We start from the raw sequence: 72,089 nt of genomic DNA, 5'->3' as shown, positions 1-72,089 counted from the left end.
TCTACAAAAACAACTCAAAGTCAGCTAATAATAAAAACCAAAAAGTTAATAAGGACAAAACTTAAGCAATGATTAAATAAGGCTAATATATAAACAATACTACAAGCAGGTGCAACTTCAGAGCATTAAACATAATAAGCTACCCTAACACTAGAACAAATGATGGCCTTTTTCAGTATAACAACAACCTCAGTGGAACAGGCTAAGACTGACAGGCCACCACTTCATAAACAAGTTCCTAACCCACAAACATACAACTTTTACATGAGTTTAATTTATTTCTACTTCAATTTTGAATTTAGAGCCAAGTGTTTCACACCTTGGATTACTACTCAGCAGACAGAACAATAACCAACACAACCAAAAAATGTAAAACAGCACATAAAAACCAAGAATTTGACCCCATGAGAAATCTTTTTGTAAGCTGTTCTATGTAACACTTCATCCAATGTCTTCTTTTAGGGACTCTGTTTAATATCAAACTATCAAATACATAGTTCCAATGTCCATGCACTAAGATGTGACCAGCCTAAATATTCAACATACAACTTAACACTTGCATTTTGTACAGAGCTTTGTATCCGGTGAATGGAAAAGACTGTCAAGAACAGGCAGTTGGTTCTACCATGAAGACACAAATCATTCGGTAGAAGACCACTACTGGATGGGCAAAAGCAATTGGTGACAGACAGGGGGGGATAAGGCTGAACTCCTCAATGAGTTCTTTGCCTCAGCATTCCTAAACGAGGGGCAAGACAAGTCTCACAATGGGATTGTAGGGAGGCAACAGCAAGGCGCCAGACTACCAAGCGTTGACCCTGAGATGTTGCAGAGTCACTTGGAAGGACTGGATGCATTTAAGTCGGCAGGCCCAGATGAGCTCCATCCGAGGAGCTCTGAAGGCACTGGCCGACGTCATTGTACAGCCACTGGCAAGAATATTTGAGCAGTCATAGCACATGGGCCAGGTCCCAGAGGACTGGAAAAGGGCCAATGTGGTCCCTATTTTCAAGAAGAGAAGGAAGGAGGATCCAGGCAACTATAGGCCAGTCAGTCTCACCTCCATCCTTGGCAAAGTCTTTGAAAAGATTGTTAAGGCTCATATATGCGAGAACCCAGCAGGAAAAATTATGCTGAGGGGAAACCAGCACAGGTTCGTAGCAGGTAGATCTTGCCTGACTAATCTAGTCTCTTTTAACGACCAGGTTACAAAACACCTGGGTGCAGGAGTAGGGGTTGACATCATTTACTTAGACTTCAGGAAGGCCTTCGATAAGGTATCCCGTCTCATACTGGTGAACAAATTAAGAGGCTGTGACTTGGATGATTACAGTCTGGTGGGTGGCAAATTAGCTAGGGTTATACTCAGAGAATGGTGGTGGATGGGTCGGTATCGACCTGGAAGGGTGTGGGCAGTGGGGTCCGGCAGGGCTCGGTCCTTGGACTGATACTCTTCAATGTCTTCATCAGCGACTTGGACGAGGGAGTGAAGTGTACTCTGTCCAAGTTTGCAGATGACACAAAACTGTGGGGAGAAGTAGACACACCGGAGGGCAGGCAACAACTACAGGCAGACCTGGACAGGTTGGACATATGGGCAGAAAACAAAGAATGCAATTCAACAAGGAGAAATGCAAAGTGCTGCACCTAGGGCGGAAAAATGTCTGGCACACCTACTGCCCAGGAAATGACCTGCTCGGTAGCACGGAAACAGAAAGGGATCTCGGAGTCCTAGCGGACTCCAAGATGAACATGAGTCATCAGCGTGACGAAGTCATCAGAAAAGCTAACTGCACTTTACCGTGCATCAGCAGATGCATGACGAACAGAACCAAGGAGGTGATACTTCCCCTCTATCGGGCACTGGTCAGACCGCAGTTGGAATACTGCGTGCAGTTTTGGGCACTGCACTTCAAGAGGGATGTGGATAACCTGGAGAGGGTCCAGAGGAGGGCCACTCATATGGTTAAGGGCTTGCAGGCCAAGCCCTACGAGGAGAAACTAGGGCACCTGGACCTCTTCAGTCTCCACAAGAGAAGGTTGGGAGGCGACCTTGTGGCTGCCTATAAATCCATCATGGGGGCGCAGAAGGGAATTGGTGAGGCTCTACTCACCAAGATGCCCCTGGGGGTCACAAGAAATAATGGCCACAAGCTAGCAGAGAGCAGATTTAGACTGGACATTAGGAAGAACTTCTTCACAGTTAAAGCAGCCAAAACCTGGAATGGGCTCCCAAGGGAGGTAGTGCTCTCCCCTGACTTTGGGGTCTTCAAGAGGAGGTTAGATGGGCATCTGGCTGGGGTCATCTGAACCCAGCACTCTTTCCTGCCTATGCAGAGGGTCAGACTTGATGATCTATTGAGGTCCCTTCTGACCCTAACATCTATGAATCTATGAATTCCCATGTCACCAACAGTAGTTTCCAAGGAAAACCACTCTCTGCAAGTATCAATACCACTAACTAAAGACTTTTTACTCACCCACAACCTAAACCATGTCCCGCTGCAAAGGGAAAGCATGCACCCAATCCTTAGTAGGCTTACAGTCAGGCAGGCAGCCCCACTCCAACAACTTCCTCCTTTTCATTCTGGACTATTTTAATTTAACCTGTCAAGCAGGAGTTTCTTTTTTAAAGTCTTGTGCCTACTGTACAAGCCTTTGTGTATAGTGTATAGTCTTTTAAGCAATAGGAAAAAGTAAAAATGATAGAGTAAGAGATATAGCCTTAGGGTACTTTTCTCATTCCATGATAAAACATGCTTCTCTCGCAGGGTTAAGTATCCTAACTTTGAAAGAGAACTCTGGATGAAGGATTTTACAGCTGTAAGACAAGATAACACTAAAGTACAACTCTGTTTGCTTTCTATTGCTAAGTGTAACTTCTCAATATCCAATTCTTCAAAAACTATTGCTGGAGCTTGAGCATCTTTTTCTATACATTTTGCTTCACAGGCCAAAAATACTAGAACACATGACAGAAGTGATGCTCTAAAAATGACAAAGCATGTTTCAACATGGCTGACTCATAACGAGGGCTTTTTCTACAACAGTTACATTCCAGAAATATTTTTTTAACCCAAGAATTATGGGGGAAGACTTTTTTTTATCTGAGTTTTTATGATATGCTAATTGAACTGATTGGAGAAGTTGAGAGAATAGATTTTGTCAAAAAAAGAAGTCATTTATCCAAACCTAAATGTTTTGCAGGAATGTGCTGCTCATTAATTTTTTTTTCTGGGTCATAGTTAATAATCTCAGATTTCTAGTTTCTCTCTTAATTTCTCTCTCATCTCAATTTTTACATAGAAGTTATAAACCGAATTTAAAGAAATGCAAAACTCTACAACTCTTGGTTCAGAAGGACACCTTTTATTATCTCTGAACCAAGAGTTCTAGAGGTTTGCATTTCTTATGGTCTCGGACCAACACAGCTACCAAATATACCCCTAAACAATTGAAAAACAATTGATTTCTATCTACAATAAGGACCGAGTCACGCCACTGGATCAGAAGGTTCCCTCTCTTCAATACCATAAGTTATACTGCCTGTGGCCAGCATAACTGAACCTCCATTGTGGGTTTTGTCAGTTGAGGGCAGGGATAAGCATGGAGCTACAGAGGAGGGGGCAAGGAGGGAGAGGAGAGGTTTGGTTTCTTGCTTCTAAGGATTGTTAAACAATGTAGTTGTACTAGCAAACTTCTAGGGAGTAAGGCACAGAAACAATCAACAACTCACCCAGGGTTTTGAAGAGATGCTGAGCTTGAGCACAGAGCTGAATTCCCAGTGTCTATAATCCCAGCCTCATACCCTAGCTAATTCTGGGGTGCTAGCCTAACTCAGGGCTAGCCTAAGTCACTTCAGGGTTATGTTGCTAGTCATGACAAGGTTTTTTTGGTTAGACTTGACTGCCTTCCCTCCACTTCAGAGGGAAGATCTGCCCTCTTGATAGGTGAACCTGCTACAGCTGTTTTTTAAAGTGGCCCTTTCATGGTTGCCATTGGTAACCAACACCTCACCTCCAGGTGTATGCATTTGCTGGGTTTGTTGAGTAAAGGAAAAGTTGGTAAAACAAAGCCAAGACTGTATCACTGGACAGAAAAGAAGAATAAATATAAATACTAGACTACCTTGTACTCAGACCACAATCCCTTACACACCCATACATACCATACACAAAACAACTGGAAACAGACTATCCCATTGCTGAGCATGTCAGACTTGGTTCTGTTTCTCCGAATAACAACATTTTCTATTGGGCTGTCAAAGACACCGTGTATAATAGTTTGCAGCAACACCTGGTAATAGCAATAACCTCTTACCTAAAACATTTCCTCAGGTCCAACAGTACTCTAACGACTTTGAATGAAGATTCATTGTAAGAAACAATGGGCCCCATGGGACTGGGAGCGGGGGGGCAACAAAGGCACCAGTCGCAGGGCTCAAGTGCCTATATACTAATGCTAGGAGCATGGGGAACAAGCAGGATGAACTAGCGCTCCTGCTTGCACTAAACACCTATGACTTAGTGGGGCTAACAGAGACCTGGTGGGATTCATCCCATGACTGGGCGGTACATATTGAGGGCTATAGATTGTACAGAAAGGACAGGTCGGGGAAGAAAGGGGGGGGGGGTTGCACTTTATGTCAGTGAGCAATATACATCAACCCTCATCAAGACAGAATCTGAGGCTGAGGAAGTAGAAGGATTGTGGGTTAGGCTACATGGGGGGCAAGGAGAAAGGGATTTGGTGGTAGGGGTCTGTTACAGACCCCCACACCAAGGGGAAGAAATAGATGCGGGGCTCCTGAGGCAACTCTCGGAGACCATAAAAGCTAAAGAGGCGGTAGTCATGGGGGACCTAAACTACCCGGACATCTGCTGGGAGACGCAGACAGCAAGGTCCCATCGCTCACGCAAGTTTCTAACTTGTGTACAGGACCTCCACCTGACACAGGAGGTGTATGGTCCCACTAGGGGGAATGCCATACTGGATCTGGTATTGGCAACGGGAGATGACATGATAGGGGACCTCCAAATCGGTAGCTATCTGGGAGACAGTGATCACCTTATGATAGAATTCAACATAAGACGGCGAGTGGGTAAGGTAACTAGTAGGGTGAAAGTGCTAGACTTTAGGAAAGCTGATCTCATTGCACTCAGGCGATTAGTCAAGGAAGCACTGCAGAGTAGGAGTTTTGATGGGATGGGTGCCCAAGAAGGGTGGCTGTGCCTAAAGGAAACGATCCTTTGGGCACAAAGCAAGACGATCCCCGAGCGAGGCAAAAGAGGGAAAGGGGCCAGGAGGCTTCCATGGCTGACCAGAGAAATCCAGGGCAGCCTAAGGGCCAAAAGGGGAGCACATAAAAAGTGGAAAAAGGGTGAGATCACTAAAGATGAATATACCTCCTCTGCTCGTGCTTGTAGGGAGGCAGTTAGGCGGGCCAAAGCTACCATGGAGCTGAGGATGGCAACCCAAGTAAAGGACAACAAGAAATTGTTTTTTAGATATATTGGGAGTAAAAAGAAGGCCCAGGGAGGAATAGGACCCCTGCTAAATGGGCAGCAGCAATTGGTGACAGATAGAGGGGACAAGGCTGAACTCCTCAACGAGTTCTTTGCCTCAGTGTTCCTAAGCGAGGGGCGCGACAAATCTCTCACTGGGGTTGTAGAGAGGCAGCAGCAAGGCGCCAGACTTCCATGCGTAGACCCTGAGGTGGTGCAGAGTCATTTGGAAGAACTGGATGCCTTTAAGTCGGCAGGCCCGGATGGGCTCCATCCGAGGGTGCTGAAGGCACTGGCCGACGTCATTGCAGAGCCACTGGCGGGAATATTCGAATGCTCGTGGCGCACGGGCCAAGTCCCGGAGGACTGGAAAAGGGCTAACGTGGTCCCCATTTTCAAAAAGGGGAGGAAGGAGGACCCGGGCAACTATAGGCCGGTCAGTCTCACCTCCATCCTTGGTAAAGTATTTGAAAAAATTATCAAGGCTCACATTTGTGAGAGCCCGGCAGGGCAAATTATGCTGAGGGGAAACCAGCACGGGTTTGTGGCGGGCAGATCGTGCCTGACCAACCTAGTCTCTTTTTATGACCAGGTTACGAAACGCCTGGACACAGGAGGAGGGGTGGATGTCGTATACCTGGACTTCAGGAAGGCCTTCGATACGGTATCCCACCCCATACTGGTGAACAAATTAAGAGGCTGTGATGTGGATGACTGCACAGTTCGGTGGGTGGCGAATTGGCTAGAGGGTCGCACCCAAAGAGTCGTGGTAGATGGGTCGGTCTCGACCTGGAAGGGTGTGGGTAGTGGGGTCCCGCAGGGTTCGGTCCTTGGACCGATACTCTTTAATGTCTTCATCAGCGACTTGGACGTGGGAGTGAAATGTACTCTGTCCAAGTTTGCAGATGACACAAAGCTATGGGGAGAAGTGGACACGCCGGAGGGCAGGGAACAGCTGCAGGCAGACCTGGATAGGCTGGACAAGTGGGCAGAAAACAACAGGATGCAGTTCAACAAGGAGAAATGCAAAGTGCTGCACCTAGGGAGGAAAAATGTCCAGCACACCTACAGCCTAGGGAATGACCTGCTGGGTGGCACGGAGGTGGAAAGGGATCTTGGAGTCCTAGTGGACTCCAAGATGAACATGAGCCGGCAGTGTGACGAAGCCATCAGAAAAGCCAATGGCACTTTATCGTGCATCAGCAGATGCATGACAAATAGGTCCAGGGAGGTGATACTTCCCCTCTATCGGGCTCTGGTCAGACCGCAGTTGGAGTACTGCGTGCAATTCTGGGCGCCGCACTTCAAGAAGGATGCGGATAACCTGGAGAGGGTACAGCGAAGGGCAACTCGTATGGTCAAGGGCTTGCAGACCAAGCCCTACGAGGAGAGACTAGAGAAACTGGACCTTTTCATCCTCCGCAAGAGAAGGTTGAGAGGCGACCTAGTGGCTGCCTATAAGTTCATCACGGGGGCACAGAAGGGAATTGGTGAGGATTTATTCACCAAGGCTCCCCCGGGGGTTACAAGAAACAATGGCCACAAGCTAGCAGAGAGCAGATTTAGACTGGACATTAGGAAGAACTTCTTCACAGTTCGAGTGGCCAAGGTCTGGAACGGGCTCCCAAGGGAGGTGGTGCTCTCCCCTACCCTGGGGGTCTTCAAGAGGAGGTTAGACGAGTATCTAGCTGGGGTCATTTAGACCCAACACTCTTTCCTGCTTATGCAGGGGGTCGGACTTGATGATCTATTGAGGTCCCTTCCGACCCTAACATCTATGAATCTATGAATCTATGAACATGAATACATGTATCCTCACAGCAAGGAACTTTGCCCTGTAATCACCAGTGGGCATTTCAGCTGGAACCAAAAATCAATAAAAAAAGTGTTGGGTTGCTAGGTAAACCCATATATAGATGACTTTTCATTTTTTGCTATCTTATTGTAAAGAGTTCTCTTTATTTGAATAAATACCTTAACGCACTTTAGCATCACTCATTGCAAGACCTGAAGTCTGATATACATGATATGCAATAAAAATTAAAAAAAAATAAATGTAACACATAATTCCTAGATTTCAAATAAATTACGCAAATTAAAGCAAAGATATGACTCTATAAGAATGTGATTTGAAATTGTTCATGCCTACTAAGGGCCCCCTCGTTCAATTTGTGATTAGACACAGGTTTAATATGGCTGGTGATCAACAATTTATATGGGGTTTCAAAGTCAATGAGCCAATGGACAGGTTCTATCCAGTCAGGTATATTGCCAGCAAACAATCACAGCTGGCAGTTGGCCACAGTCCATATTTTATGGTTCATGAACACAGGCAAACCAAATTTTGCAGAGTGGGTCAAGTCCAGTAATTTTTCCTCATGGGTCAGTGTTTCTTGAGGACATCAACATTGTCCCAGGATGCTCTCTACTGTGTCATAAGATTGTACAATGGCTCCATGAGAGCATATTTATTACTTGGAAACATGAGAATTTCAAGTGGTTAAGTACAATGTCATATTCCTCATGCTCTACTACAGAATAGTTAACACTGCTTACCATGGCTAAGACAGTGGTACACACTTAACAAAGCAGCCATTTTGTGCATGCTAAATTGATACGTTGGCCATGAATGGCACTTCAAGACAAATTTTAATATTATTAGCTTCTATAGCCATTTTGACCTTACCATTCATAGACAGAACAGCAAAAAACACTGTGGAATCTGGCTATGAGAATAGAGATAGCTGTGCTTTAATCAGGGACTTGACTCTGTAGCATTCTGCAATTTCCTTTTGCAGTTTGGTTAGAAATGTAGAAATGTAAAAATATAACCTTTTTCTAACAATGTCCCTCATCTGACATTGGAATTAGAAATAAAGTGATATCATATTAAAGCAAGTGACTGATAAATCAGAGACCTGCACAGAGTAAAGTGAACCCTATTTTTGTTCAGGTATCAATAGAATGTTTTGATTATTATAAGCATCAATTAAAAGCTGGAAAGAATACAGCTTTTTATTGTGGTTGAATAGGGAGTTAAATAGTGTTTTCTACTTTGTATGCTATAGTCAAAACACAAAGGAAAGCAAACAAAAATGCCTTTATCTGTCTTTACACAAAAAGACAGTCTGAAGTATAACTTCTGCTCAGTGTGAAATGTAATCCCTTTGCTGTATCATACTGCCACAGTATGCCATATTTATTGTCCTTAGCATAGCACAGTGCAATGAAAACTCCCAGTGCTGATAATAGAGCTGGAAGTACATCGTCCGTGCTGGGTAAAAGTTTAGCATGAGACCCAAAGAATTTAGGGTAGTGTTAGTGATATAGCAGGGATCGTCCAGGAATTATGCGAAAGGCAAGGCTTTTTCCAAATGGCAGATGTTAAACTTCTTCAGTTCTTCTGACAGTAACAGAAAGTCTGTCACCAAAGCAAATGCATCTCAAGCTAAAGTCTTCAGATGTGTCATGTGTACACATTATGCATCTGTGCATATATGGCTTCTCGGCAGCAACAAACTTTCCTGACTCGTTGTTTCCCTTAGAGCTCTGTTTACAAGAGTACAGAAGCTTGAACAACATTTCCTTTTTGGTTTCATAAATTTGATTTTAGGAGCTGCAGCCCTCTTTTGTGTATTAATTTGTGTGGCAGCCTGTGTGTGGTAGCTCTCCCATTAACCGGACTTTGGAGAAGGGAGGAAGCCTTGCAAAGAAACAATTTTCATAGGACTCTCATGAAATGGGAGGAGTTTGGATTATATACAAATAGATTTTATTTAATATTTTATGTGCTCCACCTGGAGCCGTTTTAGGAAGGGTGGCAGGCACATAAACTAAGGCAGCCAGTCCACTAAAAAGTGTGTTTGCAAAAGGGCAAAGAAGGAGAGTTACGTTATTATCTAGAAATGGTGACTTTTTGTATATATAAAAGTAACTTTCTAGCTGTCCTGTCCATGGAGAAAAGCTTGAAAATGTACCCCAGTTGTATCAAACCAACTGGCATATATAAAGGAGTCCAGATGTGCTATTTGTCAAATGTCACAACTTTAAATGAATCTTCTGATTTTTGTGTATTTTGCTGTGATGAAAGTGATACAGACTGACAAAACTGTTTAGGGGGGTGAGGGGAGTATGGAAAAAGTTTCAAGAGAACAAGGCATGACTAAATAGTAAGATAGATCTGTAGTTTCCATTTGGTTTAACTCCAGTTCTGGAGCTCTAAGGAGTGCTTCACTGCCCCCACTCCCCAGAGTTTAAGGCAAGGGAAGGTCTAGTTTGAGGGAGGATGGAAAAGACTAGAATATAGGCAACCAACCTTCCACTTCACTTTTCAAACTTAAGGGGCTTTCCTTGTCCATTAGAAATATTGGGAGAGCAGGTACCACAGCTATCTGAGAAGCAGCATCCTTCCACAATGGCAGAGCTCAGAGCACAGCACAAAGCAACTTACTCTGCAGGAAAAAAAGAATATATAAGCCAGGTAAGCTGTCCAAACTGCTGTGTACTGAAGGAAGGTACAGTTTACTTATCATGCTTGTCCCAATAAAGCATGTTTGGAAACAGTCCATGAGTGTTGATGCCTCTTTCACTAGGCAGCTGTGGGAAAACTAGAATGAGGACAGAAATGTTTGTTTGCCTGGTTCTGGGAAACAGAAGATGAAGTGGATGGAAAAAGAAGTCTCATGAAACTCCTAGCCATGGATAAAGTTTTGAGCTTTAAATTCTTTCTTCAAAGCAAGCATTTTTGGGGTTTATATCACTTAGCATTTTGAGGGCCATGTCAGTATGTTAAACTAATTTAAGGAGTAATTAACACCAAGATTTTTTGAAATTCTCTCCATGGGCATGTCTATACAAGATGCATTCTTGCCCAGTACATTAATCTTTATTGGGCAGTAAAGCATCACTGTCTATACATGCACACCATTTACTGTGCAGTAAATTAGGCTACTGAGCAGTTAGCTAGTACCCATGAATATAGGGCACCTTTACATATGCTTCGATGTGTTCTGATTAGAACACATCAGAGCAGACTTAATTAATCAAGTCATCTGGAGTGTTCTAATCAAGTGTTCAAGAAAGGGAGGAAAGTGGATCTGGCAAACTACAGGCCCATCAGCCTGACCTCTATCCTGGGGAAGGTCTTAGAAAAGTTTATTAAAGAGGCCATCCTTAATGGACTGGCCAATGGCAACATCCTGAGGGATAGCCAGCATGGGTTTGTTGCAGGTAGGTCTTGCTTGACCAATCTCATCTCCTTTTATGACCAGGTGACCTATCACCTGGACAAGGGAGAAGAGATTGATGTCATATATCTTGACTTCAAGAAAGCCTTCGATCTGGTATCCCATGATCACCTCTTGGCAAAAGTGGCCAATTGTGGCCTTGGGTCCACCACGATCCGCTGGCTGGGAAATTGGCTCCGTGGTCAGACCCAGAAGGTGGTGACTGATGGAAGTCAATCATCATGGTGCCCTGTGACCTATAGGGCTCTTTAGCCTGGAAAAGCGCAGGCTCAGGGGTGATCTGATGGCCACCTATAAGTTTATCAGGGGTGACCACCAGTATCTGGGGGAACGTTTGTTGACCAGAGCACCCCCAGGGATGATGAGGTCGAATGGTTATAAACTCCTGCAAGACCATTTCAGGCTGGACATAAGGAAGACTTTCTTTACTGTCCAAGCCCCCAAGGTCTGGAACAGCCTGCCACCGGAGGTGGTTCAAGCACCTACATTGAATACCTTCAAAAGAGAATTGGATGCTTGTCTTGCTAGGATCCTGTGACCCCAGCTGACTTCCTGTCCTTCAGGCGGGGGGCTGGACTCGATGACCTTCAAAGGTCCCTTCCAGTCCTAATGTCTATGAAATCTGTGAAATCTCATGTATTCAGCATCCCTGCATTTCAAAATGGCAGCAGGAGTGCTTTAACTAAAGCCTGTTGAACAAGTTTTAGTTAAAGTGCTCCTGCCGCCATTTTGAAATGTGGGATGCTGAATACATGAAATGCTGTGAGTATTTTAATTATAGTGGCTTCCAAGAGCTGCTCTAATTAAAATGCCCCCACCCCACCCTGGAGCATGTGTACAGATGCCCACAAGGACTAGAATAACTGCAGTAGTTACTGCACAATAATACTCGTGTACATGCTGATTGGGAGTGAACTTGCTCCCAGCCGGCCTAAGCTGCAGCGGGCCATAGGGGACATCCCAGGAGCTGGGAGCTGATCAGTGCCAGGACTAGGGAGCTCTCTACCCCATGTCCCAGCTCCTGCTCCAAAGGGCGAGCAGGGGCTGGGAAACCAGCTCCTGCCTGTCCCCCAGAGCAGCTCCACACAGCATGAAGCTAGCTGCTCCAGGGAGCAGGAGGGGGCTGAGAATCCAGCCCCCACCTGCTCCCTGGAGCAGCTAGCTCTGCGCCAAGCAGGTTACCTGCCAGCGAACCCTGTGCCTCACTGCCTGGCAGGAAGTTTGCTGGCAGCTACCTTACCTTACCTGGGACACCTCCTGGTGAATCTCCTGCTGAGCTTGCTGGCAGCTCTATGCCTGCAGGGGTAGTTGGCTCCCGGCCCAATGTACATCAGGTCCCCTCCTGATGTACACAGGGCCAGGAGACAGCTGCCACTGCAGCTGGGGGAGCTCTCCTGACCCTATGCCAACTGGGACTGGCCCTGTGCACCTTGATAGCACATGGGCTAGCATCCATGGGAGTCTGGAGCTTCCCCTGCCTGCTGCGGGGAGGCAGAGCAGGGTGGGAGCATATTTCCCAACAGAAAGTACTTGTAAAAGTGCTCCTTGGAAGGCTTACTGTGCAGTATTTTACTGCTCAGTAAGCTTACTGCAAATTAATAGCTTGCGTAGACATGCCCCATGAGTGCCATAAGTATAAAGCACTGCACTAGTTATATGAGCACAAAACAGCTTGTAATGAGGCAGGGCATTGGAACTGGTGGTAAATTATTTCTCTGTGCTGCAAACATTTTTTTTGATTTCCAAAAGTTTCCTGCTTCACATTGGGATAAATCAAGACTTGACGATCTGCTCAGGTCCCTTCCAACCCTACCAACTATGAAACTATAAGAGCTTCAACATTGCAGATGGAAATGCCCAGGCCCCCACCCGTCACAGAATAGCTGATAGCACAGTGGTTAGGACATTGCACTCAGAGATAGGAGACCCACCTCTAAGTCCTTTATCTGTTTGGTTTCAAAGAGGGACCAGGTGCCATTTGATCAATCCAGTAGAAAAATTAAGCAGTTTTGTAAAAAACATAACAGCAAATGTGCCCATTAGTACACATACCATATCCAAGTTTCTAAAGGTGCAGTGTATGTTTTGTAAAACCCTGCAAAAAGGTCCTTAGGCTGCTTACAGACATTTAAATAAAACGGTGCTAAACTAAGAGAATATTCTTTGCATGTGAGCCCCAGAGTTACCCTTGAGTGAAAGTGTTATCACAGCTTTTCCAGGGTGCAGTAACTTTTTCAGCTAACTCTCTTTTGACTGAGTACTTGAGTATCCCCAACACAAATGTAGTTCACTCTAATATGTGTTGTAGGGGCTGCATTTTTAATTTCAAACACATTCCAGTTACCAAGGCAACACACACTTCCTCGGACTTAAAGCAAGCACAGCAAAGTGCTGAGGAGGGGGGATTAAAGGCTTCATCCTTGATCTATTTTTAAATGTTTTAAGAATGGAATGCTTGCTGCAGCTGCAGGACCTTCCCTCCTTGAACTCCAGCCCTTAGCAGTGCCCTTACTAGCTATGCCTTAGCTTCAGCTCGATTTCTCTGCCCAAGGTCACAAAAATCCACAAACATGATGCCTCTCACTCCTGAGGGCAGGTATAATTTTTCTTTACTGCTTCCTAACCAGAGCAAGTAAGCCTGGAACTGAGGTTGATAGATATGTGCCTATAACCTCCTATAGCTAATAAGGCTTTCACTATGAGTGGCAACTTCATCATGGATCTTCATTACACTGGGGGAATGAAATGTACTTCTAAAACAGTGTTCCCAAACTTTTTAGACTCTTGGAAAATACCAGCTCTTAGATGTCACTCATTTTTTTACTATAAAAAAATAATGTAATAATCTCCTTTGGTGCAAAGAACCGGTCTGAGTGCTCTTGATGCTGTGGCTTTCTACCTGAAATCTCTGGGTGCATGTTGCGGATCATGTGTAGGTGTCTGCACACCTATCGATGCTAATGTTGTGCAGCACATTATGGCTAGGGACCTACCTAATTCACTGGGGCTGCCCCCAAATTTAGTGGGCAGAATGTGGGCCTGGGCAGCTATTTCACAGGTGGTGTGTGGTGGGCCTCCCATGCCTCTAAGTGGCTGAGGGGCCCTGCCCCTTGTCGCTGATGGTCTGTGTGGGCTGCCTGTCATGTGGTCCTGCCCCCACCACTGATTGGTTGAGGGCTATCCGTCATGCAACCCTGCCCCTTGCCGCCAGTTGGTGGAAAGGGGCAGGACCACATGACAGGCAGCCCACGCAGACAGTCAGCAGCAAGGGGTGGGGTGGGGAGGTCACCATCTTGCTGGCAGCCCCCTCTCCCCCTGGTGAGTTGCTACAGAACTATGTTTTTTCCATAGATTTCACAGATTCTGCACATTTTGTGGGCATCGTTCAGATTTCGCAGAATCCGTGAAATCGTGACTTCAGTAGGTCCCTATTTATGACACTCTCAAAAGCATCTCACAGCACCCTGCTTGAGAATTACTGCTCTAAGGAGTCGTTCCCCCTGCTACACAAGTAACTCGGTTCCAGGAAGGTGTGAATGTGAAGGTAAGGGAAAATTTGTTTTTTAGAGGCTTCTCCCACAGAACTCCTTTCCAATACAAGGAAGAAGGGAAACTAAAGGACAAATACAATCAGTGAATTCTATTACCAAACTATTTGAAATTAATATTGCATTAATTTCCAAAACAGGAACATGATGTGTAGTGTTTTGTAACAATATCCATGTGCTAAGAGAGCTTCCAAGCATGTTGTAATGTTTGCCTAAAACTCCTTTCTTCCTTTGGCAATAGAACTTTGTTTGAATTGGCAAACTTTCTGGCCAGGAGTGCCAATTCCCAGTGTGCAGTAGGAGAGAAGCTGAAAGAGGAAAATCTAGACTTGTCATGTACATTTTATGAGGCATACAAATGTATAATTCTCAGCACATTAGAATAAAGGAAATCACACTTTTGTTTTGAAATGACCCCATGTTGCCCTATCTGTGAGGATATATTTGAGAGAGATTCATTAATTGAGGTACTAAGTAGTTCAAAATTTGGTATCCAGATTAACAAGATTGCCTTGTACTTCAAAGCAGCATTTATCAACCCGTGAGTCATGACCCAAAAGTGGGTCACGAGAATATATGAAAGGGTCACAAACAAACTTTAAAAATGGATTCTCCTTTGAAGGAGAAAAATGTGGGTAACGGTGGCTTTTCCCATGTAGGCTGGCAGTTCCAGCCAGCAAGGGGCTGCTTGTGGCCCCCCATGCCCTACACACTGGGGGTTTGGGGCCTGAGGGCCAGAGGGTCGGGGGTGAAAGGCACTGGGTTGGGACTGGTCATCGATGTTTACAAATGGGTCCTGGTACAAACAAGGTTGAGAACTACTGCTTTAAAGTGATAATCAAGTTTTTCACACTTATAAAGCACCATCAGTCCCAAGGACCTAAACAGCTGTGCAAACTGAACATAGTTCATTTTGATCACCAGTCCAGCTGAAGCCATCCCTGGCAACCACTAGACAAGGCTTAGCACATAATTCTCTAAAGCTGAAACTACAAGTGAAGTATAAGCAGCTATTAGAGTTTAAATTTGTTTAGGATATATCCCAAAGAGGGACTGATCATGAGCAGTTAGGGTTAGTCTTACAGTTTGCCTGAAAGGCAGTTCAGCATTTTAAATATCATCCAGGGGTTCAGTTTAATAGTGACTCACAGAGACAGTGATACCCAGTTAATTAATGTCACCAATAATGTCTTCCCTTAGTGTTAAATTGCTAAGGTTATCTAGTCTAGAAATATTTGAGGGAGAGCTATACAATCAAGGGGCGCGTCCACATATGCGGGCATGTGCACTTGCAACAGCTCAAATAGAAGTGGCACAAATTTGAGGTGGGGCTTTTTGCCTCAGCGCACATGCTCAGACATGCATTTTGCTGTGGGGCAAGTTGTGCCACATGGAGCAAAATAACCCTACCCAGCTCCTCCCAGATCTGCAGCCAGAGGGAGCTAAAGGCTGGTGCCGGCATGGGGGAGAGGAAGGGGGAGGGGGGGCGGTGGTTGGGGGTTGAGATTGGCCGGGGGAAAGATAGGGGGAGCAATGGGGGGCTGGGGCTAGCGGGGAGGAGTGATGGAGGCCTGGGGGAGCGAGTGGGGGGCTGGGGTGGGGGGCAGGCAGAGGTGCCCCTCCCATGGTCCCCCCCTCCTCTAGCCTCCCCCCTCTACTTACCTGGCACAGGGCCCAGGTCCTGATCATTGCAGCCTGCACCACTGCCTGCCCTGCACAGGCAGGCAGTGTGCTTCAGCACCAGAGAAAAGGTTGGCTACCAGGGCATCTCTATGGAGGACCGAGCCTCCAGTTGCCTCAGGAGGCCATGCCCTTCCCTACTTTTTTCTCCTGGGGCATTTTTAGATACTTGGATAACCAGGTGTCAGATTTGCCCCTGTGCTACGTTTTTTTGTTCCCACACATGCATCTTGCAGCGTCTCAAAGGGCTTGAGATGCTGCAAGGGGCATGTGCACGCTTGTATGGATGCGCCCAAAGTGCCCCATTTAAAAAGTTCTCTGCCAAAAATGAAAGTATACCAATAATCTAAACAAGAAACAGAGTGTAGGCAAGGGTTTAGAAGCCTATGGTATGAAAATGATTTGCCAGAAAGATTGTCATAAATTATTGGATTTACCAATTGAACAAACATCTGGGATGTAGAAGTCTGATAGTTTTTTAGATAACTAATACAATTTCTTCAGGGAAGGAAGGCATTCTGTATTGCCTACAGATGGTAGAGTAATCTCCAAGCAATGAGTAACTCATACAGATGTAAATGTCTTTAAATCATATGCTCCTACTTTAGAGCCCCTTTTGTGAACAGAGTAACTCCATAAAAATTAAACACAGGACTCAACTCAGTAAGGTCTATAAAATGTCCCACTGGAAATCTTACACTTTTTCATGTATTCTAACAGGAAATGTTGATTTGATGAGCATTTTTGGTAAGCAAAGAACAGTAATAAAGAGAGGAGTAATACTTACCACTGGAGACTTATCTAGATTAAATACTGCACAGCTGAAGTTTGGAGTTCCTATCTTTGTCATCATATGTTTATTCATGCCCAGAATCCATCATCAGAAGAGCATACTCTTTGGCAGAATGTAGTCATTAGAATGGAGTACTTCTTCACCTCTAGAAATGGAGTTCAAAGAGCTGAACATAGTTCATTTTGATCACCAGTCCAGCTGAAGCCATCCCCGGCAACCACTAGACAAGGCTTAGCACATAATTCTCTAAAGCTGAAACTACAAGTGAAGTATAAGCAGCTATTAGAGTTTAAATTTGTTTAGGATATATCCCAAAGAGGGACTGATCATGAGCAGTTAGGGTTAGTCTTACAGTTTGCCTGAAAGGCAGTTCAGCATTTTAAATATCATCCAGGGGTTCAGTTCAGTAGTGGCTCACAGAGACAGTGATACCCAGTTAATTAATGTCACTATGAATTAATTTTAGCAGAAGAGATCCTTAGAGGTGTTGAGCACAAGCAACCCAAGTCAAATGCAGGACATGATGCCAATTCTTGTGTTAGTTGGCTGATTTATGTCCCCACTGCAGTGATGCAAGATTGAAAAAAAAACCTTGTATGATGTGTTCTTGACCCAGTAGCTACTCAATCTATTCCTCCATCTCCCTTGTGCCTTTCATTTCTAAGTTCAATGAATATGCTGTTTACAAATGGTGTCTGGAGTTCATCTCCTACAATTTCATCCCTGACTCTCTCCGTTCCAGCTTGTACCCTTTGTACTCCTGTGAAACAGCTCTCTTCCTACAGATATCTCAGAACCAGAACTTCATCTTCATCTTCCTGGACCTACAAGTCTCCTTTGACACAGATGAGCATTTTCTTTTTCTTGAAACCTCCTCTCTCCCGGTTCTTCTGTTCACTCTTCCCTCAGCATGTTCTTTGGATGAGGCTCCTCATGCTCCCTGCAAATTTCTATGGGCATTTCACAGGACTTGGCTTTGGTCCTTCTCTCTTCTCCCTCTACATTTTATATCTTGGAAATCTCATTCACAAAACAACAATTATCTTTATGTGAATGACTCAGGTCTGCCACGCTATGCCAAATCTATGTCCTCTTGCCTGATACTAGAATCAGTGCCCTTCTGACATTGCCGCATAGATGTCTAGTCATCAAATCAAACTGACCATGGCTAAATCAGAGCTCTTGATATTAACCCATCCACTCTCCACCTAAGCCCATTTTATATAAGATATTCAATATATGTATTTTGTTTAGCATGAACTTGCTAGTAGTGACAAAAAAGAATTAACCTCTCTTTCTCTGTAAAATAGTTCTGCTTTCTAGGGGAGGTAATGAATGAAAGCACCATTTTTGGTATTTTTCTAAATCAGAGGTGGGCAATTATTTTAACTGGAGGGCTGCTTAATGAGCTTTGGTAAGCTGTCAAGGGCCACAAGGTTAGCCCTGCCCCTTGACAAGTGCCCTGCCCCCCTGGTTGCCATCTTGGGACTGAAAGTCCCACCCCCTGATCTTTGCCACCAGAAGTCCCTCCTCTTACCCCAGAAGTACTGCTTTTGGGAAGGGGGTTTGCCATGTTGGAACCAGAAAAAAATCAAATTAGGGCATGCAGACGAAATGAGGGGCATGTGTGCATGACACTTTAAAGCGGGTTAACTGCTTTTGCACTGCTATAAAGATGTTGGTGTTTGCATGTGTTGGTGACGTATTGTGCATTAATTCCAGCTGCTGTAGCACATTCAGCGGCATAAATGCCTTAAATGACTTTGGGGTGCAGCAAACTAAAACACCTGCAAGGAGGGTTTTTTTCCCCCTGGCATCTGCCTGTCTGCATGACCTGCGCAGGGATCCGGTCCTTCCCTCTATAGCTGCGGTGCCCCCTGGGACCACATGAGCCGGGTGTCGCCACTGCCACTGCCACGGAGGGAAGCATCAGCCCCTTCCATTCCCCCTCCCCATGACAGCCCAGGAACCACTCCACTGCCAGAGAGGCAGGTAAAACATGGGTATACACAACACAGGGTTTTACTTCACCCTAAATTGAAGCAGTGTTTTTAAAAACCCACTGCTTCAATTTAGGGCCCCTGTCTCTTGTACAGACACCCTTATAAACTAAAAATCACACATTGACAATAACATATTTAAAAAAATATTTTTGTCCTGAACTGTGTGTGTTTTTGTGTGGTGTATAGAGAGGTGATTGCATAATAACTCAAAATGAGGTCTTACTCTTGTATATGGTGGGGGGGTATGAGTAGGTGGGTATGGGGTTTGTGGGAGGCTGTGGGGGTGTGTGTGTGGATGTGGGGTGTGGGGGAGGATGTGCAGGTTATGAGGGTGAGGCCAGCAGGCAGCAGCAGCCAGAAGGAGTCGCTGCCACCTGGGCTGCCTAAAAATATAATCCAGCTGTGGAGCCACCCCAACTCCCCTGTGTGCCTGGGGGCAGCAGGATGTGCCACAGCTGGACTATGCCTGGGTCAGGTGGGACTGAGGGACCTGCCATGGGCCAGACAAAGACCCACTGCAGATCGGATCTGGCCTGTGGGTTTTATTTTGCCCAGCCCTGGTCTAAATATTTGCAAGAGTCTGAAAATGTCACTTCATTGGAATGACAGAACAGCCATCCTATCTGCTAGTGTATTAGATATACCAGCTTGTGTATTACCCCCTGCTTCTGCATGTCAAAGAATTGACAGCACAGCTACTTCCTCCTCAGTCTTTTCTGGAAATTTCTCTCCATTTCCCTCCCCTGATGAAGTGGTAGGAGGGTCTATAGAGGACTGATCTCAGCTGTGCACATAATTCTCTCTATATAAAAGCCTTAGTCTGTAGGTCCATAAGGCTTTATTCACACTCTAATTGGTTGTCTTGGCAACTAATCAGAGTGCTCTGTGCAGACAGATACAGATGAAGTGCCACCATCACACTGGGGTTGGGGAACGGAGCAGGGGTTCCTCACCTCCCCTCCCAAAAAGCAGCCAGCAGGGACGGGTAGGCAGTGGGGAAGAGGGGAGAAAGGGAGGGAGGGAGCAGGAAGTGGGGGTTTCCAGTGGCAGCGTGCCACTGCACCCTCCCATCCCCTCTGCCACTGCCAACCATCCTCGACAACAGCCAGCGGACAGGGGGAGGTGGCCGGGAGGGAGGGAGGAGACGGAGAGGGGAGGGGAGGATGTTGCCTGTAGGCAGATGCAGTGGCAGCAGCATGGGGCACTGGATGTTGGCTGCCACCACCACATGCAAGCTTTCCTCCACACCCCCCCCGCCCCATTCCTAGGAGCTGGTAGCAGCGCAGGGTGGAGTGGCAGAGGGTGGCGGGGGCACACGGGGCCAGACACGGAGGGTGGCGGGGGCGCATGGGCCCAGAGGCAGAGCGGTGGTACCACGGAATACTAGGTCATGTTGCTCTGTCCCCACCTGCCCCTGCCCCCCCCCTTCATGATGGGCAGTTTGCTAGTAGTGACATAAAAATGGGAGTCCACTTTGAAGATGAGTAATCCCTTACATGCCTTCTACACAGTTTCATTACACAGAATATAGAGAATTCAGATATTGTCCCTGAAAACAGCTGGATATTGTTTGAGAAGCTTCTGCTTGGTTTGGTTTTCTCTTTTGGTCTAGTGATTCCATTTCAGTATCTGGTCTTAACTAGTGTCATGTTACCTTGGATCATCACTGGGATCTACATGGATGTGGGCAGTGGGTGCAGAGATGGGGGCAGCCCCCCAAGGCTCTGTCCTTGGACCAGTACTGTTCAATATCTTCTTCAGTGATTTGGATGAGGGTGTAGAAAGCACTCTGTCCAGATTTGCAGGTGACACTAAACTATAGAACATAGTAAACACACTAGAGGGTAGGGAGTGAATTCAGGCAGATTTGGACAGACTGGGGAAGTGGGTGAATCAGAATAGGATGCAATTTAACAAAGATAAATGCAAAGTGCTGCACCTGGGGAGAAAGAATCACCAATACACCTACAAACTGGGAAGTACCATTCTAAGTAGCACAGCAGTGGAAAGAGATCTTGGAGTCATAGTCAACGCAAAAATGAACATGAGTTGTCAGTGTGACGAGGTAATAAGTAAGGCTAACCGCACTCTTCCTGCATTAGTAGGTGCATCACAAGCAGGTCTAGGGAGGGAATACTTCCCCTCTATGTGGCATTGGTCAGACTGCAGCTGAAGTACTTAGTCCAGTTTTGGGTGCCACACCCAAGAGGGATGTGGATAACCTGGAAAGGGTTCAGAGGAGGGCTACTTGTATGGTTGAGGGCCTGCAGGTAAGATCCTATGAAGACAGACTGAGGGACCTGAATCTCTTCAGCCTCTGCAAGAGAAGGCTAAGAGGTGATCTTGATGCTGTCTACAAGCTCATCAGGGGAGGTCAGCAGGGAATAGGGGATACTCTGTTTACCAAGGTGCCTCTCAGGGTTACTAGAAACAATGGCCATAAACTGGATATCAGGAAAAAATTGGACATCAGGAAAAAATTATTTATGGTGAGGTTTGCCAAAATATGGACTGGGCTTCCAAGGGATGTAGAGCTTTCCCCTACCTTGGAAGTGTTGAAAAGGGGATTAGACAAGCACCTGGCTGGGGTTACTTGACCACAGCGCTCTTTCCCTGCCTGAGCAGGGGTCGGACTTGATGATCTAATAGGTCCCTTCTGACCCTAGAAATCTCTCTCATTGTGCAAAGGTTGACCAAAATATTTGCCTTCAATGATAGGCTGTTGTGCTGATATGCCACTTATATGTGCACTTTGGCTTAAAACCAAGCAAAAAAGAAAGCGTCCCAAAATAATGAAAAAGGACTGCTCACATTACTTACCACACACAGCTACAGCAAAGGAAGGTTAAGTCATCTGTAGTACAAGTTACTTCAATACATAAAATGGTTTGCCAGAACCTAACTCTAGAAGTACTTAGTTTAACAAAAATTGCCTTGGGACCCCTCTTGCCTCTTATTTTGAAAACTAGTTGAGTTAGCAACTCAAACAATGTCCCTGAAAACTTAAATGTATAAAGGGCTTTACCAGCCTCAAAAGGCAGGCAACTTTGAGGGTGCCTATACACGAGTGCGGAGGATGCTCCGATCCACTGGAATTCCAGTGCATTGGAGCAGACTCAATTAATCGAGTCTGCTGGAGTGTGGCAATTACCGCACTCCAGCAGCCTCCTATCTCATGTATCAGCAACCCTGTGCTTAAAAATGGCAGTGGGGTGCTTGAACTAAAGCTATAGTTCAAGCACTCCTGCTATTTTTAAGTGCCACGACGCTGATACTTGAGATGTAGCCGCACTCTAATTCAAGTGGCTTTTGGAGCCATTGTAATTAAAGCACTGCCCCCTTCCACTGCTGGAGCACATGTAAAAGTGCTGTAAAAGACTAAACAGGGTTATTCTGTCCTTCAGTAAGGAATTTTTTAGCAATGAAACTTAATTTTTTTCCATAACTTTATAATTTAGACATAATAAATACAATTAAACATTTGTAGTTCTCTGACCCTAGAATTTTTCAATCACTGCTACTACCTTGCACATATTGTATAGGTTATACACACAGCATGTCTTCATGTGAATTTGAAAGTGATTTACCATAGTTGAACTTGAACCTAATCTCCATTTTATTGAATTTCCCCATTCCCAAGAACCCGAGGTCCCAGAGTGGGCATTGTTTTCATTTTAGAGGGAAGGAAACTGAAGCAAAAGCAGTTTTAATGACTTGATCGAGGTCCAAGTCAAGGCCATACATGATATCAGTGGCAGTTTGGAAAGCAAACCACATTTCTGAGGTCCCCTCTACTCATTACAGGTATTGCACAATAAACTGGATAATTACAAATTACACAAAGCATGTATAACCCAATAAAAAGCTCCAACCAGCTATAAAGTTAGACCTAAAAAATGTATACTAACTTTATAGCTGGTTGCTATCGAGCTTTAGTTTGCACATGCTGCTAGGATGCACCATGTCCAGTGAAAAACCCCCGAGACCCAGGGATCATGGCAGCTGTGACCCACAAGTTTTGGGGGCACATAAAACCCCCACATCCAGAGGAGTGTCACAGGAATAACTCCCCTGCCTCAGGGGTGCATGGGCACCCATGCAGCTGGAAGCCCCTCCACTGGGTTGCATAGGGCTCCCAACTACAGGAACCTTTTTGCTGGTGCGGGGCGGGAGGGAGGGGCCGGGATCAGGCTCCCCCTGCACTGGCAATAAGGCGCACATGATGCAATCTAATACATGATCCCACAATTGTGCCTCCAGCCACACCAAATGTGCCCAGCAGGAGGTGCAATTGTGGGATTATGCATTGGATCCCATCATGCCTCTACTTGTAGAGGGGGCATGAAGCTCAATTCTCAGCGCATTTGGGCTAGCCCTATGTCTCTGCATAGCAACGGTGACTCCAACTGTCGCATGGAAGCCACCATCAAAGATCATCTTAAATTCGTGCCAAATTATCGCTAACAAAAATACTTTTCTTAAAGAGGAAAAGACTTTGTGTGTAAAGGAAACAGTATGAACTTTAAATAGAAAATTGATGGTCTCTCTGCTCCCTCTGCTGGCTCATTGCATATGTTGTAAAGAGAATTTAAGAGCATATGTACTTCCATGTTGTAGTAGTGCTGTAGCCTAGGGAATATGCAAGAAGTCTGGATATGCCAGAGGGAAACCCAATTATTACGCACTTTTCTAAAAATGGGTGGAAGTTAGTTATTTCTATGTTACAAGAGGTATATACTTCTGATTTTGACAGATTAACTAGTAGCACATCAACAGACTGAATGCATATGAGAAAAGTAAAGGAACCTAGTCATATGGAAACAAGACAGCATTGGCATAAGGAACTACTCCTGATGATTTTATAGGTTTTATGGTCTCTGGGAACATGCTAGAACTACATACAGCATTTACCTGAATCTAAGACCACTTTGAATTTAAGACCCCAAAATAACTGGATTTTGAACATGGAAAATTTATAAATTTGGTACATTTCTCCATACGTAGAATCTAATTTTTGGAGGATTGTCTTAAATTTCTTCCCCCCCACCACTGTAGTAGGGCAAGCAGTGGCAAGAGGGCAGGCCATGAGGGGCTAGGAGAAGAGTCAAATAGTCTGACCCTTGTTTCTTGCTGCTATCCCTCCTACCTCATCCTCCCCACCTTGCTGCCTGCCTCCCACCATTGTGTCTGTGCCCCTTGGAATCTGCCCCTCCACTTGCTCCCCTATGTGGCCTACACTGCCCCCCCCATCTGCCCCACTTGCCCTCTCCTGCCCCTCCCCACCTTGCCCCCTGCTACTTTTGGGGGGCAAGGTGTAGTGGGGTGGTGGCAAGGAGAAAAGCTGAGGGAAAGAGACAGGTGGTGGATATGGCAGCAACTGCAGCTCCAAGTCTGGGCTTGGCAGAGCACTGCCCTATTCTCCTCCCATTTGAAAAAAAAAGCTTCCTCCCCCCCTACCCCCACGTTGGATTTGACTAAGTATGGGACTTCACAAGTAGGTCCTTTCCAAAGTAACCTCTATGTTCTCGTGTTCACACATGGTCTGAACCAATGAGGTGTTTAAGCATCTCAGGTGAGGAGCAGACTCAATCAAAAACCTTTTTCCATCAAATGACTTAGTGCAGAATGCCTAATTTACATCAGTGAATGTATTTTACTTTGAAAAGGCTACTCCACTTAACTAGGAAAATTGAAACTCTGAAAGGAATCTTTCCCTTTTGGACATCAAAACAGTAGCACTGGCAAGTACAAGGTGTATGTAAGAGTGTTTCAAAGGTGGATATGAAAACCCTGAAACTTCTGTCAGCTGCTCTACTTCAAACTACTGATAACCCAGAATGGGCCACTACCACAATATTTGACCTAAACTGTCAAATTTGTGAATATTGAGTTTTGGATTTCAACACATCTTTACTGAAGACAAAAAACTGCTGGCTACTAAAATAAAACTAGTAACAAATATTCCCGTGATACCCCTTACCACCACCACTGCAGAACCCCTTCCTCTTGCAACTCCCTTCCATGCCACAAACAGGCTTGAAAAAGCTTAGAGCCTTTCACTTCAACCTATGTGCATCCCATGTAAATATGCCAACCATGCATGCCTTGTCAGCTCATGATTTGTTTTCTACACCTAACAAACTGTTTCATAAATATGAAAATTGAATTTGATTTAGCTTTTGTCTACATAGAAAGCTATCATGACAGAAATGCTGTTGACCCACAACTGATCATGCTGCTAAGTTTCTACAGTGCACATACATCACCCATGCTTGTGCTGGCACCAGGCAACCTCACTGTGAGCAGCTGTTCCACCTGGAAATGAAGCCCACCACTTCCCAAGTTCATTATGAAACTTGGGAGGGCATTTTTAGTTATGTGACACAGCACCGGATGCTTTTGAAAGTGTCTGGTGCTGCGTCGCATACATTTGTATAAATGCCAAAATGCACATCAGCTCTAAGAAAATGGTGGCAGCGCACTTTTGAAAAACACATCGAGGGTGTTTTAGTTCAAAAGCACACTGCTGCCATTTTCCCAGTGCTGATGTGCATTTCACTGTTTATACAAATGCATGTGAGACAGCGTCTGGCACATCAGCTCACAAGCAGAGCAGACTCAATTAATCGCACTGGATCTCCAGCACATCACAGCACAAAAAGGTACGTGTATGAATGTCCTTTGCTGTTGAGGCCACTCCAAGGAACTGCAGATGATGAACATTGTTCTCCTCCAATAATATTCTTTCCACCCTCTTGTCTGTTTAACTTCTTTTTCGAATACCCAGTTTTACCCCTCCACAAAAGTTTTAAGAGGCAGAGTTAGGCTCTAGTCCACAGAGATCAGACCACTGTTCAGTGCAGACAGTAAAAGGCACTGCACTGTGGGTTTCCTGCTGAAAGTCTGCTACAGAAAGAAGTGAAAAACTATTTACATATGCTTCCTATTGACTGCTGTATGTTGACAGAGGGCTTATGGCACTAGAGAGAGGTGTAACTCAGCCAGCAGAAATAGGCACTTAGTGGATGTATACAGTTCTGTGGGAAAACACATTTTAGGGCAGATTAGCTTCTATTTTAATTTTAAGACACAAGCTACTGTGTTATGGTACTAACACTCAAAACATCCATCTAACTTAGCATACAAAGAGAGTTAATTTTTTTGAAAGTGGATTTCAGGGCCTGTGCAGTACAATTACAAAGATAAGATATTATTTATATAAAATGTAAAACGTAGGTTAATGCCAGTAACCACACACATAGATAGTGCTTGGTACTGATGACACAGGTGAAAATGACTGTAACTAGCCAAGTAAATTGATGTGCACTAAAGCTTAAGCACATGGGTGCTATTCATGAGGTTTTTATTTAGAAACTAGTATTTTCTTTTGCAGACAGCTGTAAAACTCCTTGGGCCAAGTGTAGATCTGCTCTTTCTCAGGATTGTTGATAAAACTAGAAGATTCAGGGTGAAATCAGAAGCACTTTGTTGCCTTTACGTTAATCAAGCAATTATTTCATTTAACTGAAAGAAGTCAGTCAAACCAAATAAAGCCAGGTTACATGAATATTACCAAAAAGCAGTAAATTGAATGTGGAAACCAATACAGGTTCCCAAGTTCACCAGGAAAGATGCTTTTGATATTGCAACTGCATGGCTATCACCACGATCATGGTAGCTGCACAGAATATTTCATTCTTCAAAGTCAGCAAGTTAGGGCAATTTACGAGCTTTAAATTAAAGCATGAAACAAAATAATGGAATCCACATCAATATTTAGTAATGCAGGAACACAATCAACTTTCCCTTTACACTGCCTTATAGAAGTGCAGAAGGTGAAGAGAAGAAAAGATAACACAGACATGTTCCTTTACTATTAAACCACCTATAATAGTACAGAGCATCAATTACTGATGTTACACATGACTAATCCAAGAAAGGAACAAAGGAGAAACATGACTGAACAATCTGGAGTTATTTATTAGGAAAAGTAAGACAAAAGTACTGTTTCAACATTCATACAGAACAAACATTAACAAAACCAGGAAAATAAACTATAAAAAGTAGGCCCAACATACTGAAATTTGTTTATGGCAGTAATGAATAAGTAAATTAAATTCAAACTTCAATCATGCAAACAGGCAGTTAAGATTTATACAGTTTTAATGGGGATGAATTACAGTATTGGCCACAGCTTGGCCACAACAAAAAGACTTAGTGACATATTAAAGAAATCTATTCTGTACATTCAGTAATGAGCATCTATAAAATGAAAAATAAATTAAACAATTTACAAGAGATGTATTATAGATTACATAAAGGTATAATTTAGTAATTTTACAAATAAAATTTGCATCACATCATACATTTTTTTACATCACATCTTCAGTGTCAGAACAGTAAACAAAAAAAGCTGAGACATAACTTGAGTACAATGCAATAGAATAAGGCAACTGAACCAAAATGGCTCATAGAAGAGTCTTCTCTACATGGGTTTGCAATTTATGAATGTGCCATCCCTTATGATAAAGAACCAACCTTGCTGCTAACCCCCAAATTCCTCCTGCCTCCCTCTGAAATTACGATTTGGTCATTAGATGGTCTGCATGCTGCAAGACAATTGCTTGACAACCAAAACAAAAATATGTATGATTAAAATGCCAAGAGTCCTATTACGACCAGTGTAAAAAAAAAAAAAAAAAAAAAAAAAGATGATGCTGCCTATCAAAACAAAATTTTCCATATTCTCCATCATAATTCAAATACCCAAATATTCAACCCCATTACTTTTGAGCTTCTTGGCAATGTAACATAAAATTTCTTCATGTTTTCATTCACAACTCTTTTTCAATCTGAATTAATGCAACTGTTCCAAGTCTTTGTATTTACAATGGTCTAAAATTTATACCTATGAAATTGTGAAAATGTTTAATTAAAATTAAAATATACGACTCCAAACTAACAATTTGTATTCCATATTTTAGATTCTCTTATGGATAGGACCAATTTAACATTTCAACTTTAAAAGTAGTTTTAAATACATATATTTACAATTTTCAAACAAAAATGCTTACAGTTATGGCCATACTTTTTGAAGAATTAACAAAGGATGTATGTCAAACCATTACAGGTGGTACTAAGAACTGTTTTTACTTTAAACAGCTACAGTGACAATGGACGGTAAACTGTAAGATTAATACCTAAACTACTCTTACAACTGAAATCTAGAAATGGAAGATGATCTGATATAATACACAAACTAAATGTTACCTGCTTTACAGAAAGCAGCATAGAAAGCCCATCCCACAAATGACTTTCAACATTAATGAACCACAGAATATATACTAAAAAGGTAAGCTTGAAATAAGGCCAGAAGAAATCTGAGTGATAAATTTCAAGTCAGTCAAAAGGACCAGGTCATAAACATAGTATTTACAACTTGTATTTAGATTTTAAATTTTTCAACAAGTGATTTAGCACCAGCAGTAATATGCAAAGTGGCATTACTGTGTTCTCCATTTAACTACATTTGAGAAGACCTTGGAGCCTAATCTTGCTCATTACTGCTTAAGGTAGTACCTACTTAAGTCATCAGGCTATTTGGATATCTACAGTGTGTGCAGGGCTTGGCACTCTGTTAAACAACCAGGATTACTTAAATATTCTTCCGTTAGCACATCTCTTGATGTTTCCAGGAGGGCTGGTTGTTACAGTGTTCTATACACATCAAGTGTGAGCAGGTTAGCAACTTGCCAAATAGCCTCGCTTGCACTTTTGTTTTCTTTATTAAAAGACTTCACTGAAGATTTTTTTATTATGGATTATAGAATATTGGTAACAATCTTTGGAATGTATTAACAGAAGCCATATTATAACTGATACACAGGGCATTTAAGAACATTGTGGAATATCACTGGGGAATAACCCCAGTAGACTGCATAAGGCATTTGTGGTCCTCCATATTAGCTCCATCTCAAATACAAACTTTGTTTCTGCAGATTTAGCTAACTGACTCCCAAACTGTAAGCACAGCAAGCTAAAAGTTACCCTTCCACTATGGTGTGGCCTAAAACCGAGGTCTCTCAAAACTTCACTTCGGTTATTGTTTCTATAACGTTTGCTTGCTTTTGTACTATAACCCATGTGTGTCTGAGTCATAAACACTTAAATCTTACACAACGTTTTTGTTAATTCCTCCTCTATATATTTTTTAAATCAAAAAATATATAATATTTGTAGGAAGGATGAAGAAGCCTGCTTCATAAGGAAAACATTATCATGTTAAAAGGTACCTTCATTATGGTTTCAATAGTTGCAGGAGAAATAGTGGATTGTACCTGATTAGCTGTACTGACACACTCATAATACTTTTTTTTTTTTTGCTTTAAATGCTAAACAAAACTGTCTAGTCTTTGATTCTGTTCAGAATTGTGCTATCTTATCTTCTTACAATATCGATTATTTCAAAGGGTGCATAATGAATGCAATATACTTATACAGCAGTACAAAGGCATGAGTGCAAGCTGAATAATTACATAAGAGACACTGGACACTTTAGGGAACACAGATTATTTTGCTCCAAATGAAAGCACTTGAATTATATGAAAACAAACTCTCACTGCTTTCCTGAAACATTTAGGGAATATAATTTATTGCTACCATTATTTGGAATGGACCAGTTTCTAAAAAATATATTTTTCCTGAACCAATGTAGGTCCAAAATGTGTAAAAGCTGTGGTGTAACAAAGACTATTTTCTCCATGCTAAAAGAACAAGGAATACCTCAACCTAGATATACAGGATACGTACTAACCACTACTTAAAAGCAAGAGAAACATAACTCCTCAAATAAGATTAACAGTCCTAATAATACCTTTAGAAGGACCATAGTTACACTTCTCTTCAATTTTTAACACACAGGTTAAGCTAATAGTACAACCTAGCTTCTAACTCTATTAATGCCATTAATTTAAATAGTGCCAGAAGGTATTTTATGAAGAGCTGACAGGACCTTATGGATACTTCGTTGCTGGAAGTATGTAAATCAAAGAAAAAAGGCTGACATCCTCAAAGGTGCCTAAGTACCTTTGAGGACCTCTGCCAAAGCTCTTAAAAGAATAAAAAGGGAAAGAAAGGTTATCCATACTGCTACTCTCTCCTAGAGTCTAAATTTAATGAGCCCTTCTAGGAAGTTGTTTGTGCAAGTGGCAACAATCTACTGGATTCATTAAAAAGTACTCAGCATAAAAATACTTACAGAAATGCTATATTTCCCCCAATGTGTTAACAGTCCAAAATGCACCAGAGCAATATTGCTTCTCATTTAAAGTGGTTAGCTCCCTTAAGCAGATTTGGAAAGGTTTTTGAAGTAGTTAAAGATTTTCTAGCCATACCAGCCAGACCATAACAGTATTTTCATATAAAAATGAAGTGTCTGATATAGAAATAGCTAAACTTAGGTGGCTAAAAAGTTAACACCACTGCAGAGAGACAATGGCCTCTTAAAGTCAGAAGTGATGTCTGGGGCAGGGCCAAATGAGAGGGACGAATAAAGAGAGACTAGTTTAAGTAATTATTTCAACAAAAGTAGAATAGTTTGCCAGGAGACCAACAAACTTGTATCAACTTCCTGACTGTTCTGTGTCAGGTCTGAGAGATCATTTACATTGCTGATAAAAGTATTATTGTTGACATCTTTAGTAAGTGTTACAGAATGAAAACAGTAGAACTATTGCCAGGAATGCTCCTGCATCAAGTTCCAGAGCTAGCAAATCCAGCATTGTTGGCACCATATGAGAAATGAAAGGCACTAATGTGGCTGCTTTATCTGGGTGTTACTACATTCAGAATGAGCTTGCTTCTTCCTTTAAAGGTGAAGGAAATGGTCCCACTTGAAGAGAGAGCAGTTCAGAAAACCTGTACATTTGAAAAAGCATTTGCTGCGCTTCCTCTGCTAGATTCAGCTGCTACTTGATTTAGTTTACAGCAAAAGGACATTGACTAGCTCCGAGGCAGAAATATTAAATGTGAAGTAACAACAGCAAATATGAAGAATCAAATCACTTTGCTGTACAGAGAGTACAGACTTTTGCACTGTACATAGGAATCCAGATGAAAAGATCTAACGCTAATCTCATAGGGCACTTTTATACATGCTCCAGGGGTCGTGGTGGCAGTGGTGGAGCTTTGATTAGAGTGACTTCAAGAGCCCCTCTAATTAAGGCACCTCTGCGTCTTGTGTATTAGCATCCTTGTGCTTAAAAAAGGTGGTGGCGACATTTGAACTAAAGCTCCTTGAATGAACTTTAGTTTAAATGTCCCTGCTGCCAATTTTAAGTGCAGGGACGCTGATGCATGAGACTCAGGAAGCAGCTGGAGCGCAATAATTACCATGCTCCAGCAGACTCAATTAATCGAGACTGCTCCAACACATCAGAATTCCATTGCAATGGAGCAGCCTCCGCACTTGTATGTGTATACATCTATAAATCTCGATATAGATATCTGTAATGTCTACCAACTTGGATGACAAAAGGGGCATCAAATTTTCTGTTTTGAAAGAACCAAACACATCGCAAAAACTTTCCTGAAAATAATCCTTATTGATGTGAATTACCCTTATTGTAGATTAGGGGCAGAAAACTTTTCTGGTATTTTTTGGAGAGGTCAACATAATCATACTGATGGAACTATAGAACGGAAGCCATCTTTTTCAAGGTCAAGAGAAGAAGTTTATTCTTAAATTGTCAACATGTTCTGACTGTTATTCCAGAACTGATTAATTGTGTCCTGAATTGACCAGGGTCATTTCTCTGTTAGATAGACTTCCTAAAAAGGCTAGACTGGAAAAGGAAAGTTGCAACTAAATCTTACTTTCATATCTGCTGGTCAGTATATATAAATTACTTTTAATTACTATTTCAAAAACAATTCTTAGGTTGTGTTCCAGTACTACAGGATATATAGAGAATAAATTAATCTCAGCATTTATCTGGACTAGCTGAACTGTTTCTTGCAAGAAACTGCAAGAAGCATGAGACAGAGGTGCTCCAACATTTGAGAATGCCATGAATACAGGATGTGAAACTCTGTATGAGGTTACTACAATAAATCTACAAAAACATTTTCCTTTGTGGAAAACTTATAGAATAAATGTGTTTTAATGAACTATCATTACAAACCATCATACTTCTTGTACTACGTCATAGCTTGAAACCTGTAGCAGCTTTTAGAGAACATGTTACTCAAGATGTGCTCATCTGCTTCACAGACTGAAGATAGCCTTCAAAAATAGGATCACTTAGAAAATGGAAAACCTCATTCTCCAACTGAAGCAATATTTCAATATATTCAAAATGGATACCTGCCTTCAGTACCCAGCAGCAACAACAATCAAACTATGTCTGAAGTTGGCACTGTTCCAAAGTTGAATAAAGTGGCTATTTGTACAAATCATTGCACTTTGGGACTTTAGGAATTTCTAAAATCTCCAGTTTAAAAGGAGTTCAACTTAAAGAATAGAAAGACAAGTTTTACCTAGTACATTCAATCCTTTCTGTGTACATTGTGGGTTAGGGAAAATGGTTAAAAGTTCAGCTGCTGCTATAATGGAATATAGCAATGTTCTGGAATTGTTTATTAATCTTTTTCATTTTATTTTTTTAGATTAACACTCATTTATAAACATGAAAATCTAATTTATCAGTAAATTTTATTCTGATGTTTCCTTTAGATTCAAGAGAGAAAACCTCTCTCATTCATGTACTATAAAGCTGGACATTTCTTATTAGAGACACTAAATACGCTAGCACATAGCTGACGATCTCTGAAATGGTCTTTCTAATCTAGTAGCTCATCTCACGGCAGCACTAGACATCACAGTAAATACACTACTGTAAATTTTTAAACCACTGTGAGAACGAAATATTCAGGCAAAAAAGGACTAGTTACAAAATATGGAATTCATCCCAAGGCCACAGTTCAATACGCAGTTCCAATTATTGCCAAGTGTACTGAATACTGGTCCTTTTGACATTGCAATACAAACTCTGAAACCATTGTAAACAAACCTCCAATTCCAAATACATGTATAAAAATATTGTTAATTTTTAATAAGCTCAAAGTTGAGATTACATCTCACAAAAAATGAAGAACTAACCATCCTTCAAACCAGTAAAAAAGGAATTGAAGCTATGCATGATTACTCAGAAAGATGATCGACACTTCAGATTTACAAACTTTAACACTACTGCTATTTTAGTCCTTGGTCTCTTTTGGGTAGATTCTATAAACTGTGCCAGGTTTTATGGTGGATTTGATAGTGAAAATGGTAGAAATCAAAAGTTTGCTTAATCTAGACAGGTCCATTCTAAAGCCTTGCTGTTCTTTGACTCAAACCTAATTCAGAGAGATGGTCTTGCCAAGATTCCCCATGTGCTGCCTATCTGAGCAACCATATCTCAGAAACAGATAAAATGGAGTTGCAGTAGTAGCTGCTACTGCCCTTCTCTGCTTTTTGCTTACAAGGCAGAGATTTTTTATTTCCTCCCTGTTTTATATCAAATACCATGATTACTGAAATGTGTTTAATGTCATAACACTTTACTGTCCTTAATGTAAGAAGCCATTTTTAAAATGCAAACAACTTTCCTTTTTCCTTTTGTTGATGGCACCCTGTTTTTTTTAAGTCAATGTTTTGAAACGTAGAAAGGAAATTCTGCTGTTAGAACAAGGCAAACAAGGACTAAAGCAAATAGATTAAAATAAACCACCTACACCAGATTACATACAAAACAGATTTGCTTAGCATTAAAGCCCAAAATATTTTAAGTGCCAGACGCATAAGGAGCTGGAATTCTCTCTTTTGGAAGCTTGTTTTTCAGAGGATGTATTGCATATTAAAAGTTCAATACTGGTTATGTGTACTGGAGTACATCAAACAAACAAACAAACAAACCCCTCTAATATTTTACTTATAAATGCCCAACATGGTAAGATTCCACTTCTTTAAAATGGCAATATCCAGCAGCTTACCACGTTTAAATTTAAAAACATTTACAGTAAAACCACTGCTTTTTTCCTTTGGTTCCCATTGATTTAAACGATGCAGTAATGTCATCCAAGTGGAAAGCAGCTCAGCGTAAAGACATCTGGTTCTTCAGCTGAAATTCGGCAACCCAAGAAGAGCACCAACAGCTCCAAAATACCCCTGTTTATTTAAAGAAAAGAGCTGTCATTCTAAGTTTGAACCATAACATTTAAAATTCAGCAATACATTTCTTAACCCAAAGTGAGGACTTGGAAAGAACAACGTTTACTTGTGCTACACTGTCCTTCGTGTGAGGTTTCCAAAGCTCTACAAACACAAACCCTTTGCTCTTAAAAGAATGCTTGCCCTACTTGACTCTGTTCCCTAAAATTTACAAATCTCATTAGACTCTTTCATTTACTAATGTATCTTAAGGATTTCCAAGCACATATCAATGATACTTGACCACACATAGCAAAAGCTTTTCAGAAGAACTGAGAAATGACAACTGCCCTGTGACTTTTAACATTCGCACCAATGTACTACTCTAAACTTCTCCTCCTAATTCCACCCTAGTCTCCTACAGGTAACATCTACTAGTAGTAAGTGGCTTGTTAGTGTAAGTTCTGGCCCTGCTCAGCAGTAGCCTACACTCTAGAACTCACTGAAGGAAGAGACAAGGACCACAGAATAAAACTGTTTTTGGAAAGGCCCAAACATAGCAAGCTACACTCTAGACTGAATCTTTATGTTGAAGACAAATGCAAGAGCCATGCCTTTGTTATAAAACCTCTTCTTGTACTTAATTGGAAAAAATGCTAAAAGAGCCCTATTATGATCTCCAGAGACTTTCAGACCTTGCCAAATATCAGAATCTAAAGCCAAACCAAGTAGAACCCACAGACAATTAGCAAGGAAGTACAACTAAAGTCTAACTAACAACTTCAGATACTATCACTGTGATGCCTGCTCCAACGGTCATCTTGGTTCCATATTCAAACTGGAACTAAAAGAAAAGGAAAAAAATGGAGAACTGATCAAATAAAAAGATCTGATACTGAATGTCATATACCACTGGCATTCTGTAGGCTTATAGCAGATCTATTAGAGTTTACTGGTCATCTTCCAAGAGGCAACAAGTTGACACCCTGCTGGACCATAAGGCACTTTAACATGGATTACCTGCAGTCAAACCAGGACATATTCTCTCAATATGAAGAATCAGCTAATTTTGCAGAATGTACCTGTAGGCAGGTGTTAGACCACCAATAAAAGTAAACAAACGGTTCTCCTCAAATTTGAAATGTTCATTGTAAGCAGCAGTTGTATAAAGATTAAAAGCAGTCCAGGCCAACTAGGATTCTGACCTGTAACCTTTCAGGATGTGAAAATATGCTAACAAAGAATGGTATAAAATGTCCGGTCAGTGGCCACTTCTTTACATCCCTCAAACTGTTAGGCTGCAGAAAGATGCACCCCATACTTATTGCCCTGTTGAATAATCATCTACTCAGAAAGGGAAGGAAAGAAACCTCTTCAGCAGAAGTTGATGGCATTAAAATATTTCTGCATTGTCTCCAAGAAACTGTGGGGAAAATGGAATTTTCCTAAAATGACTAAAGTCTTTCCTTTCAAGTTCTACTTTGAAATGACCCAGAGAATGGATACAGGCAACTGCCTCTGCAAGACTTAGAACACTAACACCTACCATGAACTTTACATATCAAGATGGAGCTGCAAGATGGAAATATTGTTTAAGTGTCAATGTTATGTAAATGACATCTAGTAGCTCCATGTATCCCAGAGTTCTCAAGAAATGAACATACGTTAACACTGCACAAAAAATGAATTCAGGTAAAACAGAGAGAATGCATGTTCAATGCATATACTACAAAGGGTTTTATTTTTCTGACATATTCAGTTCTTGAGGCTATTTGCCATCAAACTTCAATGATGCAAAACCTTTTCAAATCCCTTCACTGCCTGTAGACTTGGTAGTGAAATGCCTAGGTGTTTAACTGACCAGAAGACTGCCTCATCCAAATAGGACAAACTTAGCCATTGAAATTTGCCTATTGATTCTTTATGACCCCCTAATCAAAACTACCTATTGAAAATTAACACTACTGTGAGCATTCTGAGTATCTGATGGGTGTCTGGATATTACTTTTAAGAGGTGAGTTGGAGATTACAAGTAAGAATTTCTTTATTTGTAAGTGTTTATAACATACCTCATGTTCTAGGAACAGAGCTTTTAGCTGGCCTTTTGACCAGTAATCCAGTGCATATGCAAGCAGCTTCATTGACAAAGTATTCACACGTAAAAAATTGCCAACGAAGACAACTCTGTTTATTTTCTAAAACAGAAAGAACAAAAATTGAGCGTTATATGATTCCTCAGTATCCAGAGCAGCTTTACAAATCTTTGACATAAAAATAGGTTGTCACATCTGCCAGTATATAATTTTGGTTCAATCTTTAAAACATTCCAGAACTAGAAGAGATCAGCAGTAGAGATATTTAAAGTCCAAAGTTGCACAGTTTTACAAAATAGGAATTATTTAAAAAAGTGAAACAATCCAAACAAAAAGTACAACTAAACCAAATATCTTATTTGCGGTAGAGCAAGACTCATTGTCTTCATAGCCCTGTACAATGCTGCTTGATCCATATGCAACAAGGCAGCACTGTAAAGAAGCCAAAGACAATGAGATATTACAGATGTTACAGATGTTCCTTGGCTCTGAATACATACAGAACAAGACCGTTAGAATGAAACTAAAACGCATACTAGGCAAATGATAAATGCAGTCAAATTTAAATTTTCAGTTTTTTCACTGTATTCTCCAATTGTGGAAACGTTTAAACTGAAAATAAAACTGATGACATTAAGCTCCAGTGACTGAATGAGACTGAGAATTAAACATATAAAATAGGAGAATATTTTACTAGAGCACTTACTAGTGACACATGAATATTCATTCAAATTAGGATAAAACTTGTGGCATGTCCATCTGTTACCTGTGCTCACAGGAATAACACTTATCTGCCTAATCCCCTTTTCATTGTGAGAAGTTAGTATTTTAAGGTACAGAAATATTTATTAACTCTGTTCAGTGGTGGTGTGGGGAAAATGAAGCTCTTTAAGAAGAGTTTAATCTGGGGCCAGATTATATTTAATAAGAATCTTACAGTTATTACATAGCATCATTACTGGAATGAATTAAGGTCAGTCTAGGGGTTTATTGGATTACTGGGGTTTATTTATTCACATACTTAAGGTATAACAATTTGATTTCCTTTGCTTATTATATTTTTAAGTTACTGTGTACTCTTACCCTTCCCATTTCAATGTAGGCTTTTTTTTTTTTTGTAAGACAGCAAAGACCCAACCCCCACCCCAAAATCCCTTTACTGGAAAAAGTTAGATACTAAAGAGAGGGAGGGATCACCAATGGAGATGAAGACACACTCCTATTTCTTATTTTAAAGTGACTGCTGGCTAATAGTGTCTTCGTTGGAAGCTACACTCCATCTTGCTGACTACCGAAGTAGAAAAAGCCTTCTCCTCTTCCAGTCTTCTTTCCTATTCCAGCCTTCACTGTGCAGTTCTAGGGCGTCTATATTTCTTATTTCTTGGCTCTCATTGCTATTCACAGTTCTATGCAAAGAGTAGTGAAAATAATCCTCAAATTTATTCTGGGACTATTAGACAAATCTCTGAGAAGATGCAATGGAGCAATCCTTCTTCAGATTCACGGCCACTGATGTTTCAAAAGTGAAATTTTGCAACAGTTAAAAATAATTTTTATAAAACAGCTCAAATTTGGTAAAACCCAATGCTTTTTTCACCACATTTTTAATTGGGAGAAGACTTTCATTTATTATTCAAAATCAGGATTGAAAGGGAACCTCAGCAGGTCATCTGGTCAAACGCTTTTCAAAGCAGGACCATCCCCAACTAGATCACTGCAGCCAGGGCTTTGTTGAGTCAGGCCTTAAAAACTGCCAAGGATGGAGATTCCACCACCTCCCTGGGTAACCCATTCGAGGGCTTCACCACTCTCCTAGAGAGAAAGTTTTTCTTAATATCCAACCTAAAATTCCCTTGCTGCAACTAGAGACCATTGCTCTTTGTTCTGTCATCTGCCACCACTGAGAACAGTTTAGCTCCATCCTCTTTAGAACCGCCCTTCAGGTAGTTAAAGGCTGCTATCAAATCCCCTCTCAGTCTTCTCTTCTCTAGACTACATAAGTCCAGTTCCCTCGGTCTCTCCTCAGAAATCATGTACTCCAGCCCCCTAACCATTTTCATTGCCCTATGCTGAACTCCTGCTAATGTGTTTACATCCTTTCTGCAGCAGGGGCCCCCCAAAACTGGACACACTACTCCAGATGTAGCTTCACCAGTGCCAAATAGAGGGGAAGAATCTCTTCTCTCCATCTGCTGGCAATGCTCTTATTAATGCAGCCCAGTATGCTGCTAGCCTTCTTACTAACATGGGCACAACACCGACTCGTATTCAGCTTATTGTCCACTGTAACCAACAGGTTCTTTTCTGCAGAGCTGCTGTTTAGTCAGTTGGTCCCAAGACTGTAGCAGTACACAGGATTCTTCTGTCTTAAGTGCACGATTTCGCACTTGTCCTTGAACTCATGTAATTTATTTTGGACCAATCCTCCAAATTTGTCTAGGTCACTCTGAATCCTAGCCCTAACCTCCAGCATATTTACTACTCCTCCATGCGTGGTGTCAACTGCAAACCTGCTGAGGATGCACTCCATCCTATCTTCCAAATCATTAATGAAGATCCTGAGCAAAACCGGCCCCAGGACTGACCCCTGGGGCAGTCTACTTGATACCAGCTGCCAACTAGACATTTAACTGTTGTTCACTACCCGCTGAGCTCAACGATCCAGTCAGCTTCCTATCCACCTTGCAGTCCATTCATCCAATCCATACTTCCTTAGCTTGCTTGCAAGAATGCTGTGGGAGACTTTATCAAAAGCTTTGCTAAAAAGTCAAGGTACATCACATCCACTGCTTTCCTCGCCTCCACAGAACCAATTCTCATCATAGAAGGCAATCAGGTTAGTTAGGCATTACTTGCCCTTGCTGAATCCATGCCGACTTCCCAATTGCTACTACTACTACTAGAGAATGAATTCTCAAGCCAGATGAATCTTAAAAGGCATTCTGAACTGCTGCAGAGCCAATGGAAGTCTGTTTGCTTCATCTGAAAACATGGTAACAGATTTGAAAGGACAACTGTTAAATATTAGCAGTTCAAGTAACTGGAGACCCCACAGTAAGAATATAAAGTTTTTCTGACACTTCTCCCACCCTCCTTTGAGTTTACCTCGTTAACAGCACACATCCGTGCTATAGACCCAATATTATTGGTGATGGTAACCAATGTGGCTCTAGCCAGGTCTTCTTTACTAACAGATTCTCTCTTCTCTTTGTAGATCATATTCCCAAAACTGGAAAGAAGAGGGGGCGGGGAGAAAAGTACAGAGTGATACATTTCGCATTTACAACAAGTTTTGAGTATAGTTTCCATGCCAAGAGCAGATTTAGGGGGATGGGTATACAAATTACTTTCTACGAGTCAGCTGCTCTATGGTAGCTGCCTGAGGGCATGCTTTTACCCTGTGGTACATGAATGCTAAACCATGCTGGCTTTACCTCTCACCTGCCATGGGCTGAGAGCATGCACATGGACAATCACTGTGGAGCAGATACCATGCATTAAAACCTAGTTCCTTTTTCGCTTGGGGGTAATTAATTTATCTGCCTTTACATCTCCTATTTATTCCAAATTTTAAATATATATATTTTTTTCAAATTGGTAATAAATTAAAAAGGTAATACTTTAACAAGTGAGGTTATGATGTATTGTTGCTTCTCTTTCTTCTCTGGAAATTTCCAGACCAGCTAAGAAAATGAGCCCCTCCTTTTTAGGCTATGAAATTTAATGAAGATATAGCTTGTCACTTTATTTTAGAACGTAAGAATATAGGAAATGCAGTACTGGGTCAGACCCAGTATCCAGCCCAGTATCCCATCTCTAACAGCAGCAGGAGTAGATGCTATGGAGGGACAGCACTGAGCTGGATGTACCTAGAATGATCTCCCCTATTCAGTACCCTCCCTGGCACCAACCATTATTGGTTTAGAGATGCTGGAGGAAACATCTCCAACCAATGTTTCCTTTTCCTGGGTGCTACTATTCCATGCTAGACAAAGCACAGGGAACTAATTCTGAGTCTCGACAGCCAATTCTGCAGCTTCTGAAAAGTCAGCCTTTATTCCTCACTTCACATATAATCCTTCCGTTGTTCTCCAGACAGCTGAAGCAAAATTGAGGGGCATATAAATAACAGAATGTTTACCCACTATAAAACACTCCAAAACTGAAATTGGTATTCATTTTTGGAAGCATCACAAAATCCCAGAAGAGAAAAAGCAGAGAGATAGCATACAGGAGATGCCAACTTATGTAAAGAGAGATAAAAAATTTCCCTGGGGAGGGAGTGCCTGTTTAAGAGAAAAATAAATTCAAGCAGCCATAGAAACAGTTAATAGTCAGTGGAAAGACTGATAAGTTAATTATTTGTCCATATTAAAAACTGTCTGCTTCAAGTTCACTAGCCTTTCCTCTCTAGTTTCTCCCAAGTTCCAGCTTCCAAATACCTAGAAGCTAATGAAGCACAAACCAACTAATAAGCAAGCTATACAGTTTGCAGAGTGAAGTATTAACTGGCTGCTGTTGGAGGACTGCCCAACTGTCAAATTTCCTGGTGGCATAATTACCCACTGAACTGAAACTGGCTTAAAACAGCTTTACACTTACAAAACATTGTGACGAGCTAACAATTGGGTTTGACAGAAGCTGCAGAGTAACTGAATAATCAGTTAGTTATTCTGAATGTTTAATACAGAGAAACACTAAAGCACAGAACTGAGTGGTAAGTTCAAATGTTGAAATGAAAAGTAACTCCCAGAGCTGACAAATTGTGGCAATTAATTTATAGAAGCTCAGAACTTTCCAAGTTGAACAACACTAAGTGAGCGATTCCTTAATTGTGCATATTACTTCACCACTAGTGACTCTGGCTTTGTCTACATCATGAAGTTCTGCTGACTTAGTTAAGCTGACTAGAAGTGTGAAAAGATCACACGTGTGGCTATGCCAGCAAACCTCTCAGGGCAGACAGCACAGACTAAGCCTTGTAACATAGACTAAGCTTTAGTAACAACAGCTGAAATTCTAACTTCTCTCACTATTCCAAACCTAAAGCTTATGAAAGGGCAAAACAAAGTACTGTAATAGGGGTCGGGATGATAGATGTGAAATCAGCACGTATTAAACTAGTGTGTGGACATTATTGCTCAAAATATATGTATTTGCCTTAATTGACTGCAGAGGGATTAAACTGCAAATGAAAAAAGTCCACTTCTGAGTAACAGCAGCTTGAATTTATTCCCATTAAGCCCACACTGTAGATCAATTTGTTTAAAATTTCCCAGAGTATCTGCTGCAAAAAAGTGTCAAAAAATACCCAGAGATATTTCACAATCAAAAAAGCCTCAAAAATCAAAATTAAAAATAAATCATTCCTATGGTTTGTGTTTATATGCAATATATAAATAAAAACAGTGGCTAAAAAATTTCGCAACAGTTCGACTGGCTGATCTACATGTACAAAAACAAGTGAAATCAATCTAGAAAGGAAGAGATTGCAAAACAGAGGAAAACATGGTGGCAAATTAAATACTGGCTACTACATTCTCAAAGATCTTGGCCAAAAATGCTAAAAATTCATTGAGGAGTTTTAACAATTTTTTCTTTTTTTTCCCTTGCACTTTCTACATGCTCTTCTCTCTTCTGATGCATCATCTAGGGCATTAAAAATATATATTTGCATATGATGCTGTGCTTCAACTGTTGGGGTCACAGTATTCTACAAAAGGCAACTACTGTAGTATTCCTCTCTTGCCAGCAATTAGATGTGTTCACATGGTTTTAAAATTTCATAAAACTTAAGAGTATATTTAAATACAAATACAATTTAATTAGCTGTAAAAATAAGTACACAAAAAGCAATTATTCCTGATAAGTGATACTGAACTAACATCTCTTTTCAAAATCCTTCCATTTCTGTATTGAAGGAATTCTCAACAGAAGTTTGTTATAAGGCTACAAGCAAGTCTTTTGCTTACCTAGATGCTACTGCCCATCCTGGCAAGCCAAATCGTTCATAGTCTCCTCCATAAATATCACGGACCAGCTTGTCAGCATGTGTGCTATCCCCTTTGGATGCCATTTCAAGAGCTTCTTCAAAACTTTCACAGCCAGTTAATAAACTGCATAAACCTAAAAAGGTCCCTCCACCTAGACTAATTAAAAAAAGAAATAATTACTTTTACATGGTAATTCCTTTAATTAATTAACAATCTCTGCATTAGGTCATAGATTAGTACGCAGTGCAACTTGCTTGCTAAAGAGTTAACTGTGAATCAAGATGAAAGTATTTATGTGAACTTAATTTGTCAAGCTTAACAAAAATATAGCATGATTTGGAACTGTAGGTTCCAGGGAAATATTTTCCAACAAGTAAAGTTACTTAATTTTCATACTGGGATCCTTAAATGTCCTACTCATAGCAGGAAACAAAAATAAACACGAATATCAGTTGGGGCTGCAGAGATGACCTGAAATATCTACATTCAGTCCTTGGTCTCAGGCTTTTTTTCCCTTCAGCGATCAACATTTTAATAGAGCAGAAGTCTGGATTCACTGGAAATATGGTATATAATCAAAACCAAATAACATGACAGTATCAGGCATTGTGGACTAAATTCTGTTGCAGATTAATTAGCACTGCAAATACTGACTACACGTCTTAGCTATGAGGACAGGTAGATCGCTATGAGGATAGACAACAATTAATTATGTCAGTAATTAATCCAAAAAAATTGCAGGAAGCAATTGTTTGAAAACTTAATATTAGACTCATTATTCTGTGTACAAATTATAACTTGCTGTTTAAAATCACTACCTTGTTCCAGTTACTCTCTTGTAGTTGTCTTTGGAATGGACTGCTAAAATACTGACTCCTGAACCAATGTTTACAACCAGCAGTGGGTATGGGTCATCCAGGTTAAAAGGCATCTTTTGGCATCTCTCAGGTTCTGAGGCATTTTCAAAGTAATAGCACTCTGCCTGGCCATTAAAACTGACTGAATCTATATACAACAATCCTTTGACAAGGCAGTCAAGCTCATCCAGTTTGTGCAGCTGCAGGTTTCCAATCTGTGAAAAAGAAAAGGGCAATGTTAGTAATTCATACAATAGGTATGTTGGTCTTACCTATATGCAGATGCCTTTGCTGTCAGTTCGTGCCACAGTTAGCAACTACTGCTGCCAAACACAAGAACAAATGCAAATCTATTTCATTCTGGTGGTTCCATACACTGCTGCTCAGTAGCTTTGCCAGTATGAAGTGTATTCTGGGCATTATCCCAGCTGACAATGGGAAAATGGCAACCAACAAAAGGGGTGCAACTGTCTATACATGCCTTCTTCTTGCTACTATATGACAGTAAAATAACCTTTCACTAGACTAGAACTTAGTAAGCTATTTTGCTACCACTAAGTGAGAGAGGCTAGGTTTAAGCCACTGTAAAAAACATTTTTTTTCTGGGTCATTGCAGACCAGATTTTTAGCAAACACCCCAAAAATCACCCTCAAATATTCTCAGTCAATTTAACATATTTGCAAACCTACTTAGTTTTTTGTATTACCTCTGGAACCATCTTGAACATAAACATTCATTTGTAAAGTGACAAAATATAAATGTCTCAAATGTTTAAGAGCTTCGGTTAGACAACTAATTAAACCTGGCCCAGCTGTACAAGCAATCGTGGTCCACGGGACAAGTGCCCGCAGATTAGAAACTAGCTAATGTGGTTCCCATCTATAAGAAAGGGAGGAAGGAGGACCCGGGAAACTATAGGCCCATACGCCTCACATCGGTCTTGGGGAAAATCCTTGAAAAAAATCATTACGGAGCACATCTGTGAGGGGCCAGCAGAGGAGATCATGCCCAGAGGTAACCAACATGGGTTCATCAAAGCCAGGTCCTGCCAGACCAACCTGATGGCCTTTTATGACCAGGTAACTAAATCCCTGGAAGATGGTGTCGCTGTGGATGTAGTCTTTCTGGACTTTAAGAAGGCCTTTGACACTCTCCCTCACCCCATTCTCATTAATAAACTGAGCGACTGTGGCATTGTGATGCCTACACAGTTGGATGTGAAAAATTTGGCTGATGGGGGGCACTCAGAGAGTGATGGTGGACAGGTCATACTCGACCCAGCGGGATGTGAAGTGGGGTCCCCCAAGGCTCGGTCCTGGGGCCTACAATGTTCAACATCTTCATCAGCAACTTGGACGAGGGGGTGGAAAGCACGTTGTCCAAGTTTGCCGATGAAACAAGATGTGGGGAGAGGTAGGCATGCTTGAAGGGAGAGAGAGGCTGCAATTAGACTTAGACTACAGAGGTGGGTGGATGGTAATAGGATGGGCTTCAGTGTAGATAAATGCAGGGTGCTGCACCTATGGAGAAGAAATCCACAGCATACATACAAGCTGGGGAGCTCCCCCCTTGTGAACACAGGGGTGGAAAGGGATCTTGGAGTCATTACTGACTCCAAGATGAACACGAGCCGCCAATGCCAGACCGCAGCCAGCAAAGCCAACCACACCTTGTCGTGCATCCAAAGATGCATCTCAAGCCAGTCCAGAGAGGTGATACCTCTATGTGACATTGGTCCGGCCTCAACTGGAGTACTGAGCCCAGTTCTGGGCACCGCACTTTAAGAAGGATGTGACCTGCCTTGAGAGGGTTCAGAGGAGTGCCACCCACTTGGCTGGAGGGCAAAAGGGCAGGCCCTATGAGGAGAGGCTGACAGACCTGAACCTGTTTAGCCTCAGCAAGCAGAGGCTGAGGGGGGATTTGGTGGCTGCCTACGAACTCGTTAGGGGAGATCAGCAGCAAATAGAAAGAGCCCTATTCTCCCCAGCAGCACCTGGGGTGACGAGGAACAATGGCCAGAAGCTGCTAGAGAATAGGTTCAGGTTGGAGATTAGGAGGCACTATTTAACTGTCAGGGTAACTAGGATCTGCAACCAACTTGCTAGGGAAGTGGTCCTTGCTTCTACCTTGGGTAAATTCAAAAAGAGGTTGGATGAACACCTGCCTGGGGTTACGTGATCCCAGCATGTGCTCCAACCAGTGGTGGGGGGTTAGACTAGATGATCTATTCAGGTCCCTTCTGACCCCTAACTACTATGAAACTATGAAGCCACCACTTCTAGGATCTCAAGAAATCTAAGATGCAGGCCTTGGTGCCAGAAGTTCACACAACAGCCATCTTAATGAGCAGAAGCCACATACATCCATGCTCTTCTGGCAGCTCTGCTGTGTTGTCAGAATGTGAACTGCACTGTAGGGAGGCCTCAGCTGCTGACAGTATGATGGCAAGCAGCAGTGTCTACACTCAACTGCTGCTACCTACCAGATGGCGACAGAAACATTACTCAATTTGGTGGAGGAAACTTTACCCTGCCACCAGCAAAGATGCTTTAAGCATGTACACGCTCAGAGTTAGAACAGCTGGAAAATCTGCTGGTAAACAGTACAGACTAGACCAGGGTGGACAAAACAGGGCCTGTCAAGTCATTCTATCCAGCCTGCAGGGCCCCTAAAAAATTTAGAAAATTAATATATATCTGCCCTGGGCTGCTTGTCATGTGGCCCTTGATGGCTTACCAAAACTCAGTAAGCAGCCCTCCGCCCAAAATAATTGCCCGCCCCTGGACTAGACCCTGGCTTGGTATTACAGTATTTGGCCTGTATAACTCTGTCAGCAAGCAGAATAAGGATTCTCCTCCCTCCACCAAAAAGCTGACAGACCTTTGTTGCCAATGCTGGTTCTAGTCTATTAAAATGGTGTGCTTTTTTATTTTAGAATCCTACGGGGGAAATCTGAAGACATTTTAAAACAACAGGTGAAATGCAAAAAGGGAGTTCTTCCTTTCAGATACTGTTTCAGAAGCCCGCCCGTTTAACAACCTACACAATAGTTGAAATATGAAAATAGCCATTTTTGCCAGAAGGTGTTAAGAAGCATTTTAAAATTCCTGGCGAAAAAGAATCCCCTGTAGAAACTATTTATTGCGTTACAGAGCAATAACAATGTATTGGACTAGTTTCCTTAGACTTGATTCACTCTACAAAAGTGGAACAGCAGATTAAATTCACTTCACAAAAAGACTAGGAAGAGCTATCAATGACTGCATGGGACAGAAGGTCCAGAATGAGCATAATGGCACAGAGGTTTAAACTCAAGTGCCTCCCAAAACAGAAAACAAGAAGAGAAAAAGATTATTTTACAATAAGTGAGATCTCTCTTTATACCTAGGTACTGCAACCTAGTTCATTACATGAATGGAATTTTCCAATTAGCTTTCAAGATCAAATCTAACAGTAATCAAGACCATCTTCCTTATTTATATAAAATAATATAAATAATTGAGACTAACAATTGTACATACCAGGATTCACATTTCTATGAAGTTACTGATTTAACGTCTATTTACTTACTCACTTATTTAACGCACAAGAAATGAAATGATTCCTACTACCTGTTGTATATACTGATTAACCAGCCACCATCCAAGCTTTTACATTGTCTACAATACTAGCAAAGTTAGACTACCTACTGTGCGAAAGTCTTCTTCAAACTTATAAGCACCACCTCCTGTGGCACAAAGCACTGTGTGTAGCGTTGAAAAGTTTTTATTTCTTCCCATTTGAATAAAAGTAGGCAAGTCATGAGTTGGGAATCGAATAAAGTGCAAGTTTCCCTTTCGGCCAAAAAGTGTCAAGTTTTTCAATTCAAGGTGGACATCTCGGATGCCAGTGGATCCATAGGCTACATTGGAAGTCAAATATTTGCGGATACTCTTCAAGCTTTCAACTTCCTCCTGCTCCTCTTCTGCAGTGATATCAATTGGTTCAAAGTATGCAAGTTTCACCAGGGTTCCCCCAATGTCCATACCAAACCATGGGAAAGCTGTAAAAGTTAAATAAACAAATAAATAAATAAATAAAATATTGCATTAACGCTGTTACAAGCCAAAACTAATATACAGTAAAAGCTCTGTTATCCGGCATCCCCCAGGAACAGGGGATGCTGGATAACAAAATATGCTGGGTAATTGAGCGGCCCTGGCCACTGCCTCTCATGCCACATCTAGGGCGTCCCTCCGCCCCTCCTGCAGCATTGCCACCCCTACTGCAGGGTCCTGTGGAACAGGGAGACTGGTTCCGCACAGCTTGTTATGTCCCCGGGGTCGTGGGGGCTCGGCAGCACAGGCTGCTTTGCCCTGAGCAATGGGGGCTTGGAGAAACCAGAAATGCCATGGTGGGCTCTTCCAGTTTCACTTTATTTTACAAGCCTGCATGCTGGTTAGTAGAGCATGGCAGCTTATAAGATGCCAGATAATAGAACTTTTACTGTACACCTGTAAATTATAACTGTGACTGCATACCCTTTGAGGTAGGAAACAATATGATTACTTTACTTCAAGGCAAGTCCAAAGAACAACTTGGAATTTGGAACCAAAATATGAAGAAAGTAGCATTATTAGCAATTCCTTTAAAATGATCTTTGTATGTGCACACTACTGGGTCCAGTTAAAGCAGATCATGAAGTGGCGTCCTTTTTGAAGACTAAACACCATATACCAACATCACAGAATAACCTCTGTAACAGTGGTAGGCAACATTTTTGGTCAGTGCCGAAGAAACCACAATGTCTACCTTGTAAGGTGCTGGAACGTCAGGAAAAAGAACTGGAGTGGGGGGTACATGGCAGGATGCACTGCATATTAATATAGTTAAAAATCATAAATGCTGCTTGCTTTTTTAAAACAGTAAATACCATGTTTTCTAAAAATTTTAAACCTGGTAACTATAAAAAAAACCTCATATACTACCCTTTATTGTCGCGTATTCTTTTTTTGTTAAGCATGTTGTGATATGAGAGAAAGAGAGAACACCAGACACACACATGCAGAACCACAGAACCACACGCATGAAAATAGAAAAGCAGATACACAAGCAACAACACATGTGGGCATGCACACATGCCCAGAACCAAACACGTGTGCACAGACATGCACATGCAGAAAGAAACACAAAGAACCAGACACAACAGACACACACACCGATGCACGCAAAACCAGAAACACCCACACAGAACTAAACACACTCACACAAACAAACAGACACATGAACGCATGCACACATGCGGCTGTGCTGCTGGGCCACAGGACAAAGACCAACTACCCAATGATGCCTGCCACAGCCCTTGTTTCACTGGGGAGCCAGCTCAGGCTGCAGTGTGGCCCACTGAGGCCTAGCCCCGTCTGCCCATGAGCCACCTGCAGGGGTGGCACTAGGGGGACTATAGCCACCCCAAAAGTTTCCTTAGCCCCCACAGCCACCCCTCCAGCACTACCCAGACCAGTAACTCAGCTTGCTCCACTTGTGCCTGCAGAGCAGCCCTCCCTGAACCTCCCCCAACACTGGGAAGAGGCTGGCACTGCCTCTGCAGCCAGGTCAGGCCCTGGGTAGCTGGTGCCAGCCTTGGATTCCTGCTCTATAACATGCAAAATACTCTACTTCCCATGCAAACTTTGATAGCAGAAGTTCACCTATAATTTTTAAAAAGCATTCAAGACTAAACGGTACTTTGCTCTTTGAACAACAGTTTGTTTACATGCTTAGCTCACGGATTGCAAAGTGCCTGACAACAAAGCAGACTTACTAATTACTGGAAACAACAATGGTAAAGCCAATACTTAATCCTTCATCTAACAGTCACTTTCTCTTGATCTCAGAATACAATTAATGTTTCCATTGAAAAATGGCAAAATTTCATTGACTTCTACAGAGTATGGCTGACTGTCTTAATACTTTTTCTGAAAGATACCTAATAAAAATCTAAACTCTGTTTGAACATGCAAGTCAGCAACAACAAACATCAATCAGTTAAAAAAAAATCTTTAGTGCTTCAGGGAGGGGATGGAGAAAGCAGTAGGAAATTGGCTATGAAATCACACATTCAAGAATGTGCATAAAGCACTGGAAGGTCTTGCACACTGACAACACTGAAAAAAAGTATAGTAATAAATCATACAATGCTATACTATTTGTTGAATAAGTAAAATGCACAGGCTGTACATACCCAAAACTTCCCCTACACTGAACCAATGGTGCTCAGTTTGGGCCCCGTAGGCCAGATGAATGGCGCAGGCCTGACCCATAGGCCAGATCAGGCTCTGTTTTGCCTCTGGTGCCCTGTACTACCTCAGCCCTGCTGAAGGCTGATTCTGGTTGGGTGGGTTTGGCACTGGTCCCTGGAGACCAATCCCAGGACATGGGGGCAAGGCAGAGGCAGTGTAGTACTCTGTTGCCTCACCTGGCCAGAGTGAGGCTCTGGGGGCCCCACGCTGCCCGAGTCCAGCCTCCATGCCCCAGGATTGGGTCCCACCCCGCCCTGCATGCCTATCTAATAGACAGTCGTGGATCCATGGGGAGGCCTGTGGGCTAGATGACAAAGCCAGGGGCCAGATCTGACCTGCAGGCTAGGGGTTGAGCATCCCTGCTGTAAGCCATTCAGATTATTTCTAGGAAAAATTGACAACTACACGAACTGAGGTCTAATTATGTAACTGGAAAAACATGAGTAAGAACGTTTTGCTTTAGTATGTAGATACTCTTTTCTCAATTTAACAATATTTTTCATTTTCAGATAATATAACAGGGCTCTGCCCTGCTACTATGGGCTCCGGGAAGTCTGAACAGCCCCACACCCCAGAAGCACCTCTGCACACCCACCCCAGACCTGGGAGAACTCACTGGAGGCTAGGGAACCAGGTCCTGGGATATAGCGAGTCCCCAGCAAGGCAGCTGGCACAGGTGTGGGGAGTGAGAGAGGGTTAGCCACATGAGCCCAGTGTGGGAAAGATAAAAGACACTGAAAGCTGCCTCAAGGGACTGCACCTGGCCAGGAGTTACCAGGGGTTAATCAGCCATGGGGAGAGCCCAGAGCAGAGTTCTCCTCTGTTTGTTTGTTTGTTTGATCGATCATTTGCTTTGTTGCACAAGCCTGCAGGCTCTGCAAGGCCTCTGAAAGATAAGAGGCAACCAGGAAGTGAAGCATGGAAGAACCACTGGAAAACAAGTACTAACTTATTTAACTTATTTTGTTTACTTGCATCCGCTACCAAGCCTGGGTGGCCTCTGAGTATTATTTACTAGCCTGGCTGCAGCAGAGTCAAGGACCCTGAACACTGGGTCCTTGGGCCAACACCAGAAGCAAAAGTAAAACTGGTCAGCTCAACTAGTGTGACCAAATATACCCTGCTGCAATCTGCCCAGATTCTTCCCATAGCAGCTTACAGATAGCAATTCATTTCAGTATTAAGCAATTTCCCAGAAAGCTACATTTTTTGTGTTGTGCACAGATGTCACATTTATCCTAGGATAAAACATTTCATCTTGGGACAAGGTGCAATCAGATAAGACAGCTATGTCCACTGTACCAGGATGCACCCTAAAAACATTTCCTGGAAGAGAGGTAGCAGCAGTTGATCCCAGAACAGCGCAAAGTATGTCTGTACAGTTACCTTGAGATTATATAACTGAATCTATGGCAGAAAAGTTGCATTGCATTCAGTTGCTCAGTAAACTCTGATTAGAAGCGGTGATGGCTGTGTATACCAATCCCAGGATTTTTTTGTTCCAGGACAAACATGGGCACAACTTATCCAGGGACAAATGTAATGCCTGAATAAATGACACTGTATTCATTCAAGGGTAAGATAAAAAGGAGAACCTTTATTTACCCAATAGACAAGAAAAGATTTTTAGAAGTTGATCCAATCCACTCTGTCAGTATGTAATGAGGACTTTTCCCCCCTTTTAATGAAATCAAGTATTATACTAAATACAAAGGATCCTTTCTGGTTGATGGGAATATTTTGTAACTACAACATACTTTTTCCTTCGCAACTCACCCAAACGATTGTGAAAGATTTCCCCGTATCTACTACACAAATATAAAAGATATTTCTCATTTCAGCTCTTAATATTTAATCATTTGTAGGAAAGCCTTCTCAATTAGGTGTGTACTAACACCTTTGAAAATTGAACCCAACTGACAAATAAATGCAAGGTCAAAAGCATGTTTACACTTCATGAATACTCAACAAAAACAGGTGCAAGAGTTTTAGCAAAAACTCTACCCCACCTGCTGCAAAATGAAAAACATGCCACTTTTTCCAATTGGAAATAGTTTATGACAGTATAGTCTACTTCTACCTTCTTCTAAATTCAGTGGTTGGTAGTCTTAACAGTAAATTAGAATTCAGAAATTTAAGAATCTGATTGGTCTTTTCATTTATGTACTACAGCATCGTTTCAAGCCAGCAGATGTGTATTTGGTTAGCCCTGTCAGGCGTTTTGGGGAGCTAAGGAGCACAACAATGCAAAACTTGATATGGCATTTTTTTCCATAAATGCCAAGAGGGAAAAAAAGTCCTATCAGCTCACTGTACTTGTTAGAAAGAAGAAACCTAGATGAAAATATAATACACAGGCTTCTTGGTTATATAAACCAAGTTAATTCAGTTTACGTGAATGTTTAGCCCAAGGACATAAGGACGTTTTACTGTCTTACCACGCAAGTAATTATAAACAGGACATTTTTGGAGTTAGCAGAGTTCAAGCTTCCAGGGTAGCACTGACAATGAAGACATGCCAAAATTATATCCGTGCTTACTCAGGGGACCTACTAAACAGTAAAAATCCGAAGAAAACAGACCTCACTTGAGTAACCTCCCAACTCAGCTAACTTACACAGGTTTAATTAAGTAGTGTGTATGAACCACGTATTGGGGAGTCCCTGTTCACCCTCTTCCATCACCTCAATCAGTAAATTTTTACTAGTCTGTGATCCTTTACTATTATAAAATAGAATATGCATTGCTTTACTAATTAGGTAACAAAAAAAGTCAGGATGTAAGGCTATTACTGAATTTACTCTCACATCTTATAGTATTTCCTGCATGCACCACTGTCCTTATTTGATTGTGACACCTGATGCACCACTAACCTCTTGCTTGATTACACAACAACTGTGTAGAATTAAAAGGCACACAATGTGACCAACTTGCATATTTCTTCATATGGTCTAATTCTGTTACAACAACTCATGTCACATGCAGATTTTTGCCTTTGCAACATGCCCTTCTGGTATGAGCTGATTATGAGGCTGCTTTTACCAGCAGATATATATCACAAAGTGTTTTGGACCTAGACTGTATAAAAGCATTCTACATACAGGATTTGTGCATGTATGCATCATGCACAAGGACAGAATTACAGCAACACAATCTTAGGACCAAGGGGCTGGGGGAGGAGGGGTGGAATCAGGAAGAGTTTACTGAGTGTAAAAATGGGGCTCATCATTTAATTAATACCATTTTGGTAGTGTGATGGTTGTAGGAACTGTTGTCTGAATAAAGGCATTTCCCAATCCCAAATTTTTTCCTTGCTTATGCCTCCTCAAATTGGTTATGAGGACCATACAAGATTCTAATTATCCAAAGCATTGTTCAGCTCATGCTCATTTAGGGAGAACCCCGATTCCCAACTCAGAATGATTCGTGTTTTGCAGCTTCCTGGAGATGTGCTGGGGAAAGAAGAATCTTCTGGCCCTTCCTTTTTGTGATTTTTTTTTTGTTGTTGTTCTGCCCAGGAGATATGGAAAAAGGAATACAGAGCTCAGTTGTTTTCTTCTCAAGAAGCTTTCACTTACGCCTTGGCCCTCCCAAGGTTGGTTTCCTCCTTATAAAGGTCCAGTGTTCTTACAGCTAAATTAACGGGAAAAAAGAAACAAACTCTTTGTAGTCGGTGAGCTTAGCTCCCAGAAATTGATCACACCAAACTGATGAAAAATATGTCTCCTTTTGTACTCTGCTGTGAAACTGGATTTCAAATGTATTAGCAAGTGAAATAAAGAGGCTACAGCTGAGTACTAAAATAAAAATAAAAAAGTTACAAGTAAAAACTAAACTTGCAAAAAATCAAGAAATGCATGAAGTGGTGCTTCACATACACTACAGACATAACTTGGCCTCTGCAGACATCATAACAGGAACACAGGACTTTACTCCCCTGACAAAAAGGCCAGTGTTTTCTTTCTTTTCATCACATCAACTCAGCATATACATTCAGTGGCAGCATGGTAATCCCCTCCCACACTGGATCCCACCCACTGGGCTGCAAAGGTAGCTCCTGCCTAGTGCTTCACTATGGCTGTAAAAACTCCTTACAACCAAAGGTAGTATATGAAATTTTATTTATTGTTGCCAGGTTTTAAATTTTTTAGAAAACCCGGTATTTACCGAAAAAGCAATATTTATGATTAACTATATTAATATGCAGTGTGTCCTGCCATGCACCCCTCACCTCAGCTTCATTTTTCTAGCATGCCAGCACACCAGCACCTTACAAAGTAGACATTGCGTTTTTTCAGCACTCCTGCCAAAAACATTGCCTACCCCTGCCTTAAGCTGCTCTCTGTCCCTCCCTAACAGAACAATCAAATCGGTATCTACATTTTATCAGAAGGACTATCCAACTAATAGATTTTGAGTTCTAAAAATTGCATTGACTGTAAGGTTCTGTAAGAAAATTTATATTAGTCTTGTCTAGGATAATAGGAAAGTAGAGCTGGAAGGGACCTCATTAGGGCATCTAGTACAGATGCCTGCTCAAGGCAGGATCATCTTGGACTAAACTATCCAAGGCAAGGGTCTGTCCAACTGGCTCCTACAAATTTCCAGATATGGAGCTTCCACAACTTTTCTAGGTACTCCATTCCGATGCTTAACCACCCTCACAGTCAGAAAGTTCTTCCTAATCTTCAACCTAAATTTCTTGTGCTGCAGTTTGAGGTCATTGCTCCTAGATTTGTCCCCATACAGATCAGATTTCTCAACAGACAGAATATTGCAACAATTCACAATTTTATCCATTTTACTTTTCTGTACAAGACCAACTTGTACATAATTTATTTTAGTATGCAAAATGTAACAAAGTTTACTGCTTCAGCAGTTTGATAACTGATTCTTCACTTTAGGTGTCCACAAATTACATTAATTCTGAATTTGTAAACACAGCACATAACCTGCCTCATAAAAGACTACCATCTCCATTTGAACTCTGGACAGTAATGTAATTATCCTTCAGTTCATAGTTTAAATTGAGCATCTAACTAGTCACAGGAAAATTATTAACCTGAAACTTGCCTGCAGTCTGTAAAACAGAAAGTGCAGTACAATTTAATGTAACACCTTGTTATCTATTATATTTTATATAACAAAGACAAGTACAAAGTATCATACTTAAAAAAATGCTCAAATAGAAAACAGAAAAATTGGCAAGGTGGCAATATCACACAAAGTATCTAGAGTTATAGTGGACCATAAGGTGAATACAAGTTTGTGATGCAATCGGGGCACTTTTACACATGCGTTGGGGGTGCAGTGCTTAAATCAGGGCAGCTCTGAGAATCGTTTTAATTCAAGTGCTGCTGCATCTCGTGTATCAGTTTCCCGCACTTAAAAATCACTTGAACTAAAGTTTGTTCGACAAACTTTAGTTCAAGCACCCCTGCTGCCCTTTTTTAAAGAACGAGGAAGCTGATACATAAGCAATTGCCATGCTTCAGCAGACTCAATTAATCGAGTTTTCTCCAACGTAGTCGAATTGCAGCACGTCAGAGTAGCCTTGCCACTTGTGTATAGACACCCTGGGATGCTGCTACAAAGAAGCCCTCCACTCTCATTCTGGGATGTAATAACAGGAACACCATATATGGGACACACAAAACAATTATTTTGCTACTTACAGAGAACTTTCGCTAGGAGTCTTATGTATTTTGGGGATAACACACTAAGAAAGTTGTAGTCAAACTGAAGAGAGCCCACAAGAGAGCAAAAATGATATGAGGTCTCAAAAACAGTATCCAGGAGAAACGGTTGAAAAAATCTTTAGTTCAGGAAACAGGATGAGGGAGGACAGGAAAGAGGTAAAAGGTTGATATAGAAGTCAGAAATAAACTGCTCTTCATGTCCAAGGTTACAATAAGCAATATGTCTTAATTTGCAGCAAAAGGGAGATTTAGAATAGATGTTAAAATTTTTAATTCTGTGGACAGTTAAACGCTGGAATATTTAATGAGGGATCTTGTGGCATCCCCATTATTGGAAATTCTAAGAACAGGTCAGACAAACACCTTTCAAGGATGGTCTAAGTGTAGCTGATCCTGCCTCAGAACCAAGAGATGGAAAAGACCTGAAGATCAATTAGACCAACACTATACTTGTAAGGGTCTGTTTTGCAAAAATGTCTTTCTTCAGTATTTCCACACATTCAATATTCCTAGTTCAACAAACAGTGTGTTGGTTTTGTCACTCAGGAGAATAGACTAGTAACTGGTATTTTCTTTTTATACAAATATCACAAAGAAATGAAAATCTCTACCCTTCATTGCAAGCTTCTCAAGAAAATGAGACAATTTATGACAAAATGTTCATAATGTAGTCGCCTCAAAATTTGTTGTGTGGGAAATAATTTTCTCTCTCTCTCAAATGTACGTGTATGAGCGTTCCCTGTTTTCTCCCTCACTCCTTTAAGCTTTCCTTGCAGGACATATCTAGTGTGCAGGTAGTTTTTAAAGACACCTTTTTAGGACTGTCTTTTTTGCAAACTCAGCTCTAAGTTTCTTTTGCAGCAGAGACAGAAGGACTGTGTTTCCAAAAAGATTTCCTTTTCAAAAAGCTGCAACGTCTCATTACTTTGAGACACGCAACCCTAGAAGTAGTTAGAAAGATGTTCTTTCAAAATAGTGAATGACTTCTATTGAGAAATCTGAGAATTAAGAAGCCTGGCTATTCCCAAAGACAGTGAGTGGTCTAATACAGTTTGAGGAGCTGTGGGCAGCCAGACATCATTCAGGGCTTGCCTGCATTACAAGCCTTTTTGCCAACAGAGGTCCTGCCAGCAAAAAGCAACTGTCCTAGAGAAGCCACCTGAATGCACCCCCAACTTCTGCCCAGCTTCTACAAGCAATGCCAACATTGCACACAATGCACTGTGGGCGGTGGCAGCTGGCAAAAAGAGCAGGTGCTTTCTGGTAGTTTATGGTGGCAGATACCTTTGGTTGCTTGCAGAGCACTGAACGTAGCTATCAGTGAAGATGCGTGTGCAGGTCTATGGGCAGAATCTGTGTTTTGTGGCAAAACAATGTAGAGTAAGACCAGACCTCACACTGTTTATACCAGAGGAACTACTGAGGAGAGTACCAAGAATTGAGAGAGTTTCTTAGCATACATAACATTGTGAAAGCTGCAGAAAGTTAAATCACGTCACTACTGTATTGCCGCCTTGTTTGTGGCAGGAAATTTATCTGTTGCAACCCTTTTCTCAACTCTTCTAGAACATGGTTCGTTGTATATACATTGATATTCATAGCATTCACCATTTCCCAAATGCTCATTTCTGTTTGTAAAAAGCCTTAAGTATATGTTTTCAGCTGGCGTTTGGTGAAAATCATAGATATTAAATAAATATTTTTCCTCTAAGAAAGCATAATTTTTTTGAACTCCTAACACTTTAAAATACACAGAAATGCATTATGAATTGTTTGGATAAATGCGATACTGCCGAGTAACTTTTAACGCCTTACTCAGACACTCAGGCTCAAATCCCCAAAGATAGTAACTGGATGAAAAGGAATAACTATCTACAGGAAAACTCATGAATAAGGGTTTGTAATCTGGTTCCAAGGTCTACTTCCAAAACAATAAATTCAATAGGATGCCTAAATAGTTAGTTTTCATATTCAATTGTTAAAATTCTTAGGGATAAGCCTTAACTGTCACGCATGATCCTCTGAGACACCTTCTTTCCAAAGCTAAAGTTCTGCTAACAAGTACAACCTGTTACGTGCAGCCAGAGTAACATCATTTTACAAAATAATGGTCTATTATAGATTCTTATGGCTCGTCACCATTAAGAAGTCCCGACAACAACCTTTAACAACAACCTTTAAACGTTTGTCTTGGGACAATATTAAAAGAAACGCTGTTGTGAAAAGGTGTCTTCTGAAAAGAGCTATAGGAACTATACTTTTCACTAAGACCAATCTTACACTGTCCTGACCAATTCTACACTGTCCTCAGGAACCGGTCACTGAGGTTAAGGGTAGGTCATGCCTTTCAGTTCCCTAATAGACAGGGAACATAGATATTAATTGTATGTACTAGAAAAAGAAGATTTGGGTCTCCCAATCCAAATGCTTTCCCCTTTAAAATGCTTTAATTCTGCCTGACATATCCAATAAGCTTGACCAAAAGCAGAGAAATGATTCTTTCTGGACCAGGAATCAAAACAACTGACTGCTTTTAGCTTTGACAGGCACTCAAGATAACTTTGGGCAAAACCAAGCCCCTTAATCTTCAGTTGAAGATCTGAAACATGGGGGGACTACTACTCTCACACCAAATCAATCTTAAGTGCTACCAGTAGTCTAAGAAGTTCTGTGGGATGAGGACTCTCTTTTACATTTCAAGTGTTTGGTGCCTAACGTAAGGCAGGCTTGATCTCCGTTTGTGTCCACTGTTGTAGGCTAATACAAATGCTTAATTTACAAAGAGTAGGAAGCATATGAAATACCACCAGGATTACACTTGTGAAAGGACAGCATATTTCAATTACACGACTACATAAAAAGCCTTAAAATCATCTTACAACACTGATTTTAATTTAAAAAAAATGATAAAGTTGATTGAAAGTTTCAAAAATGAAAGAGGTAAGTCTGCTTAGCATCAAATCATGTCTTGAAAGCTTCCAAATGAGGGATAAGAACACGTATGAAACTTATCAACACCACGCCAGTGTCTCACATATTGGATAGGCCAGTGAAACCTCTGGATTATTAGTAAAAGAATAGGATGCTGCCAAAAACATTATTTCTTCCTTTCACTAGCAAAAATAACAAACCACACACTAGATTGCTGACCTAGGCAATCTGACTCCCAACACACTGAGGATCTTTCCTATTTAAAAAAAATAGGAATTGGGGCTTTTAGAGCTGGGTAATTTTGGAATTCAGCTGATCTCCCCACAGAAGATCAGCTACTCAAGAGCCAGACAAACTCTAATGAAACAGGCAACTTCTCCATTTACATGTCACACAGTGACAACTCCCTCCCTCTCCCTCATTCTGAGGGTGGAAAATTAGAAACACCTTCCTTACTAAACCAGCGAAGATGTCAAAGAAACAGAGACCGACGCGTGTAAATGCACTCGGGCTTACATGGTTTCTTGGCATCCTTGATCTTCATGTCTTTGTCGTGGCGGCGGCGGCTGCGTCCCCCGAGGCTGTCGGCTGCGAAGCGGGGCCGGCGCGGGGTGGGTCCGTCTCTCTCCTGATGGGGCGGGAAGTGTCAGCAGCGTCTCAGCGCCGGCGCTCGTGTCTCCTGATCGCGGGCTCGCGGGCGGCTGGCGAAGCGGCGCCTGGCAGGGGGCGGCCGTCTCCTCGCGGGATGGAGGCGGCTCCCAGGTCGCGTCGGGAACGTCGGTCTCCAGCGGGGGGCGGGGATGGAGGCACGAGGGCCGCGGGGAGGGGGCGGGAGGCGGGAGCGATGCCTCCCGGCCGCAGCGGCGAGCCTAGACTGGCCAGGGCCGCGGTGGACGTCTGTGAGGGCCGGGCCCGTGCGGGGAGAGGTGGCGTAGGCGGCGGAACCTCCTGCCGAGGGAGCTGAGCCCGGCGCGGGGCCCGCCTACATGCGGGGGCGCAGCCACGGCCCGGCCCGGCCCGACCTGGCCCGCTCCGCTGCCGCCGCTGGGGCGCCTCCCTGGGCTCCCACCGCACAAGATGGCGGCCGGCGCCGGGGAGCCGCTGCCGCGCCACACAATGGGGGAGAGCGCGGCCGAGCGGCTCCTCCGCGCCTCACCCGCCGCTGCGGCTGCCGCAGAGCTTCCCTCCGCCCCCGTCACGGGCCCGCGCGAGGCACGCCGGAACCTGCGGTCTTCCAGGCGCCTCAGAGCCACGCTGTGCCTACGGCTCCCATCCCGCTTCGCGCTAGGCCTGCCGGGAGCGGGGCTGCACCGCCTACAGCTCCCGGCGTGCAGCGCGAAGCGGGCCCAGCCGCTAGAACGGCGCCGCTCACCCCACAAGTCCGCAGCCAATCACAGGCCGCGTGCCCCTCCTCCAGCGCTCGCTCTCTCTTGCGTCATTCCTTCCTGCCCCCGCTCCCTTCCTGCTCCGGCGCGCGGGGCGGGGCCAGGGGAGGGGGAGGGCGGAGAAAGTGCCACCTCCCGGAAGAGGTGGGAGGAGATGTCTGCCCTGCCCCGCTCCGCCCCGTCCCGTCCCGCCTTCCTCAGGCTGAGCATGCGTATTGCGCGCCTCGACTCGTGCTGGGGCGGGGTGGGGTGGCGCGTTGTGCCGGGCGCCAGGGCCCGCGTTGTCGCGTGCGGGAGGTGTTGTATTTGTACCGTAATTTCGCCCTTCGTACGAGGTACGACTCTTGAGGCGGTTAATTCATGCAGTGTATACAAAACCCGAGCCCCCATTTATTTGAATGTGCTTGGCTTCATCTTCCAGGCATAAATTCATAGTGTATTTTTCTCTGCTAAAGTAGAGACCCCTTTACTAAGTACTATTTTTTCTGTCTCTGAAAGTAATAATACACTGTAAACAAGTCACGTAATCTTCTTTTGATAAACTATACTGCTCTATTGAACTCTCTCACTACAAAGCAAGTTTCCAAGCTTTCTGGCTGTGCCCCCACCAGTTTTTGTGTTGCTGAACTGACGCAACTGAATTTCTGAGGGGCCTGACCCTGCTTAGTGTCACAACCCTGATTTTGGGAACCGCTGATATAAGGCATTTTTCCCAGACCTCTAATAATATGGGGGGCTATTTTCTGTAGCTTCTCAAATTTGTCACCTTCCTTGAAAAAATGTGGACCCCAGAACTGCATGCGGCATGTCTCCTCGACACTGTATACAGGGGCAAAATCATCCCCATATTCCTACTCACTGCTCCTGATGAGGCTGAAATTGGTTCCTTATTCCCAGTTCCTTATTCCTTGTTCCCAGTTCCTTTTTCAAAGCTAATCTAGACCCAGTAAAAACTTGTTATCAATGAATTGCACATCCTAAAGAGACAAAATGTCATTAGCTATGCATATGTAGTAATTAATATGTAAAATAATATCTCACATCAAGTACAGAGCCCTAAACGAAGGTAAGATTAGGATGGGATTATGAGGCAAAATACTTCTTGGGCCACTCCAAATTTCATGGCAATGCCACTGGGGAACTGTCCCAAAGAACCCTGACCACAGTATCACCCAGCCCAAAGCACGGTTTGGCCGTGCCAGGCTGCCAACTAACAGCCCCCATGCCCACTATGGCTTGAATAAGGCACTGGTTTTTGTGCTGGGATTATGGCTAGAAATTCTGTTTGGGCCACCCCAGCCCATGTCCCTGTGCCACCGGGGAACACTTCTGGACATCTCTGACCAGAGATTTGCCTGGCCCAAAACACAGTTTGGCCGTGTCAAGCGGCCAACATAGCACCCAAGCCACTGTGCTAGATATATGGAACCGAATAAAGAACAGGATTATGGGCTAGGATTATACCCAGCAATGCTCCTTGGTCCACCCCAGACCACACCTCTGTGGCACTGAGGGACTCTTCTGGACATCTCTGAATAGAGACCTGCCAGGCCCAAAGTGCGGTTTGGCCCAAGAAGGATTTCTCAGCATAATCCCAGCCCAAATTCCAGTTCCTTATTTGGTTCCATGTACTTAGTGTAGCAGAAAGCCCCCTTTTCCTCTTGCCTGCATTTGCTCTCCCCTCTTTGGATATGTTTCTCTTTTTCTACCTTTTCTTCCTTCCTCTCTCTTTCACTTTAAGATAAGGAATTGTGTTTTAAAATTTGTATGTGTGCATTTTGTATGTGTGCATTTTGTATCTCCCCTTGTAGTTTGGTATTTTTATCTATTTGTGTGCCATGGCATTTATAGCTTATATTTTATACTCCTCACCTTTCATCTTTCAATTGAACGTATTTAGTTTAATAAGTAAGTTATACATTGTAACAATGTTAACAAGGGCAGGAATCAAACTGTCCTTCCCTGTATCAGGCTGGCCCCTGAAAGAGCGAGTGAATCGGTGATTGAATGTGTAACATGGTAGCAGACAGCAATTAACACCTGGGAAGCTGCAGATCAACCAACAGAAGAACTCAATAGAAGACAATGTAACAACTGGGAAATCTCTAAACGTCACTGATCAAGGGCTAGAAGCCCTGGCCTGAGTTAATCAACACCAGGGACCAACTTTTGGGCTGAGTATCTCCAGATCAACCACTCCCAGAGCCCTATTCAAAATTCATCAACGGACTCCCAAACCTGCACGTACATGTGGACGACCCCTGGGGCTGACAGATGCCGTCCAGTAGCCACCGAGGGGGGGGAAGTCTCACGAGGGTCAATGACCCCTGGATTGGGCAAACCTGAAAACTGGGGAGTCACCAAAGTCTGCCAAGGACAGATAAAAGGCAGTGAAAAGTGACCCTCAGTGGCTCCCTCTTGATCTCCAACTTGACCAGACCTGTGCAGCCAGAAGGACCAGCCGGCGACCCCCTTCTGGAGGATAACACCATGCTGAAAGAAGCCTTGACTGGCCGTTGACGGCAGAATCCAGCGCTTGTAGGATAGGTATACATGACTCTGTAGTTTGCTACTGTGTGCGTGTATGTGTGTGCATATGTGTGTGTGTGTGTGGGGACCAGCCCCAAGGTTTATGATTTATTAGGCGGATTGAAACACTGTAATGAGTTAAACTAGAATTTTAAGGATCCTGAGTTGGACATTTGTAGCCAACATTAGCACAGTGGCTGGGGTGCTGGCTGTTGTCAGCCTGGCACAGTTAAACTGCATTTTGGGCTGGGCAAGTCTCTGGTCAGAGATGTCCAGGAGTGTCCCCCAGTAGCACCGAGATATGTTCCGGGGTGGGCCAAGAAGGATTTGTGGGTATAATCCCAGACCATAATCCAGTTCTTTATTTAGTTCCATATAATTAGCACAGTGGCTTGGGTGCTGTAAATTGGCAGCCTGGCATGGCCAAACTGTGCTTTATGCCAGGGAAATTTTTCATCAGAGATGTCCAGGACAGTCCCCCGGTGTCACACAGGCATGGCGTGGGGTGGTCCAAGAAGGATATGTAGCTATTATTCCAGCGGAAAATCCAGTTCCTTATTCCAGTCTATATATTTAGTACAGCTTCGGTGGGTGCTATCACTTGGCAGTCTGGCATGGCCAAACCACGCTTTGGGCAGGGCAAGTCTCTGGTGTCAGATGTCCAGCAGAGTCCCCCGGTGTCACAGAGACATGGTATGGGGTGGCGCAAGAAGGATTTCTAGGTATAATCCCAGCCCAAAATCCAGTTCCTCATTCAAATCCATATATTTAGCACAGTGTCTGGGAGGGTGGTGTCAGTTGGAAGGTTGGCACAGCCAAACTGTGCTTTGGGTCAGACAAGTCTCTGCTCATAGATGTCCAGGACAGTTCCCTGGTGCCACAGAGATGTGTTCTGAGGTGGCCCAAGAAGGATTTCTAGCTATAATCCCAGCCCAAAATCCAAATCCTTATTCAGATCCATTAATATAGCACAGTGGCTGGGGTGCTGTCAGTTGGTACCCTGGCATGGCCAAACTGCATTTTGGGCTAGGCAAGTCTCTAGACTGAGATGTTCAGGAGTGTCCCCCGGTGGCACAGAGACATGTTCTGGGGTGGCCCAAGAAGGATTTCTGCGTATAATCGCAGCCCATAATCCAGTTCCTTATTCGGGTCCAGATATTTAGCACAGTGGCTGGGGTGCTGTTGGATGGCAGCCTGGTACAGCTAAACCGCACTTTCGGCCAGGCAAATCTCTGGTCAGAGATGTCCAGAAGTGGTCCCTAGTGGCACAGGGACATGGGCTGGGGTGGCCCAAGAAAGGTGTCTGGGTATAATCCCAGCCAAAAATCCAGTTCTTTATTCAGTTCCATGTATTTAGCACAGTGGCTGGGGTGCTGCCTGTTGGCAGCCTGGCACGGCCAAACCACGTTTTGGGCCGGGCAAGTCTCTGGTCACAGATGTCCAAGACAATCCCCCGGTGGCACAGAGGTATTCTGATGGGTGGCCCAAGCATAATTTCTAGCCATAATCCCAGCACAAAAACCAGTTCCTTATTCAAGCCATTATACTTAGTTTAGTGGACATGGGGGCTGTTAGTTGGCAGCCTGGCATGGCCAAACCATGCTTTGGGCCAGGACTGTGGTCAGGGTTCTTTGGGACAGTCCCCCAGTGGCATCGCCACAAAACTTGGGGTGGCCCAAGAAGTGTTTTGCCCCATAATCCCATTCTAATCTGACCTTCATTTAGGGCTCTGTACTTGATGTAAGATATAATTTTACATATTAATTGCTACATATGCATAGCTAATGAAATTCTGTCTGTGTAATTCATTGATGACAAGTTTTTATTGGGTCTAGATTAGCTTTGAAAAAGGAACCGGGAACTGAGAATAAAGAACTGGGAATAAGGAGTAGAGAACCGGGAATAAGGAACCAACTTCAGCTTCATCTGCTCCTTTTTGATTTTGTCAAACAAGAAGCATCAAGCTACTGAACAGTGTGCTTTCATGATGACACTTGGAGTCATCACCACAAGAGCAGAGAAATAAAGTTTTGGTGTACTTGTTGCCCACTTTGTGTCACACGTTCATCTTTCAGAAACAGTTCTGTCCCTGGTAGTGCACGTGCAGAAAGCAAGGCAGAAATGGTTCACTAGTCTGCCCTGCAGATGGTTTAAATTTCACCCCTTCAGGATCAAGTGGGTCAGCACCTGCAGTGCCTATTTAGGGCACTGGATGGGGGGCAGCACAAGGAAGGCAAGATGTTGCAGAAGCCTGTGAAGGGGTGTGAGGCCACCCCTCATGCCAGGAAATGAAAGAAGGGGCTGAGGAGCAGCAAGGAAAGGAAGCCAAGGGCATGAGTGGAAACATAGTCAGTTTGCAAGCCTGTATGTACAGTACATCTATTGAAAACCAGGCATGGGTGCTGCATACTGCTGAGGTCACTGCAGACAATGGAGAGGACAAGCTTGCTTTGCGTTGATCACCTCACGGCCGAACCCGGCAGCTCCTCACTAGTGTTGCCAGGTCTTCAAATAAATGAGGCACAGATTTTTCAAAGACACGTAAGTACCAACTCTCCTTGATACCTATGAATGGTTAGTAATCAATGGCTCAATGTCTAGTTTGCAGCCAGTATCAACTGGAATGCCTCAGGACTCGGTCCTGGGGCTGGTTTTATTCAGTATCTGGAAGATGGGATGGAGTACACCCTCAGCAAGTTTGCAAATGACACCAAGCTGGTGGGGAGTAGTAGCTACACTGAAGGGCAGGGCTAGGATTCAAAGAGACCTCACCAAATTGGAGGGGTGGACTAAAAGAAATCTCATGGGGTTCAGTAAAGAGAGATGCAAAGTCCTATATTTAGGACGCAACAATCCCATGCACCAGTACAGGCTGGGGATCGACTGGCTAAGGAACAGCTCTGTAGAAGAAGACCTGAAGGTTACAGTGGACTGTAAGCTGAATATGAGCCAACAGTGTGCCCTTGTTGTGAAGAAGGCTAATGGCATATTGGGCTGCATTAGAAGGAGTGTTGCCAGCAGATTGAGGGAAGTGATTCTTCCCCTCTATCTGGCACTGGTGAGGCCACATCTGGAACATTGCATCCAGTTTTGGGCCCCCCACTACAGAATGGATGTGGAGTTTGTAGACTAATTGTGAGGGAGTTCAGTGGAGAGCAACAAAAATAGGGGGCTGGGGCACATGAGGAGAGGCTGAGGAAAGTGGGCTTATTTAGTCTGGAGAAGAGAAGACTGAGAGGAGGCTTCAGCTATGTGAAGGGGGGTTCCAAAGAGGATGGAGCTAGACTGTTCTCGGTGGCAGCAGATGACAGAGCAAGGAGCAATGGTCTCAAGTTGCAGCAAGGGAAGTTTAAGTTAGATATTAGAAAAAACTCTCTCACTAGGAGGGTAGTAAAGCAGTGGAACAGGTGACCCAGAGAGGTTGTGAAATCTCCATTCTTGATGGTTTTTAAGACTTGGGTAAACAAAGCCTTGGCTGGGATACTATAGTTGGGGCTGGTCCTGCTTTGAGCAGGGTGTTGGACTTGATGACCTTCTGAGGTCCCTTCCAACCCTGATTTTCTATGATATTGTAAGTATTTTTCTGGATACATAGAGCTTAAAAACAGATGGAACCATTGATGTTTACAGGTGTTAGGGGCCTATCACAATCAATGGGGTGTTAGGGGCCTGATTTTGACATGATCTGGGATTGTGGGGGAGGGGGTGTGCTTTAATTAGAGGAGCTCCAAGAGCCCCTCTAGTTAAAGCTCCTGGAGTGCCTCATGTACCGGCATCCCCACATTTCAAAATGGCAGCAAGAGCACTTTATCTAAAGCTCCTTGAACAAGCTTTAGTTAAAGCACTCTTGCCACCATTTTGAAGCATGGGGATGCTTATGCATGAGACGTGGAGGCTGGCTGGAGCACGGTAATTAATATGCTCCAGCAGACTTAAGTCAGCTCTGACATCCTGTAATTACGGTGCATAAGAACATGCTGGCTTGTATATAAGCACCCTAGATGTCTAAATACCTTTGAGGATCTGCACTTCACACCCTGTATGTCATACCTTTGATCAGTGTATGAGAACTTGCCTCTTGAAAATAGAGCAAAAAGATCATAGAATCAAAGGACCAGAAGGGACCTGGAAGATCATCAAGTCCAGTCCTTAATCATTTTTTCAAAAATGTTTCCCAGACCTGAAGTTAGACTGACCCATCTATGATTTGCAGGGTCATCCCTCGTCCCTTTCCTAAAGATAGGTACCATGTTAGCCCTCTTCCAGTTGTTCAGGACCATTCCTGAGTTCCACGACTCTTCGAACAGCTTCACTGGAGGCCCTGCTATGAGCTCATTCAGTTCTTTCAGATGGGTCACTGTAGCCAACATTCAAATTTGTCAAAAGCAGCTTTGACCTTTCTTCCTTCTCACAAGGGTAGACTGGCATGTAGAAAAAATTTCTGAGGATATGTTTTTCTAGTGATCTGGAGGGGAACACAGGTTAACCTGCCAGAGCCTAAATCAGACAAGGTTCCTTGGGTGAATTTGATATCTTTTATTAGACCAACCCAAATGGTTGGAGAATAGTTATTAAGCAAGCTTTCGGGTTCAAAAACCCTTCGTCAGGCTAAGGAAGCTTCAGCAGTTGGTGTGTGCTCTTCCTGGATGGGATGAAAAGTAAACAAGCCAGGGGCTGGGCTGGGCTGGGCTGGGCTGGGCTGGGCTGGGGAGTCAGTTGCCAGGCAGATTGTAATGTATCAAAAATCCAATGTCTATGTTTAGTCCATGATCTCTGGTATCCAGCAGGTTAATGAAATGGAGCTCATAAGCTCGTCTCTGGGAAGTGTTGTGTAAGTTCCCCTTGAGGATCAGGACTGAGAGATTGGAGAGAGAGTGGCCCTCCTGTGAGAAATGTGCCCCCACCGGTAATTGGGTGTTTCTGTCTTTGATAGATTTCCGGTGTGCGTTCATTCTGGTGCGCAGTTGTTGTCTGGTCTCTCCTACATATCTTCCATCAGGGCATTTGGTGCATTGGATGAGGTATATCACATTTCTGGAGGTGCAGCTCTAAGATCCTGGGATGCTGATGGCTCTGTTGTGGGGTGTAGTAATAGTCGGGGTGGTGGAGATGTGTGGGCAGGTTTTGCATTTCTTGTCCTGGCACGGTCTGGATCCTTTTGGTGTGTTCTGGGCTTGAGGAAGTTTGCTTCTGGTGATGAGATTGGCGAGGTTCGGTGCTTGTCTGAAGGCTAGGATGGGTGGCTCTGGGAAGATCTTTTTAAGAATAGGGTCTTTTTCTCATATAGGTTGCAATTTTTTGAGGATTTTCCGTACAGGTTCAACGGATGGGTGATACGTCATAACCAGCAGTGTGCGATTTGTGGGTGTTTTTCTTCTGTACTGCAGCAGTTCTTCACGTGGTATCCAGGTGGCTCTTTCAAACATGCGATCTACCTCTCTGGAGGAGTGTCCTTGCTGGGTGAAAGCCTTTTTAAGGTTGGTGAGGTGGCAATCCCGCGTGTTCTCTTCAGTACAGATGCGGTGGTATCTGAGGGCTTGGCTGTATAACACAGCCTTTTTAGTGTGTTTAGGGTGATTGCTGGTTCTGTGCAGATATGTATGTTGGTCTGTGGGTTTCTTTTATACTGTGGTCTGTATTTTACCCTTCTGGATACTGATCATTGTGTCTAAAAAGGGGATGTTGGTGCTGGAGTATTCTAAAGAAAGTCGGACGGAGGGATGGTGACTGTTGAATTTCTGGTGGAACTCAGAGATTGCAGGTTCTCATTCCAAATGATGAAGATGTCATCGATGTATCTTAGGTATAGTAAGGGTTTGATGGTGCAGTTCTTAAGGAAGTCTTCTTCCAGGTGGCTCATAAAAAGGTTGGCATACTGTGGGGCCATTTTAGTGCCCATAGCTGTTCCCATCATCTGGAGGAAGTGTTGATTATTAAAAGTGAAATTGTTGTGTGTGAGGATGAAGTGTATAAGCTCAGTAATATCTTTGGGTCTGTATTCTGGGTTGTAATCTTGTTCCTGTAGATATGTAAGGCAGGCTTGGATGCCATCCTGGTGTGGGATGTTGGTGTATAGGCTGGTGACGTCCATGGTGGCTAGGAGTGTGTTGCTGGGAAGGTGGTCTATGTTTTTAAGTTTCCGTAGCAAGTCTGTGGTGTCTTGGACAAAACTTGCTCTGTGGGTGACAAGCGGTTTTAGGATGGATTCAAGAAAACCTGATATTTCCTCAGTTAGGGTCCCATGGTTGGATATGATAGGTCTGCCAGGGTTCCCTTGTTTGTGGATTTTAGGAAGCATGTAAAAAGTCCCCGGGTTAGGTAGCGGGGGGGATCAAGGTCTGTAGTTTTTCTTGTAACCTTGATGGAAATGATTTGATGGTATTGTTGAGTTTTATGGTGAAAAGGGGAGTAGGATCTTCTTGTAGTTCTTTGTAGTAGGTGGTGTCAGAGAGCTGTCTGTTGGCTTCCTTTATGTAATCCTCACGGTTTAGGATGACTATGGCTCCTCCTTTATCTGCTGGTTTTATTACTATTTGGTGGTTAGATCTTAGAGATTCTATGGCCTTTTTCTCTGGTAGAGAGAGGTTGTTGTGGTGGTGTGTGTTGCTGATTATTTCATTGTTCATTCTTTCCCTGAAGTAGTCAATGTAGTGGTCAAGGTTAGGGTTTCGTCCACTGCGAGGTGTCCAATCTGATGTTTTTTGGGGCTTTTTGGCATTGATCCTTTCCTGAATGTTGTCAGAGGATGAGTTGTTGTTGGGAGTGGGTTCAGTTAGGTCGTGGAAATATTCTTTGAGGCGCAGGTGTCCTGAAGAATTCTTCTAGTTCTCCGCATTGAAGTATTTTATTGGGGTATTTTTCTGGACAGAAATTTAGGCCTTTAGAAAGGACAGATTTTTCAGTTTTGGTAAGCGTGTGTGTGGAGAGATTGATAAATCAGTAATTCTCTCTTAAGTGGATTTCTTGACAAGGCAGTTGTGGTTTTCCTGCTCAGCGACAGCGTGCCAACATACCCTATGCCAGACCTCAGAAAGAATCTGAGGGATAAAGCTGTGGTGCTGAAGCATTTGACTCTGTGACCCAGACGAAGGGCATGGGGCTGGACCACAGTCTGGATTGAGCCCCCATACCAAGATCAGCTGCTGCACTGTCTCCGCCAGGCCCACACGCACAGATTGCAACTTCACCCAGGCTCCATGCACCAGGATCAAGCCCTGGGACTCCATGCCATCTCTGCCTGCCCGACATGTTTGGATCAGGACCCTGCACTACCTCTGCTTAGCTGTGCTGAAATTGGGCCCAGGGGCCCTGCACTGCCTCTGAAGGTCACCAGTGGACTTTGCGTTGCTCCAGGATCATTCCCAATGCCCATGTTTGAACCATGATCTCCTAAATTCTAGTCCTCTCTTGAGGATTTCTTACACAGTAGCATTAAAGAGTTAATAGGAAAAATACAAAAAACAGTTCTGGGAGGAGAGACTGGACCAGTTCTCCCCTTTTTCAGGTGAGGTTTTAAACCACTGTCCTACAGAATCATCATCTTTTTTTCTCTTTTTCTTTATGATCCAATAATTCCTGATTTTTTTTTCTTTTCTGCATAGACTTTCAGAAGGAGGGGTGGAGAATGTTCTTGCATACCCTGCTGCCATCCTTCCCTTCTCTCACTCTCTCCCCTCCAAACTGTGTATACCCTGGTGATTAGAACTTTCTCTTGGGACCCTGCCCAGTTCTTTGCACAAATGCCATAGATGTAAATTCAGGATTAATTTCCAGGCTGTAGACCCCAAATAAATGGAGGTGTATGCCTGTCGCCTTTAGTAAAGGGCAGGATTTTAGATGATCTCTTGTCCTAACAGCTAATTCTATGCAGCTGTTCAGCAGCCTGGCTGTACAGTTTTCCCTCGCTTTATAAGAGTTCTGTATGTGCAAATCTGATCTTATGCAATGACCCTTTTTATACCAAAAATTCATTATATGTGAGGTAAGTTCACTCTTATGCAATCGGTGTGGTGGAAGCCCACAGTCAGCTGCTTTGTGCAGTGCGTTGTGGGAATGACACGCACCAAAATAGAGTCTCCTGCATGGATCCATCCTCCGCACTTGTTGTCTGTGACACGTGTTTCTGTAGCTGTCATCTGATAGTGTCCTGTGCTTGTGTCTGCTGTTGGTGAGTACCAAAATTGTCTTGTAAAAGTGGTAGAAATGGGCCTGGGAGTCAGTACAGTTGAGGTCTTGGACCACATCCCTATTTGTTACATTATAAAGTGGGTTCCTTTATGTGAATTTGAGTTATGCGCCATTTTCCAGGAACACATGTACAGCATAAAGCTAGGGAAACCTGTATCTGGGTTCCTTTACTTTCCCCATACACTATGAAGGAGACGAGGTAATTAATTTCTCTAGAATTTGCACCCAGGGCTGCAGCACTTGAAGCCTTGTTTATATTGTGATCTTATGGTGCCAGGTAATTGTACGCTAAGACATGCAGCATCCTTGTGCATTGACTGTCACTTAAACTGTAAGGAGACTGTCTAGAGCAGCCTAGCATTTCTGAAGAGGCTGCTGACTGATGTATTAGGCTTACTAAGTAGCTTTGCCTCGAGTCTTTACTGTTCCATGCCCTAACAAATGTCAAGAAGGGTTAAATGTACAAATCTTCTAAAAGTTTATCAAAATATGGACAAACTTAATGTATTAATTCTATACATTTCCTTAGGAAAGAACTTAGGAAAACGTGTCCTCAGATAGTCCTTAAATTAAATTTCCCACATCTATGTGGAAATTATAAGCATGGTTGTCTTTTGCAGCTTCCTTCCTTCCTTCCTCTTCCAGTAAGATCTATTTTGTGGGTTTAGCTGGGAATTTCCAAGTAGTGTTAATAAAAAGGGGAAGTCTGTTGGGGTTTTTGTGACTTGCTGCATAAAGGCAGATAACTGTAATATGCAATACAAAAAACTGCTTAAATGAGTATTTAAACTTGAATGTCAAATGCAGAACTTAGGAAACTCCAGAATCTATCTTCAGTCTGCCCTGTATTCATATGCACTGTGATACAGCCTGTGTTAACTTACATGATTCTGCTCTTTAGAGAGAACTTCTCCCTTATTTAGTGACCAAGATGGACAGTGCTCAAGCAATGAGGCAACCATTGAATTTTTCTATCATTCAGTTAGTAGCACTTTTTTGTTGGTAGTGGTCTGGTTGATACCCATCTACCTACCATCCAAAATCCACAATAATCACACAATTGATTACTTCTCTGGTCTTTTTGGGACAGATAGTGCATCTGAGTGTCTCACTAACACTGAATTTATCTCCATTACAAGAAAAGGAAATCTTATTAATTCCATATTACAGATGGAAGAACTGCAATATTTTTCTGAAACCAGAGTCATTTGTTCCATTATACCACGCTGTCTTGCTGCCTAAACCTCTCAGGGCCCTGGTGCTTTAAATTGAATATCCATAAAATACTGAACACACAATTGGAAAAGTTAAAGGGAGTTGCCTATCATAGGAATTCTGTGGTAGAAATGGGGAAAATCCAGTTCTCCAGATTAACCATGTGACAATTCTTTGCCTTCTTGCAGTCTCCTGATGTGTCTTCTATGTATTTTCCAATTTTAGCAAATTGTGACAATTTCCTGACTTGGGACATATAGGGCATTTTTACATGTGCCCTGGGGGTGAGGAGGGGGGGACAGTTTAATTTGAGTGGCTCCGAGAGCTCTAATGAAAGTACCCAGAACATCTCCTGTATCAGTGTCCCAGTGCTTCAAAATAGTACCGGGGCACTTTAAAGCGTGTGGAATAAGCTTTAGTTAAAGCCCCCCCACCGCCATTTTAAAGTATGGGGACTGTAACAGGGGGCCTGCTCAGGGCCGAACTCTGTGGCCCGCTCACCTGTTCTTGGGCCAACTGCCCGCGTTCACGCCCGCCATGCCTTGATGTTAATTGATTAATTGGTAGATGTTAATTAAGTGGGAAGCTGCCCATTTACTGCCCCGATGCCAGGGGGCACTATCTGCAGCTCCTTTCCTCCCCTACACTGCAGCCCAAGCCTTGCAGATGGCATCTAGGTGTTCTTATCATCACCAGCCCCACACTGGGCCCCAGAATCCTTCTATCAGGACCCCTCCAAGATCCCTCCATTCAGGCGGCCTATCCCACTTTCATTCGGCTATCTAGCTCCCTGAAACGATTTTCCCCTCTCGGGTGTGGTCCCCCCAGGACCTTTGGCTACCAGCCCTGGCCCACCTCCAGGCCAGTCAGGACCCCAGGCCCTCGGCTCTTGGGCGTCCCTCACGGTGGGCCCCTGGCCCTTTTGACCGTCCTGGTCCTGGCCCCAGCATGGGCCAG

The 72,089-nt window shown here is 43.0% G+C and overlaps 1 protein-coding gene across 2 annotated transcripts; it reads right to left on the bottom strand.

The window, feature by feature from the left end:
• Nucleotides 1–26,734: 26,734 nt before the first annotated feature.
• On the bottom strand, nucleotides 26,735–59,127 carry PANK3 (pantothenate kinase 3). Of its 2 annotated transcripts, XM_006262023.4 has the most exons (7): nucleotides 58,333–59,127; nucleotides 46,598–46,950; nucleotides 42,869–43,122; nucleotides 42,030–42,206; nucleotides 39,163–39,286; nucleotides 36,034–36,159; nucleotides 26,735–33,982 (listed from the first exon to the last, which is right to left on the bottom strand). In XM_006262023.4, exons 1-7 carry the CDS (start codon nucleotides 58,358–58,360, stop codon nucleotides 33,932–33,934), a joined length of 1,113 nt encoding a protein of 370 aa, XP_006262085.2. In that variant the 5' UTR covers nucleotides 58,361–59,127; the 3' UTR covers nucleotides 26,735–33,931. The 2 variants fall into 2 exon arrangements, with proteins under 2 accessions (XP_006262085.2, XP_019342688.1); XM_019487143.2 differs by lacking the exon at nucleotides 58,333–59,127 and having other exon boundaries at nucleotides 46,594–46,676.
• Between the last annotated feature and the right edge of the window lie 12,962 nt (nucleotides 59,128–72,089).

This window comes from Alligator mississippiensis, chromosome 9 (assembly GCF_030867095.1).
Source record: "Alligator mississippiensis isolate rAllMis1 chromosome 9, rAllMis1, whole genome shotgun sequence".
Lineage (NCBI taxonomy): Eukaryota > Metazoa > Chordata > Crocodylia > Alligatoridae > Alligator > Alligator mississippiensis.
This window is presented reverse-complemented; position numbering and strand designations above follow the sequence as displayed.

Coding starts and splice junctions, on each gene's coding strand:
- PANK3 (XM_006262023.4), bottom strand. CDS start 58,360: ATGAAGATCAAGGATGCCAAGAAACCAT. Junction 43,123..46,597: donor TTGAAGAAGACTTTCGCACA/GTAGGTAGTCTA, acceptor TCTTTTTCACAG/ATTGGAAACCTGCAGCTGCA. Junction 33,983..36,033: donor CTCTGTTCCTAGAACATGAG/GTATGTTATAAA, acceptor TTAAATAAACAG/GGGTATTTTGGAGCTGTTGG.